The sequence below is a fragment of the Gossypium hirsutum genome, chromosome A03, assembly GCF_007990345.1.
Source record: "Gossypium hirsutum isolate 1008001.06 chromosome A03, Gossypium_hirsutum_v2.1, whole genome shotgun sequence".
Taxonomy (NCBI): domain Eukaryota; kingdom Viridiplantae; phylum Streptophyta; class Magnoliopsida; order Malvales; family Malvaceae; genus Gossypium; species Gossypium hirsutum.
Genome location: NC_053426.1, coordinates 107,410,474 through 107,482,562, shown reverse-complemented (window position 1 = coordinate 107,482,562; position 72,089 = coordinate 107,410,474). Strand labels below are relative to the sequence as shown.

At 33.7% G+C, this 72,089-nt stretch overlaps 4 protein-coding genes across 6 annotated transcripts in view; 3 read left to right on the top strand and 1 right to left on the bottom strand.

Moving 5' to 3' along the window:
- Window positions 1–637, bottom strand: part of LOC107886826 (photosystem II stability/assembly factor HCF136, chloroplastic) — a 5,296-nt gene extending 4,659 nt beyond the window's left edge. Inside the window, exons 1-2 of the mRNA XM_041101303.1 lie at window positions 113–637; window positions 1–27 (exon numbers count right to left, since the gene is read on the bottom strand). The exon at window positions 1–27 is cut by the window's left edge and continues 209 nt beyond it. Of these exons, the coding sequence (XP_040957237.1) occupies window positions 1–27; window positions 113–482 (397 nt within the window). The 5' untranslated portion in view covers window positions 483–637. The remainder of the gene's footprint in view (window positions 28–112) is intronic.
- Window positions 638–17,361: 16,724 nt separating this feature from the next.
- Window positions 17,362–21,087, top strand: LOC107944751 (aminoacylase-1). Its single transcript, XM_016878582.2, has 4 exons — window positions 17,362–18,229; window positions 18,766–19,028; window positions 20,065–20,202; window positions 20,749–21,087. The coding sequence occupies exons 1-4, from the start codon at window positions 18,043–18,045 to the stop codon at window positions 20,812–20,814; spliced, it is 654 nt and encodes a 217-aa protein (XP_016734071.2). The 5' UTR covers window positions 17,362–18,042; the 3' UTR covers window positions 20,815–21,087.
- A 2,999-nt stretch (window positions 21,088–24,086) lies between these two features.
- Window positions 24,087–26,803, top strand: LOC107886827 (endoglucanase 5-like). The gene is given in 10 exon segments (NM_001326731.1): window positions 24,087–24,284; window positions 24,390–24,602; window positions 24,728–24,928; window positions 25,004–25,090; window positions 25,180–25,344; window positions 25,463–25,586; window positions 25,671–26,168; window positions 26,259–26,300; window positions 26,389–26,430; window positions 26,511–26,803. Coding segments are annotated over 10 exon segments (1,863 nt in total).
- Window positions 26,804–37,147: 10,344 nt separating this feature from the next.
- On the top strand, window positions 37,148–62,706 carry LOC107887759 (MAP3K epsilon protein kinase 1). 3 transcript variants are annotated; one of them, XM_041101286.1, is made up of 25 exons: window positions 37,148–37,538; window positions 37,969–38,103; window positions 46,134–46,154; window positions 46,455–46,528; window positions 46,602–46,692; window positions 46,771–46,854; window positions 47,333–47,434; window positions 47,544–47,675; window positions 47,886–47,957; window positions 48,586–48,689; window positions 49,625–49,727; window positions 49,935–50,315; window positions 50,909–51,235; window positions 51,334–51,381; window positions 52,588–52,767; window positions 52,977–53,060; window positions 53,230–53,321; window positions 53,417–53,500; window positions 57,252–58,141; window positions 58,466–58,854; window positions 58,932–59,066; window positions 59,801–60,207; window positions 60,505–60,619; window positions 61,294–61,466; window positions 62,242–62,706. In XM_041101286.1, the coding sequence occupies exons 1-25, from the start codon at window positions 37,479–37,481 to the stop codon at window positions 62,297–62,299; spliced, it is 4,341 nt and encodes a 1,446-aa protein (XP_040957220.1). In that variant the 5' UTR covers window positions 37,148–37,478; the 3' UTR covers window positions 62,300–62,706. The 3 variants fall into 3 exon arrangements, with proteins under 3 accessions (XP_040957220.1, XP_040957224.1, XP_040957223.1); XM_041101290.1 differs by lacking the exon at window positions 47,333–47,434; XM_041101289.1 differs by lacking the exon at window positions 62,242–62,706 and having other exon boundaries at window positions 61,294–61,863.
- The last annotated feature ends 9,383 nt before the right edge of the window (window positions 62,707–72,089 follow it).

The following is a 72,089-nucleotide window of genomic DNA, read 5'->3' as shown; positions in this document are numbered from 1 at the left end:
TAGTCTGCCTCGTCCCCAGCAAAAATCCTATATACATATATAAAATAAATAAAATAAAACCCATAATAGAAAATTAAATATGCAGTGAAAAAAGAAAGAAGAGAGACCAGACCATGGTTTAAGTCATCAGGGACAAAGGCGATGTCTAGAAGGACGACACCGGGATCGATGGGAAGGTAGACTCTTTCCCATTCCGACAAAACTTCCTCGGACTTAGCTGGCAGTGGGAGAGACAAGAGAGTTGCAAGGGACAGAGAAAGTGATGCCGTTTGGGAAATGAGTTGCCTCCGGCTGACGAGTGACGGCGGCGAAGAAGAAGAAGAAGAAGGGGAAGAAGGGTGGTGGAGAGAAGCTTTGGAGATGAAACGGGAATGGGGTAGCGATAAGGGGCGGTGGAGAGGGCGAGGAGGGAAGAGAGAAGTTAAGGAAGGTATAAGGTTGGAGCAATCAGTGGCTTGAATATTGGGCGTCATCATCGCCATTGTTGATTCAGTGTTGAAGCTCTCTTTCTCTTGGCTTAGCTTTTTTCTTTTTTGTTGGTTTTTTCTTATCCGAATGGTGGTATCAACGGCTACGCGGGCAGTTTCGAGCGTCAAAATCTTTAATGGATAATATATGCTAATTAAGATCCTTTGCCATCTGGGCTTAGCCTGCGCCGTTGGTCCACCCCATCTCTAATTTCTTTTTTTCTTTTTTTATTTACTTTGGATAATAATAAATATTAAATCTAAATAAAATATTTTCATAAATTTAGTATCCATTTATTTATTATTTTTATCATTAAAATAATTAATCTAATATGTTTATTAAAAAAATTGTATTACGCTTATAAAAAATGGATTTAAATACAAATGAGGCTTAAAATGAGGCTCAATGAAACTTAGGCTTCCTTAGGAAGAAATTTTACCTGCATTACAGTGCCCTTAAATTACCTTTAACCCTAATCTCACCACACCACTTTTTCCCACTTTTGCCCATGTTCATTTTTTATTCCTTTTTCTTTTGCAAGTGTAAATAGTAACAAACCCATTATATTTTTGGGTTTTTCAATAAACATATTCTTTTCGTTAATTAATTTTATTATTGTATAATAAATTAAGAAATATTTTTTAAAAAAATATTATAAGATAATATGTATTAATATTTTAATTGATTAAAAATATAATATTTTTAATATTATAACTTTGTAATATCATTCAAATATATATAAATATTTTTATGTACTGCCCTTCATTTTTAAAATTTTAAATTATTTACATTTATTTTATTAATATAATTATAATATATAAAATTTTAATTACTACTAAAAATAAAAATGATTTTGTTATATATTATATTGATACAAATAGAATTCTATAATCTTCGCTACACATTATGTCTATAAAGGTCATTTTTCATTTTCACCACTAATTTTAATCTTACTACTACAATATTCAATCTCGTAACTACAGTAACTAATTTTACCACCACTGTTCTTTTTAATCTCACTGTCTATCTAAATGGATCATTAGGTTCCAACAAGCTTAATAGCTAGCTCAAGCTTTTTAAGGCTTAAAAGTTCATGGGTGGGTCAGGTTGTAGTCCAATTCCAAAAAAGTTTTAAGCCTAGGGTCGTTTAAAAAATTTATTTTATTATTAAAAATATATAATATTAAACATATATATTTTATATCAATACTCTATATATTTATTTATAAATAAATTTAAATTTAAAAAATATCATTTAAATTTGATTCAGATCAAACCGAAACAAAAAATCCTTATCCAAGCTCGACCTATCAGGCTGATAGTAAAAACATTAAATAATTAGATAAAATAACTTGTTACTCGAACAAGAGTCAAAATTTCACCTACAAATAACCATTACTTAAATATTTTATTACCTTTGACATAATATTTCACAATGGTAAACAACATTCACAATTATGTAAATAATGGTAAAAATATTGAATATCAAACAGTAATAACTAAACATCTCGAATAATAATGATTTTTTTTTTGCGATGGTAACAAAACCAATTAAATAAGGTTAAATATTAGTTTTAATTGATATATAATTGTAACACTAATTGTAACCTTAAATCATACACTTTTTAATTACAATAATTAGATAAAATAATATTTCTTATTTGAACTATGAATGTAATGACCTGATTTCCAGTGGTATTAGAAATTGCGATTTTAAGACATCGATTCCATAAATGGAGCCCGTAAATATTAAATAATGATATTTATGGAGTTATTATATAGATGAATTAAATTTTAGATGGTCAATTTGGCCGAATTTGTGATTAATTAAGACCCAGTGATTAAATTGTAAAGTCTAATCGCTATAGATTTTTAATTGGAAAATAATTTGATGACTTAAATTGCAATTAACAAAATGTCCAAAATAGCAGACCATGCTCAAATATGACTTATTGGATGGGATTAAATAAGAAAAATAAAGGTTAATTATAACTTAAGCATTATTAATTAAAATTAATCAAAAATTAAATCAAGTATAAATACGTGAATTCGGTGGAAAGAAAGAGAAAATAAATCACCTTTCTTCTTCACCTAAACTGACCACCATTGTTGAACTTGAGAAACCTCCCAAGCTTGAAACATTCGGCCATAAATTGGTAAGTTCATTTAGGTCATTTTCTTGTTAACTTTTGTAAACTTGAGGTCATGGGAGCTTGATTTAGCTAGATCATGTACCAAATTGTGAAACTATTTAAGTTTTAGAAAGTTACCATTGTTTAAAATTAGATGAAATTACTGTGAAATTGCTAGAAATTAAGGTTGGATAAAAAGGACTAAATTGTAAAGCTTAATTTTGAGTTTTGTACATTAGGGACCAAATTGAATAAAATGTAAAATTGTCATTAATTTCAGTAGTAATAGGAAATAGGAGGTCCCAAATGAGTAATTGTGAAATCGAATTTCAATTTGAAACCTTAGATTGAAAGTTATGTTTATCCTGGATTTAAGGACTAAATTGAATAAATTGTAAAATATGTTTAATTTTGTAATTGATTTCAATTTGAACTAAATTTGATAGTACTATGTGTTTATGATCTTATTTAGCTAACATTGACATAGAATAGTCAATAGGGAAAGGAAAATTGAAAGTTGTCGACAAGTAGCTCGAAAAATTCGAGTTGTATTTCTATTATTCGAGAACCACTTATTTTCTGTATGTGTATGTCATTTTGCATTATATGGTGTTGAGGTGAGTTTTTATTGGATTATTTAATTGAATTGCTATGATTTCGATTGAATATTGAGATAGAGACTAAATTGAATAGAATAGAAAGTTATATGAATTGATTTATATGTGATAATTGGCGGGAAATTGAGTTTAAATATGTTGTTTATATGAGGATTTGACAATTTTATAGTTTATTTGACTATGATTAAATATTATTTGAACTTTATATAATGAATCGAAAATTTTGTTACTCTATTAGCTATTTGAATCGAGTCGGATATAGTTGGCATGTTATAAGGTTAGGATATTGATTGAAAACTATCGTTGCCGAGCAACCCAGGGTTGTAGATTGTACACAGTGAGTCATTTGGGTGGTAATATGTACATATATACTACCGTTGTTGGGCAATTCAGGTGGTAATATGTATATATATACCATCATCGTTGTCGGGCAACCAGGGGTGACAGATCCACGTATCCGTTTTGAGTTTATGTCTAGTTAATAAGGTTATAAACATGAGAATGGATAAATGATATGTAAATTGATAAATGACATTGAATCCCAATATGTGACAATATGCGAAATAAATAAAAAACAAACCCTGAGGCCCGATTGAACATGAATGAGCTATTGGGCTCGTAAATGAATTAAATGATCAGATGAAATTTTAACATAACTATAGGTAAGCAAATTGATGATTGTATATGATTATGCAAAGCATGTTAGATACTTGTGTATTGAATAGAAAAATGAATTAATTGGATTTGTTCAAATTAAGTAGCATTGTAAGTTTTGGCATGAATATACATATGAATTGGTTATAAGTTTGGTAACGTACATGGTAAATTGGAAATGAAAGTGTTGTGGCATGAAATGGCATGAGGTTAGGTTATGAATTGAAATTGATATGGATGTATGCATATGTTTAATTTGTTTAGATTGACATGAATCATAGAAATACCACTGAGTGTATTTGCACAGCGTATGGTTTGTTTTCTCCGTGAATAGGTATAGTGAATTCCTAGTAGTTTGAGTAGTTGATCCGGCATCCCAAAAGCAATCCCTGACTCTGTAACACCCCTAACCCGTATACGTCGCCGTATTAGGGTTACGAGGCATTACCGAACAAACACAACCATTATTATATTTTTTTATGTTTTAAACTTACTAATACAAACTAATTCATAATTTATTCTTGATGTAACCAATCAAGACATATAATCAAGTTTCAATCATACTAATTATCATTTATACAAATAGACTTATACTATGGTTGAATCATTTAAATCAATTACATTGAACATCCAACCTAGAATATATAAAACTAAGTTTAAACATAATGATCAAGCCATGTTTAACTAAACCGAATTTAAGCATAGGAAATAAACCATTAAAACATATTCGTTAATACCAAATTCAAAACAAAAAGAGATAAGCCATTTTCGCATGGCTCATATTCACATATCCCAAAAATTTAAACATATTAACTAGACTATACATGCCATAGGTTTGAGTTCAAAATATATAAAATACCAAAGACGGTCGATAGTGTGATAGATTATGCTGATGATCCCCGAGCTCGTAACGAGTCTCCAAAATCTATAAGAATAGATAGACAAAGATAACCAAAGTAAGCTTTTATAGCTTAGTAAGTCTATAGCGTATATAAAAATACATATAAAAGAATCACATAATTATTTAAGTAAATTTATCGAAATCACAAATATCAAATATAATTACTAACCAAACATTTCTATATTAAGTCATTTTGTTTAAATCTAAAAGAATGTATATTTAACTAATATACATAAACGGACTAAGGTATATACATTATATGCATAAAATCAAATTACTAACATAATCATTATCTGCATATACAGATTTTTAGAGTACTTGTTATTCATACTTCATCGGATCCATTTATATGTTCAATTACATATACCAAAAGCATAATTTTTATACTTATAAACTATAAAGGCCGAATACACATATTCACTTATACCCACCTATGCCGAATGCATACATATATACACTCATAAATATCCAACAATTTTCATGACATCCGATATATATATATATACATACTCACTAATCACAAAGATTCGAACAATTATATACTCATCAACATCTTGAAACAATATTCATACATTCATCCATTTCATATAAAATCATATCTATATTTATACCAAATGCTTAGAATCACTTAATTCATCATATTCGGATCACCGGCACTTAGCCTGCTAGGCTTATAGCCTGATTCAGATCACCGGCACTTAGCCTGCTAGGTTTATAACCTGATTCATATCACCGGCACTTAGCCTGCTAGGCTTATAGCCTGATTTAGATCACCGGCACTTAGCCTGCTAGGTTTATAACCTGATTCATATCACCAATTCCAAACTTGAAAATACAATGATTCAACTGAATACATTTATATATATATATTTTTGAGTCTATCATAAACATATATAATTACGTACTCATAATCAAAGCATGAATTTATATTTGTATACTCATACATATTCGAATCTAATATATATACATCCATAATTTCATTCCTAAATCCATATAAGGTATCATGCATGTATATGCAAGCTTGTTCGATCCACACATATATATATATTACACACATATACATATATTCGCACATTAATATAAACACAACCATAACATTTGAACTTTTAATTGAGTCTAAAAATTTATACTTTTATATACATACCTATTCGAACATCACATGTATATGTATGAAATTCACACATCAACTAACATAAATTTTATACTTGTAATTATAACTCATTAATTATAAAATAAATATACTTATATATATATTGATTTGATAACATGAATTTTTGCTAACAGACTTACCTCGGACAGTGAAAAATTGAAATCGGATAATTAGCCGACGATTTTGGTTTTTCCCCGGTCTAGCTCCGATTTCTTTGGTTCTTGATCTAAACATATTCAAAATGAGCTAGTTTAAATATTATTAACTTCAATTTAATCCAAAAACACATAAATGGGAAATTACAAATTTGCCCCTAACATTTTACATTTTTCACAATTTAGTCTGAATTACACAAAACACAAAACATTCAAATTTTGACTATACTATGGTTAGGCCGAAACTTCATTATACTCATACAAGTCCATGCATTTCATTTATTTCGTATTTTAGTCCCTCAAAAATTTATTTTCACAATTTAGCCCTAAATACTCAAATTCATCAAAAATCCCAAGACAAAATATGTTAATCTAACACATATATTTCATATTTCATCAACTAACATCATAAAACTCAAACATCCATCAATGACACATTTCAAAATCATCATCAATTCACAAAATTTAAGCATGGGTTTTGAAGAACACAAAACAACGATATCAAAAACGTAAAAATTATCAAAAACCGAACAAAGAACTAACCTTAATCAACATTCAAAATGGCCGAATGTAGCTAGGTTCTTCTTTCTTTTTCTTTTGTTTAGTTTCGGTCATAAAGATGAAGAAGAAATAAAATAAAATGATGATGGCTTATAATATTTTTTATTATAACATAATAATATAATATACATAATCATAACCTTTATAATTAATATTAATAATATAAAAACTATATGCCATCACTTAATGCCGTCCACTAGCATTTAAATGAATTAATTGCCACATAAGACCTCCATATTAAAAGAACATCCACTATTCAGCCCTTTTAAAAATGATTACAAAATTTTTATTTTACGCAATTTAATCCTTTTTTAATCGGACACTCAAACGACGAAATTAAATCATGAAATTTTCACACAAGTAAATTCACACATAAAAATTATAGAAAATAATATTAAAATATTTTTAGGACTCGGATTTGTGGTCCCGAAACTACTATTCCGATTAGGGTCAAAATCGGGTTGTTACAACTCTCCCCCTCTTTAGGGATTTTCGTCCCCAAAAATTCTTACCGTTGAATAGGTTTGGATAACGCTCTTTCATCGTATCTTCTGACTCCCAAGTTGCTTTTTCAACTCCGTGTTTATGCCACAATACTTTAACTAACAGAATTTTCTTGTTTCGTAATTCTTTGATCTCATGAGCTAGAATGCTAATCGGTTCTTCTTCATATGACATATCTGAGTTAATTTCAATCTCCGTCGGACTAATCACATGTGAAGGATCAGATCGGTATCTACGGAGCATCGAAACATGGAATACATTATGAATCTTTTCTAACTTCGGCGGTAACATCAATCTATAAGCAACCGGTCCAACACGCTCTATAATCTCATACGGTCCAATGAATCTCGGACTCAATTTGCCTTTACGACCGAATCTGAGTATTTTCTTCCATGGTGAGACTTTCAAAAACACTTTATCCCCGATCTGAAATTCTATATCCTTTCTTTTCAAATCCGCATAAGATTTTTGACGATCCGATGCTGATTTCAGACTATCTCGAATCACTTTCACTTTCTGTTCAGTCTCTTTAATCAAATCAACCCTGTGTATCTTATTATCACTGAGCTCGGTCCAATACAATGGTGTACGACATTTACGACCGTACAAAGCTTCGTAAGGTGCCATTTTGATACTAGATTGAAAGCTATTATTTTAAGCAAATTCAATCAAAGGTAAGTATCGTTCCCACGTACCTTCAAACTCGAGAATGCAACATCTCAACATATCCTCAAGTATCTGAATGATTCGTTCGGATTGACCATCTGTCTGCGGATGGAAAGCTATGCTAAAATGTAGTTTCGTACCTAAAGCATCTTGTAGTTTCTTCCAAAATCGTGTTGTGAAGCTCGGGTCTCTGTCTGAAACAATAGAAATAGGCACACCATGCAATCTCACAATTTGAGAAACATACAATTCAGCAAGTTTATCGAGTGGGAAATTTGTGCGAATCGGAATAAAGTGTGCCGATTTTGTCAACCTATCAACAATAACCCAGATTGCATCTTTCTTGCTCGGTGTCAACGGTAAACCGGATACAAAATCCATCGTGACTCAGTCCCATTTCCATTCAGGTATCATGATTGGCTGAAGCAATCCAGATGGTACCTGATGCTCGGCTTTTACTTGCTGACATATTAAACATTTCGAAACAAAGTCAGAAATGTCTCGTTCATACCATGCCACCAATAATGCTGTTTCAGATCATTATACATTTTCGTGCTACCCGGATGAACAGAAAATCTACTATTATGGGCTTCATTCAAAATCATCTGAATTAACTCTGGATTTTTCGGAACACATAATCAGTTTCTGAATCTCAAACACTTCTCAGCATCAACTAGAAACTCTGAATCAACATTTAAGTCACACTGAGCTCGTTTTGCAATTAAATCATCATCGACTTTCTGAGCTTCACAAATCTGTTGAACAAATAACAGTTTTGCTTTCAACTCAGCTACTATCGCACCATCATCAGACATAGCCATATGCGCGTTCATTGCACGCAAAGCAAATAGTGATTTTCGACTTAGGGCATCAGCAACAACATTAGCCTTTCCCGGATGATAGTCAATCACAAGCTCGTAATCTTTTAGCAATTCTAACCATCGACGCTGTCTCAAATTCAAATCTTTCTGAGCCATCAAATATTTCAGGCTTTTGTGATCGGAATAAACATGACATTTTTCTCCAAACAGATAGTGGCGCCATATTTTCAACGCAAATACAATAGCGGCCAATTCCAGATCGTGAGTCGGGTAATTCTTTTCATGCGGCTTTAACTGTCTCGAGGCATAGGCTACAACTTTGCCTTCCTGCATCAAAACACAGCCCAAACCATTTAAGGATGCATCACCATAAATAACAAACTCTTTACCCGATTCTGGCTGAACTAAGACTGGAGCTTCGGTCAAAAGAACTTTCAATTGATCAAAACTTTTCTGACACTTTTCTGACCACTCGAACTTAACATCTTTTTGTAGTAACTTTGTCATCAGGGTCGCAATCACAGAGAACCTTTTCACGAACCGTCTATAATAACCAGCGAGCCCCAGAAAGCTTCAAACTTCTGAAACATTCCTCGGAGGTTTCCAATCAAGTATAGCTGAAATTTTACTCGGATCAACCCGAATACCCGATGCTGATACAACATGGCCCAGAAAATTGACTTCACGTAACCAGAACTCACATTTACTAAACTTTGCATACAACTGCTTATCTCGCAAAGTTTGTAACACAAGTCTCAGATGTTTGGCATGCTTATTTTCGTCACGAGAGTAGATCAAAATGTCATCAATAAATACTACCACAAACCGATCCAGATACTTTCTAAAGATCCGATTCATCAAATCCATGAAAATAGCAGGTGCAATAGTAAGTCCGAAAGGCATAACAAGAAACTCATAATGTTCGTACCTCGTTCGGAAAGCAGTCTTTGGCACATCAGAGTCTTTAACTCGCAACTGATAGTAGCCTGATCTCAGATCTATCTTTGAAAACACAGTAGCCCCTTTCAACTGATCGAACAAATCATCAATCTGTGGTAACGGATACTTATTCTTTATAGTCACCTTATTGAGTTACCGGTAATCAATGCACATTCTCATCGTTCCGTCTTTCTTTCTCACAAATAGAACTGGTGCACCCCAAAGAGAGAAACTCGGTCGTGCAAAACCTTTATCAGTTAACTCTTGCAATTGTACTTTCAATTCTTTTAATTCGGTCGGTGCCATACAGTACGGAGCTATCGAGATTGGAGTCGTCCCTGGTACTAACTCAATACCAAACTCTACTTCTCGAATAGGTGGCAAACCCGATAATTCTTCAAGAAACACGTCTGAATACTCACACACTACTGGCACAGATTCAATCTTCTTTTCGGTCACTTTGCTATCAAGAACAAATGCAAGGTAAGCTTTACAACCTTTTCTCATATACTTCTGAGCCAACATCGAGGATATTATTGCTGGTAAACCATCCAGGTCATTAGATTCAATGCGAATAATCTCATCATTCTGACACCGTAGATCAATAGTTTTTCGTTTGCAGTTTACTATAGCATCATGCAGAGTTAACCAATCCATACCCAGAATTATATCAAACTCGTCGAATGGTAACAACATCAAATCAGCTGGAAAACATAAATCTCGAATCATCAACGGACAATTCTTACACACTTTGTCAACCAACACACACCGACCCAGGGGGTTTGATACTTTAATTACAAACTCAGTAGACTTAACAGGTAGAGTCTTATTGAATACTAAGGTCTCACACACATAAGAATGAGTCAAACCAGGATCAATCAACGCAATAACATTAGTATCATAAAGAGTGAAAGTACCTGTAATAACATCTGGAGAAGAAGCCTCCTCTCGAGCTCGGATAGCATATGCTCTTACAGGTGCATGAGCCTCAGATCGAACTGCTGTGTCCTTTGTTCCTCTCTGACTACCACTTACATTACTCAAATGCCTTGGCGGTCTACCCCATACTGACACATTACTCGGTCTGGTATTCTGCACAGTATTTTGATCAGCTACCATCAGACACTCTCGAATGAAATGATCCTTTGAACCACACTTGAAGCAAGACCGATCATGAAATCTACAATCTCCAGGATGCCATTTCCCACAATGCTTGCACTCTGATCTATTTTTTTCAAACACTACCAACGCTAGCAACTGAAGTAGCTCGTGAACTCATAGGGGGTCGATCTCGATCATACTTAAGAAACCCTGCAGTAACTTTAGATCGACTATGATCCTCTCTGGATTTCCTTGAGGTCGACTGGAAGGATTTACTAAATGATCTTTTATGAGAATCTCGAGCTTCATAGTCAACTTTCCTTTTCTCTTTCCTGAGCTCCTCAGCTTTACAAGCTCGCTCAACAAGTACTACGAACTCTTTTATCTCAAGTATACCAACTAACAGTTTAATTTATTCATTCAGCCATCTTCAAATCTTTTACACATGATAGCTTCAGTCGAAACACACTCTCGAGCATATCTACTGAGTCTCACAAATTTCTGCTCACATTCTGTCACTATCATACGACCCTGTTTCAATTCAAGAAATTCCTTACGTTTCTGATCAATGAATCTCTGGCTGATCTATTTCTTACAGAACTCAGTCTGAAAGAATTCCCAGGTCACTCGCTTTTTCGGAACTACCGATACTAGTGTATTCCACCAGTGATATGCAGTGTCCCGTAGCAAGGATATGGCACATTTCAAGCACTCGTCAGGGGTGCAAGATAACTCATCAAACACTCGAATGGTATTATCAAGCCAGAATTCAGCTCGCTCAGCATCATCATCATCGGTAGCTCTGAACTCTTCGGCCCCGTGTTTTCGAATTTTATCAACAGGAGGCTTAAGTAATCTCATTGGATCACTTACTTGAGGTATAATAGGAACCGAAGATAGATTAGTCGGGGGTGGAGGTTGTTGTGCAACCGGATTAGTTCGGACATATTGAGTAAACCAGACATTCATCATTTGGTAGAAGGCTTGTTTAGCCTCTCCCTCCTGGTTACTCGAGATCGGTTGAGAATCTACCGGCTCTGTCCCTTGTGCGGGAGCAGGCGCTATACTCTCAACGTCATCAGCTACGGCTCGATCGGGATCCATTACTATACGAAACATATTTTTAGATATCAGCAATCATCACACTATCTCCGTATAAAAATTATGGCATGTATAGCTAGACTCATACACACTACGTTAGTCCAAGAATCGACTAAACCGTAGCTCTGATACCAATAAAATGTAACACCCCTAACCCGTATACGTCGCCGTATTAGGGTTACGAGGCATTACCGAACAAACACAACCATTATTATATTTTTTTTATGTTTTAAACTTACTAATACAAACTAATTCATAATTTATTCTTGATGTAACCAATCAAGACATATAATCAAGTTTCAATCATACTAATTATCATTTATACAAATAGACTTATACTATGGTTGAATCATTTAAATCAATTACATTGAACATCCAACCTAGAATATATAAAACTAAGTTTAAACATAATGATCAAGCCATGTTTAACTAAACCGAATTTAAGCATAGGAAATAAACCATTAAAACATATTCGTTAATACCAAATTCAAAACAAAAAGAGATAAGCCATTTTCGCATGGCTCATATTCACATATCCCAAAAATTTAAACATATTAACTAGACTATACATGCCATAGGTTTGAGTTCAAAATATATAAAATACCAAAGACGGTCGATAGTGTGATAGATTATGCTGATGATCCCGAGCTCGTAACGAGTCTCCAAAATCTATAAGAATAGATAGACAAAGATAACCAAAGTAAACTTTTATAGCTTAGTAAGTCTATAGCGTATATAAAAATACATATAAAAGAATCACATAATTATTTAAGTAAATTTATCGAAATCACAAATATCAAATATAATTACTAACCAAACATTTCTATATTAAGTCATTTTGTTTAAATCTAAAAGAATGTATATTTAACTAATATACATAAACGGACTAAGGTATATACATTATATGCATAAAATCAAATTACTAACATAATCATTATCTGCATATACAGATTTTTAGAGTACTTGTTATTCATACTTCATCGGATCCATTTATATGTTCAATTACATATACCAAAAGCATAATTTTTATACTTATAAACTATAAAGGCCGAATACACATATTCACTTATACCCACCTATGCCGAATGCATACATATATACACTCATAAATATCCAACAATTTTCATGACATCCGATATATATATATACATACTCACTAATCACAAAGATTCGAACAATTATATACTCATCAACATCTTGAAACAATATTCATACATTCATCCATTTCATATAAAATCATATCTATATTTATACCAAATGCTTAGAATCACTTAATTCATCATATTCGGATCACCGGCACTTAGCCTGCTAGGCTTATAGCCTGATTCAGATCACCGGCACTTAGCCTGCTAGGTTTATAACCTGATTCATATCACCGGCACTTAGCCTGCTAGGCTTATAGCCTGATTTAGATCACCGGCACTTAGCCTGCTAGGTTTATAACCTGATTCATATCACCAATTCCAAACTTGAAAATACAATGATTCAACTGAATACATTTATATATATATATATTTTTGAGTCTATCATAAACATATATAATTACGTACTCATAATCAAAGCATGAATTTATATTTGTATACTCATACATATTCGAATCTAATATATATACATCCATAATTTCATTCCTAAATCCATATAAGGTATCATGCATGTATATGCAAGCTTGTTCGATCCACACACATATATATATTACACACATATACATATATTCGCACATTAATATAAACACAACCATAACATTTGAACTTTTAATTGAGTCTAAAAATTTATACTTTTATATACATACCTATTCGAACATCACATGTATATGTATGAAATTCACACATCAACTAACATAAATTTTATACTTGTAATTATAACTCATTAATTATAAAATAAATATACTTATATATATATTGATTTGATAACATGAATTTTTGCTAACAGACTTACCTCGGACAGTGAAAAATTGAAATCGGATAATTAGCCGACGATTTTGGTTTTTCCCCGGTCTAGCTCCGATTTCTTTGGTTCTTGATCTAAACATATTCAAAATGAGCTAGTTTAAATATTATTAACTTCAATTTAATCCAAAAACACATAAATGGGAAATTACAAATTTGCCCCTAACATTTTACATTTTTCACAATTTAGTCTGAATTACACAAAACACAAAACATTCAAATTTTGACTATACTATGGTTAGGCCGAAACTTCATTATACTCATACAAGTCCATGCATTTCATTTATTTCGTATTTTAGTCCCTCAAAAATTTATTTTCACAATTTAGCCCTAAATACTCAAATTCATCAAAAATCCCAAGACAAAATATGTTAATCTAACACATATATTTCATATTTCATCAACTAACATCATAAAACTCAAACATCCATCAATGACACATTTCAAAATCATCATCAATTCACAAAATTTAAGCATGGGTTTTGAAGAACACAAAACAACGATATCAAAAACGTAAAAATTATCAAAAACCGAACAAAGAACTAACCTTAATCAACATTCAAAATGGCCGAATGTAGCTAGGTTCTTCTTTCTTTTTCTTTTGTTTAGTTTCGGTCATAAAGATGAAGAAGAAATAAAATAAAATGATGATGGCTTATAATATTTTTTATTATAACATAATAATATAATATACATAATCATAACCTTTATAATTAATATTAATAATATAAAAACTATATGCCATCACTTAATGCCGTCCACTAGCATTTAAATGAATTAATTGCCACATAAGACCTCCATATTAAAAGAACATCCACTATTCAGCCCTTTTAAAAATGATTACAAAATTTTTATTTTACGCAATTTAATCCTTTTTTTAATCGGACACTCAAACGACGAAATTAAATCATGAAATTTTCACACAAGTAAATTCACACATAAAAATTATAGAAAATAATATTAAAATATTTTTAGGACTCGGATTTGTGGTCCCGAAACCACTATTCCGATTAGGGTCAAAATCGGGTTGTTACAGACTCAACTAAGTTTGTATAAGTTTTGTTTTAGTGTCAAGTATGGTATGTACCTAGAGTGAGTCAAATTGATACAAAACTATGTTTATATACACTTTTGGTTTAAAAGGTTAATGTATAAACTTGGTTAATTGAATATAACATGTAAATGGATCCAAATATAGTTGGAAATGGTATGAAATGTTTTAAATACCAATGACCTTGGTAAATAAATATGTTTGTTAAAGGTTTGGAATGATTTATATCAATTAGTTAACTTATAAGAATCATGGCATTGGTATACCATTGTCAAAGGTGTTTTGTTATGTTTGAGACTTAGAGATTACATGCTTTGACTGGAAATGTGGTTTGATTTTGCATATGTATTTGTTTAGAAAGTGCATGGACCATTGCGATGAGACTAGTCAGTATGTTGTGTCGTGATGAGAAACCCCCAAACCTCACGGCGTCAACTTAAAACTTTGTAACAATTTAGTCCTAATTCGGTCTTAGGTTAGTATTAGAGCTTTCATAACCTCGTATTAGACTCAAAAATGAATGTAAAATACTTATATACTTAATTTGCTTGCAAATAAACGTTTAATGACGTGAATAAGTTTATAAATTGTTCGTAGAGTTTTCATAACTTTTTTAAATTAATAATTGCAATTTAAATTATAATTATTTTTAAATGTGTACTTCTATTAAATTATAATTATTTTTAAATGTATAATTATCACAACTTTCATTTTATTTAAAAATTTTAACTAATAATTCTAAATTAAATATTATAATTATTTTTAAATATGAATTTAGTAATATGATAAAAAAATAAAGGGTATTCTCATCAGTTCAAATTTTTTTCTAAACTCGTGCTTTTATATATACTAATTTTTAAACTAATTTCTAATTAGTTTTTAAATAAAGTATTTTTAATTATTGCAATTAATTTTTAATTTTTTTTGAATGGTTAACTATAATTAAAATATATTAACTCATTTAAGAATTCAAATATAATAAAAAGAAAATTTCAAATATCATGATATAAAAAAAATTCAAATCATAATTAAAATATTTGTACTATTTTTAACATACAATATAATTTTACTTCATGTAATTGTTGATTAATAAACGATATTAAAATATATTAATTAATTTTATAATTTAAATATAGTACTAATAAAATTTTTTATTATCAAAGTATTTGTAAAAACAATAAATTATAAATAAACTCTTCACTATTCAATTTTTTTTATTTTCTTAATAGTCAATAAATTTACAATAATCAGATGGTGATTTTCTAACTAGAGTTGTGTGGTTTCATTGTTTTCGCTTAATTCTGTTTGTTTCCACTAAAAAAAATCAAATTAAGAAAAAAAATTTAAATATATATATTTGCAAATGATTGTAATTGTAAAATTTTTTTATGTTAACTTTTACTTCAATTATAATTATTTTAATTAATTTTTTAATTAATAAATGTAAATGTAAATCATAATTATTTTTAAATGTATAATTATCACAACTTCTATTAAATTATAATTATTGTTAAATATAAAATGATCATGAATTAACTTGGAGCAGAAAACCTGCCTGCCTGCCTTAACACTTGAATTAGATGAAGTTGGGCCGGCTAAGGACACTTACTACACTTGGACAAATAATAGACACGTGATGGACCGAGATTGGGAGAGTCTGGACATAGCTTTGCTTTCTCCAATGCAAAATTTCTTCGGAATAGAGAGCTTACCTTAGTTCATAATCTGCCTCTTCCTCGCTTGGACCATGGTCCCCTACTTGTTTCTACTAAATGTGTTATGGAAATCTTCAAGAAAGAAGGAACAGAAGCTCAGTATAACTTAGGGCTCTTTTGGATGGGTATTTATCTCTAATGTGGTGCATTTAGTTTTTTTTTTTACGTTATAATATCATTATAATATCTAATTTTACTGTCACAATTATTTTTACACTAACCGCAGATAAATGTATCGTCCATTCAAAAGAGTCCTTAGACATAAATGATAATTGTGCAAAAGAAAGGAAGATAAAAGAAATAAAGTCAACATCTTAGAACAACATAAACAAATTCATTGAATGCAAAAGTCTATGGTCCATTTGATGATTAAAGGAGTTAGAAATGTACTTGTTCATGGCTGGGTCACTCAGCCCAACCGAAAAGTGAGAGGGTTAGGATAAAAATATAGACTCGAAAAATAAATTTGAGCAAAAAAAATAAGGCATGTTTAGAAAATGGGCTAAGTATTGAGTAAGGATTTTTTTGGCCCGAGCCCAATTTGCTTGTAAAGTTACACCTATCTTAGTGTCATTTAACTACAAATATTTTTTAAAATTTATTTTTAATTTGTTGGAAACATTTATTTTAATATTTTTAATGTATTATATATATTTATTTTTAATGTATTATATATATATTTAAAATATCTTAAAAATATGGGCCGAGCCAAGTTTAGACATAACAAATGAGCTGACCCAAACTCAGCCCATAAATACCTCTAGTTAAAAATACTAACACTATGTTTGGTTTGGTGTATTGGCTATGCCAATACACCCCTAATCGGTGGGCCCCACCTAATCCGGCTATATTCCGTTGTTTGGTTTGATGTATTACTAATACGTGTGTAATCCATTACCTTCCTAATCGGTGAAAACCACCGATTTCTATTCCCCCTCTTTTGTCCAGATTAGCTACCGCTTCAGCAAACCTCCCTGTTTTACCCTCCCCCGATCCCCTTTGTTTCTCTTCTGTTCCTTCTAGCTTCATCCGCTTCTGGGTCTCCAGGTTACTGCAACTGTATAAGAGAAAGGCCTTTGTCTTCTAATTTCCTCATTCCGCACTTCGGTTCTCTCTCTTTGCGGCATCTATCATAGGTATGGCGACAGCCATTGCAGCCCCTGCCAACGCGTCATTGTTCATCTTCTACTCTTTTCTTCACTTCTAAGCTTCACAAATCCAACACCATCCCCGACCCAAGATGAACAATCCCAAATCATATCAAGGTTCCAAGAATACCTCCGAATCAACACATCCCAACCATCCCCGAGCTATAAAAAATCGACCCAATTCATCCTATCCTTAGCCGAATCCCTTTCTTTAGAAACCCAAGTCATAGAGTTCGTCCAAGGAAAGCCGCTCGTTATCCTCAAATGGCCAGGCTCCGACCTTTTCCTTCCTTCTATCTTACTCAACTCCCACACCGATGTCGTCCCTTCTGAGCGTTCGAAGTGGGATTATCATCCTTTCGGTGCCTACATCGATGAAAATGGTAATATATTCGCTAGAGGCTCCCAGGATATGAAGTGCGTGGGCATGCAGTATATGGAGGCTGTTCGTAGGTTGAAGGCTTCTGGGTTTCAGCCAAAACGGTCACTTTACTTGTCGTTTGTCCCTGATGAAGAGATTGGTGGCCATGACGGTCTTGAGAAGTTGGCTCAATCCGATGTTTTCAAGAATATGAATGTTGATATTGTGCTTGATGAAGGTGAACCAGATTTTACTTTTTAAAATTTATTAAAAAAATTGTAAAACCATGTTTTGAAATGGCTGATATAGTTAATAGTTAATAGATTGGTGGGCAATGCTTCTTGTTCGTTATTGAGCTTGCCGGTGAGGACCTGAATTTGTAAGTACAATAGTTGGGACTTGGGTATTTGTAGATATTTATTTAATTTTTTTCAGATAATATTTGTATTTGGGTACTTTAGTAAGTGGATTCGGAATGGATGTGGATATTAATGTTCCTATATCCATTATCTGAATCTGTTTTGGGGAATAAGGGATTTGGATATCCAAACTATTTAAAAAATTTTATTTTAAACAAGTATTTGGACTTACTAAATACTGATCTTAGCGGATTTGGATATCTTAGTTATATTTGGATTTGCTGCGGATAGTAAACAGATTTAGATTTTAAAGCAAATTTGCGGGTTTGAATTTTATTGACATTGCAGATATCTGATCCGCTAGTTGGCCGTATATCTGTTAGTGATGATAACATAATGTTGTTTTGAGGAACAGGGTTGGCTTCACCCAATGAGAATTACAGGTTATTCTATGGAGAGAGGATGCCGTGGTGGCTGGTGATAAAGGCTACTAGAGCTCCTGGACATGGGGCGAAGCTTTACGACAACAGTGCAATTGAGAACCTTTTCAAGAGCATTGAGAGTATCAGGAGGTTCAGGGCTTCGCAGTTTGATTTGGTCAAAGCTGGTTTGAAGGGTGAAGGAGAAGTCATTTCGGTTAACATGGCCTTTCTGAAGGCTGGCACGCCTTCTCCCACAGTAAGTCTCTGTAAATTTAGATAATTAGTTGCTAAAATCTTTACTTGTTAAAATCCTTGTAGTTAGTTTACATGCATTGCTATTAGTTATGATTTCACTAGATATTTTCTTAATAGTATAGCTTCAGATATTTATCATAAAAGCACAGAAGATAACCAAATTTTTGCTCATGTCTCAGGAGCAGTCTATAACCATACTTGTCACTTGGCTTTGACGCACTAGAACTTTAAGAGCCCTAATGAGCTTATACCGATTCCTTTCCTCAAACACTTTGGAAAATTAAAGAAATAGATAATCTTTCTTTTAAAAAACAAAATGTTAGTGTATGAATCTTTATACAAGACATGAGGAGCATATACTCTTTGACAAGTAATATGAAGCATCTCATGAGGCTTTTACTGGATATGAAATGTTAGTCATGCACATTGATGGAATAGAAATAATTTCCTAGTGACTCAATAGTGGATTTTCTTGTGTCAATTTGATGTCTTTAACAGTAATTATTAAGTATTAAACAGTAAACTCAATAGAGTGCCATGTTATCAAACTTTTACATTTTTCAAGTTCAAAGATCAAAATGGATCTAGTTGTCAAGTTCAGGTAAGTTCAGGTACCAAAGTGGATAAAAAAAAGTGAGGTTCCAAAATGGACCTAGTTGCCAAGTTTAGGGATCAAAAATTGCATTAACCCTAATAAATATGTTAAGTATATATGAACATGGAAAGCTGTGGCTTGATTGCATTGTTTCATTGAAGATGGAAAACAATGTGCATTAATCTATGTTCCATAGTTCCTTAAAGCACTCGGTTGCTAGAGGAACTAAAGGACTAAGCTTTCTGTGCTAAAAATGCTGGACCATTTAATGCATGGTCAGTTAGGCCTTTTAGCCTACCTTTCTCCTTTCCGTTACTGCACACATTCATTCTGCTGGTCTATCATCAATTTTGTTGCCATTTTGCATTCATGGAAAAAAAGATAGTTATATATGTAATATCTATCTCAAACATACGTGGGTTCTTTTATATTTTTCTGCCAGGGTTTTGTTATGAATTTGCAGCCGTCTGAAGCAGAAGCTGGTTTTGATATTCGAATACCACCAACAGTTAATGCAGAATTCTTGGAGAAACGGATAGCTGAGGAATGGGCACCTGCTTCTCGAAACATGTCATTTGAGGTAGAGCAAGTGAAACACTTCTCTCTTAGAAAAAATGGCATTCTGTAAGAATAAAAGGGTGGTGTACTATGTTTTTGGGATCTGTTAGTACAAAATTTCATGGCATCCTGCAATATATTTCTTGAAATCAATATGATTATGTCCTGTGGTTTGTTCAATATTTTGTTCTGCTCATACTGTCAGTTATATGACCTTATACGCATCCCCTCTCTCGCTTTTTGAAGATAGTGACACTCGTCAACTTGTATCGATTTGATATCATCTGAGTCACTGTCTAAATACAAGATCAGTGCATTCTAGGGGAAACAAAGGCGATAAATATTAGGAAAAGAAAAAAGCTGCCCACTTGTATGAGTTTCTCATGGTGTGTTGCTGTTTGTGTATTATAAATAATAGGACTAAATTATAAATTTTCAGAAAAGTATATTATAAATGAAAAAGGTTCATGCAATTTCATTTTTCTATTATTTCATTTACGGAATGTGAATGAGCTTATACAAAGTTTGGAATTTTGACACAGAATATAAACTCTTTTACTATCTCCAGGGTATTATGGAGAGTGTGGAAAAAGGGGAGGTTACATGGAGGTTACTGGGTTTGGTGCTGATGTGAGGGAGCATATATACAAATTAGCATCTGTGAATGTGTGTTCTAACATCACTGGTCAAATTCTTGCTAGTCTTGTAATGAGTCCACCTAAGGTTATATCTTTTGCCATTTAAAGCCAGTTATCTGTTTGTATTCAAATGACATTGGATGTATGACATAGGACTAAATAGATTTTGAGCTTTCACAAGCTGCTTATAAGCATTGTTTCTTATAGAAGAAACACATTATTGGAGAAAGCTTTTGAATCTCCCAACTATTGGATTTGGGTTTCTTTTTGACAATTTGTTTATTGTGCTTTTGTTTAGATGATGAGAAAGGAAAGTCAAGAATTATATTTACTCGTTAAGTTAAATGAAGATATTTGTAATTTAAAAAAATAAAAATTCAATATAAATTTAAAATAAGAGTTTAACTAAAAAATAAGAGTTAGTGGCAAAAATTAATAAAATTTAAATTTTAGTGGTAAAATTCAATAACATAAAAATTAAGTTACAAATTTACTCATATTTTTTTAAAAAATAACGGCAAATATAAATAAAAATAAAGTACAGTGACAAATTTCAATATTTATCTATAGTATGATGATAATTTCGCACTTTAATACTTTTTAAGAAAACAATATTTGAATTTTTTAGAATGGTACGGTAAAAAAAATTTTAAAACATAATTATTGTGCCAACTATTTTAAAATTTTTACCAAACACAATTTTTAAAATTTTTAGATAATTTGGTAAGAAATTAACTGTATTCCAATTATTAAATAATATGGTAATTTAAAATAATTTTAGTACAAGATCATATATATCTAATATAATTAATCGTCATTAATTTGAATTTATATTAAATAAGTAATTGAAAATATATATTTTATTAAATTATATTTAATAATAATTATGTTAAATTATATTTCATAGTATTATATATTATGATTTTAGAAAATTCATATAAGAATATTTAATATTAAGAATTTTATTAAATTATATATTTAATTAAAATATATTTAATAGTAATTATGTTAATTTATATTTTACAGTATCATATATTATGATTTCAGTAAATTAATATAAGAATATTAATTATTAAGAATTTTATTAAATTATATATTTTAATTAAAATATATTTAATAAAAATTATGTTTAAATATGATTAAATTATTTATTATTGATAATAATAATCTTATTATAATTTAAATAACAATAACAATAATCATTTACCAAAACAAATTTATGCTAAGGGTATTCTAGTCATTTTAATTTTTTCCATTATGCTATTACACCTCTATTACATTCAACCAAACACAAGATTACTATTACGCCTCTATTCCATTACATTCAACCAAACAGTTGATTTGCTATTACACCTCTAATCCAATACACCTTTAATCCAATACACCTCTAATCCAATACAGCGAACCAAACGCACCCTAAGTTTTTTCATGCTATTACTAAAAATAGATAAGACATATTTTAATTGTTAATGTCGTGTAAAATGATTAACTTATAAATCAAATTAATTCTGATTTTAAATTATGTTGTAATTATTTTATACGACTTTGTTCATAAATTAATTTTAAATTATTTAAGTTTCAATATATGTCTATAAGTTGTATGAAATAATTTGGTAGACTATTAAAACATATAACATGAACATACTATATATCAATTATTTTTCCATTTAGGAGAATGTGTAATTAAATTTGTGATATTATATGTTTATATATAAATTGTTATGTACTCAAACACCCATTATAATGCACTAACAACGATAGAAAATGTTATGTAAAAATTATATTTATAAAATAAATTACATAAAAAGTAAACAGATAAATATTAAAATTATATATTAACTTTGGTTCAATGTGTAATTTGATTTTGATGCATGAATTTTAATTTTGTATAATTATATATATGAAATTTTAATTGCAGTTCAAACGTATACATGAAACTTTAATTTTAAGTCGATCGTATACATCTAAAAAAATACATCAGTTTATTTTCATATTTGAATAAATATAACTATTTGCACATGTAATATATTATTGTAAAATGATATTATATCGTTAATTATATTATTCAATTGTAAAAATTAAATCAAATTAACATTAAATGTATAAAATTACACAAAATTAAAATTTATATATAACATTGCACATTAAACTAAAATTAATATGTAGTTCTGAACTTTATTCTAAAAATAAATGAATATTTAATTGAAACATTATAATTTTATATATTTATTTTGGATTAAAATTAAAAAAATAAAGAGTCCAAAAACTTCATAATAATATTGCTTTTTTCTCTTCCTATTTATATGTATTAAAATTTTATCCAAAACTCATAAAAAAATTATTGTATAAATATTATGCTGCTCTCTTCAAAAGAGACATTTTAAAAAAGAAAGGATGTTTTTGTAATGATATTATAGACAAATATATATATATTTAGAAATTATTTTATGTAACTTTCTCGGCACATCATTTATGGTTTATTTTTAATTATTTAATGAAATTTCAGTAATTTTTTTATATTATTGACATATAATTTTGATAATTTTTTTTTACATTGAACCTTGAATCCCAAATCTAAAACCTTGACCTTTGAATGCCGAACTCAGAGCTCTAATCCTGAACCTGAGAAATAGGTTAGAGGTAAAAAATTTACCAAAATTATGTGTCAATAATATGAAAAAATTACTAAAATATCATTAAAAAATTAAAAAAAAAGATTATGGATAATGTGGTAATAAGGGTCTATAAAATAATTTCTCATATCAGTGTCTATTTAAGAATAAGAAATCCAAGAATGTCTCAAAAAATCAATATATAATTAAAGGTTGACAAAACAAAAATTTTATTAATTTAAAAAATCTCTCTCAAAAATAATTAATTTAGAAAATTCTGATAATGTTTTGTCCGAAAGTTGGCAACCAATCGTGTTATCTCAAAGCTTGATTTCCGGTCCAGGATCTTCCAAAGAATATATTGCACTTCATTAGTTGTAAACAATAATTGTCAATCTTTGTATACGTATGTCTATTACACGTACAATTATAATTTATAAAATTTATAATGTAGAACGTGAGAAGCTCTACTCCATTGTTGGAATTAAAACGTGGTGGCTACCACTATCACCATGTAATCAAATTTCAGACAAATTTTCAAACCTGTTTTTTTTTTTTTCTTCATTATGTGTATATCTATAAAAGCAATGTTGAGATGAGAAGCAAAACAGCTTTGCAAAAGAACATTGTTTTGTGGCCTAACATTGAGTTTAATCATGAACTACTTCAACATTGTTGCTTGCCTTATCCTGCTGGGATTTCAGGCAGCCATTGTTCTAGCCGAGTTTAACTACGGTGAAGCCCTTGACAAAACCTTCATGTTTCTTGAGGCACAAAGGTCCGGTAAGCTACCATTTGACCAGTGTGTCAAGTGGCGGGGTGACTCCGGCCTCAAGGATGGCGCTCTTCAAGGGGTAAATTAAAAAGATTGAAGCTTGCCCTTTATATTTCATAGATGAATGGAGCAGGAATTTGTGTGTTTTGAACTTGTGCTTTTTGGTGATGATGGAATATTGCAGGTGGACTTGGTAGGAGGATATTATGATGCAGGGGATCATGTGAAGTTTGGGCTACCAATGGCATTTAGTGTGACAATGCTTGCATGGGGAACTATTGAATACAGGAAGGAAATCACTAATTTGAACCAAATGGGACATACTTTGTGGGCTATCAGATGGGGCACAGATTATTTCATCAAGGCTCACACTCAACCCAATGTTCTTTGGGGACAGGTAGGAGATTGTTGCTTATGACAAAATTTGTAAGAAACAGGGTTTAGGGAACCTGTTTCATGTTACTTTACATGTATTTGCCAATGTTTTTTATGAAATGGTATGATGATGCACAATTTGATCAGGTTGGCGATGGGGACTCTGATCACTACTGTTGGGAGCGTGCGGAAGACATGACAACTCCGAGAACAGCTTACAAGCTCGACGAGGCTCATCCAGGTTCTGACCTTGCCGGTGAAACAGCTTCTGCTTTGGCTGCTGCCGCGATAGCTTTCAAGCCTTACAACTCTTCTTACTCGGAGCTCCTCCTAGTGCATGCCAAACAGGTAAATAACATCCTTTCAATAGAAATGTGTTAAGGGAAACAGTCCACATTTTCACTAACATTTCGATCTTCGCAGCTTTTCTCGTTTGCAGATAAATTTAGAGGCTTATATGATGATTCCATCCAATGTGCTAAGCAGTTTTATACATCGTCGGGTTACTCGGTAAGTAAATATCATAACCCAAGTATGTTCATCACCTTCCTCTGTATGAACAGATATTCACTTTCTTCTCATTGAATTTTCCTTTGAAGGATGAATTATTGTGGGCTGCAACTTGGTTATTCCGAGCAACCGGCGAAGAGCATTACCTGAAGTATGTCGTAGACAATGCTGTCTATATGGGTGGAACTGGATGGGCTGTCAAAGAATTCTCTTGGGACAACAAGTATGCTGGTGTGCAAATCCTTCTTTCAAAGGTAAAATAAGTTTCTTGGTTTTTCAGTCATCTCGTATTCGAATGATGCGAACCTATCCGACATTTCGAGTAATAAGTACAAAAGAATAGGCAGTTAAAGATCTGTGGCGCCATTGCAGGTGTTGATGGAGCAAAAAGGTGGTGCATACATTTCGACACTAAAGCAATATCAGGCCAAAGCTGATTATTTTGCCTGTGCTTGTCTGCAAAAGAATGATGGCTACAATGTCCACCTCACCCCTGGTTAGCATTGTCCCATTCAATTTTTTTTTGCCCTTTTATTGTGAAAAAAAGTAAATATTTATATGCCTTGTATTTATAAACCAGGTGGCTTAATGTATGTACATGAATGGAACAATCTGCAATATGCATCAGCTGCATCATTTCTTCTTGCTGTCTACTCTGATTATCTCTCTGCAGCAAATGCTAAACTTACTTGTCCCGATGGCCAAATTCAACCACATGAAGTTCTAAATTTTGCCAAGTCACAGGCCGATTACATTCTAGGCAAAAATCCCAAGTCAATGAGCTACTTGGTAGGTTACGGACCAAAATATCCGACCCACGTTCACCACCGAGGTGCTTCAATCGCGTCAATCTCTGTTCTTCCTTCGATGGTGAGCTGCGTCCAAGGATTTGAAGCCTGGTACCGCAGCCCTGAAGCGGATCCTAATGTCATATACGGAGCTCTGGTGGGAGGACCCGACCAGAACGACGGCTTCAACGATGATCGGTCTAGTTACGAGCAAACTGAGCCTACACTTTCCGGGTCTGCACCTCTTGTCGGCCTTTTCGCTAAGCTTGAAAGCCTATCTAGAAATAAAGGTAAATAAATGCTTTTTCCATCTTGCCTTGCTGAAAGTTATTTGCTGCCATTATTGTGGAATTCTAAATTTCTTGTACTGAATTTCATAGGTCCGTACCATAAACGACCAACAACCGAGCAACCATCACAAAGTCAGTAAGCAAATATTATATATATATAAAGAAAAGAAAAGAAAATGGCATGCAAATCTAAATAATCATATTTTTTTTACCTCTGCAGATTACCATCACCAAACATCGGTTCCTAGCACAAAATCTCCAGGTGAATACAACAAAATTATGAACACCAAATTATAAATATATTATTATGTATTCATAAATTCTGATAATCTGAGTTTGCAGGCGTCCCACCAGTTAGGTTCCTTCACTCAATAACCAACACATGGAATGTGGGGAAAACGACTTACTATCGCCACAAGGTTGTAATAAAGAACACATCTGAAAAGCCAATAACAGATCTGAAGCTGGTGCTTGAAGATTTATCGGGTAATTTATGGGGTCTTTCTCCGACACCGGTCAAGAACACCTACGAGCTTCCACCATGGCTTAAAGTGTTGAATCCTGGTTCCGACTGCAGTTTTGTTTACATTCAAGAAGGTCCTCAAGCCAAGGTTTCAGTTCTTAGCTACCAATGAATTTCAGTGCCCCACCAACACTTCGAATAGAGTCCCAGATAATATATATGTTGTAATATTGTTGAATTTCTGATGGAAAATTGCAATTTACTTGCTTTGCTTCTCGGCCAACTGTAATTTACTTGTTTGTAATATAATTTTGAGGATGATTTTGAAAATTACTCAATTAAAAATGAAGCTTTCTTTTTTGGACTTAATGATATCATAAGCCCTGAACTATTCCAAATAAATCAATTGAGTCCTTGCAAACTTATTGCCCAAAATTGGACCCTTCAACTAACAAAACTGATTATTTGGTTTAGATAGTAAATGCAACCTTTTTCTTCTTCTTCTTCTTTCACTTCTATATTTAGCTTTATCTAGAAAAGTAACAAATTATTAACCTCCAAACATTAACAAAATTATAAACAGATTTTTATAATTTTTAACAATTTTTCCTGACGTGTTCCTACCACGTTAGCATCTATTAGCTGATTCAATGACCGTTAAAGTTCGTGCTAGTGGTTTTGTTAGAACGTAACAATCAATGTCAGTCAAAAGGTTAATTTTATAGTATTAAAGACTAATATTTATTGAAGAACACGACTCAAGGTGGAGAAAAACAAAAGTCACAACAAAAGTAAATTGAAAAGACAGAAACAACAACAGACCAAACGGCCAAACAATGAAACCGCACATAGGAAGAAACAAAACCAAAAATGCAAAGGAGAAAACAACCATAAGTCACAACCAAAAAACGATTCACAATCAAAATACCAGCTGAATATCTTTCTTTACCTTGTGTAGCAGAAACGTTTCTGAGATGAGCACAAATGAAGAAAAGCTAAAAGCTTTGAGTCCAACTATGGAGATTCAAAGAACCTACTCCATCTTCAAAGCAAATCTAGAAAGAAGCTTGGTGACTCTGGCTCCAAGCCATCCTATCCTTTTCCACCATCGTCCTTACTGATTCTGGAACCCCATCAACCCAGATACTAGAGATTTGTCTTCTTCTTCCTTCCAAAGCCAAAGTATGAGCTACTCCATTGACTAGTCGGGAAAAAAAAGTAAGATACATATTCGAAATTTTTTTCCAGAATATGAATATGATGTATAATCTATCTAAGAATCGATCTATCTTCCCCCTTTGTTTTGAGCTTTTTGATAACCGACAAGGAATCCCTTTCCACGAGCAGACGCCAGAAACCCGTTTCTACCGCAAAGAGGATAGCCCTTTCACACGCCTTTGCTTCAGCTACAAAAGCGTCGACAACATCCTCAAAAAGATAAGTTTCTGCCCCTACAACTTCTCCTTCAGAATCCCTAGCTAGTACTGCTGTTGTAGAAGTTCTAGAATCGCTTTGAAAAGTTACGTTAAAGTTGAGTTTAATAAAACCAACGTATGGGGGATTCCATAGTTCTTTCGATAGATATCTATAAAAACCTCACAGATTCTCTTGGCTTAATCTTATTTCTTGACCATATCCTCGAATGAATCCTAGCAGTTCCTACAAAGAAAATTTGACTCCTTCGTGAATCAATTTATTTCTTCTATACCAGAGAGCCCACAGAGAAATTGCAATAAGTTGTTTGTTTTGTTCATCTGCTGCAGAGAAAGTGTTAACAAAACAAGTTTTGCAACTCGAAATACTATCAACTAGATCAATCTTGATTTGAAAAAAAGCCCAGACTTGCTATGATATACCACAATACCACAACAGATGGTCAGAATCCTTTGGAGCTGCCTTGCAGAGGGGATAGTTGACTTCAACCCTTAAAGTTCTTTGAAACAAATTACAGAAATGAGGCAAAAAATTATTAAACAATCTCCATATATGCATTTTAATTTTTTTTGGGATGTGCATAGGCCAAAAAGATTTGTAAAAATCATTGTAAGCCTCAACATTAGGGGAGATGTAGGTAGAGTTCTGTAAATGTTCTGTAACTAGGACTCGATATTCGCTCTTTACTGAGTATTCCCTAGTGCCTTCATGTTTCCAGACTAGCATATCCTCCATTTTAGCCTTAGATATCGGAATGGAGAAAATACGAGTTGTATGATCATCATCAACAATATTGTAAACCAGATCCTTGCTCCAGGTATTGGTCTCTGCCTCAATCAACTGATTCACTATCGTCCAGTTCGGATTAATTTTTTGAGCTGATAATCTGTTGTTCCCTGCTCTAGGTAGCCAATGATTATTCCATATATTTACGCTAACACCATTACCAATTCGCCACAGTATCCCATCTGCAATCAAATCCCTATCACTGCAAATGCTTCTCCAAGTAAACGATGGGTAAAAGCCAATTTTTGCTGATAATATATCTGAAAAAGAATAATAACAGGCTTTTAAAACTTTGGCTAAAAGACAATTGGGCTGTGATAAAAGATGCCAAGCTTGTTTTGCTAATAAGGCCTTATTAAACAAAATCAGATTTTTAAAACCTAGCCCACCAACACTTTTCGGATTGCACAAAGCATCCCAGTTACTCCAATGGATGCCCTTAGCCGATTTATTATTAGACCACCAAAACTTATTCATTATGCTTTCAAGTTTTTGACATAACATTTTTGACAGAGCAAAATGTTGCATAATGTAAATCGGTATAGCATGTAAAACTGACTTAACAAAGACCTCATTTCCCCTATAGATAAATAAAGCAAACTCTAACCTTCGATTCATCTTCTAAATCGGTCAATAAAGTTAGCAAAAGCTTAAGTCTTTTTTCGTCCAACCATCATAGACAACCCTAAATTCTTCTCAAGATTTGAAGCCACTCTACCACCCAGTAAATTGATTATGGTTTCTTTGACATTTGTATCCACATTGGCCCCAAAATAGATAAGTGATTTGTCAAAATTCACCCGCTGACCCGAAACAATCTCATACTCTCAAATAATATCTCGAACCACACTAGCTCTCTCGTTTGAAGCGTCTCCAAAAAGAATGCAGTCATCTGCAAAAAACAAGTATTGATCAAAAATTTTTCCTTTCCAATAAGAGCACCCCTCATCAGACCTTTATGTTTTGCTTCATTAAGGAGTGTAGAAAAAGCCTCAGCACAAATTAAAAAGAGATAAGGGCTGAGTGGATCACCCTGTCTTAAACCTTTTGAAGGTGAGAACTACTCATTGTTTGATCCATTAAGACTCACAGAATAGGAGACAGAACAAATATATTTCATGATGAGAATAATCCAATCAGCATGAAAACCCAAATGAGTCATCATTCCAGCAAAAAAAATCCCATTCAACACGATCGTACACTTTACTCGTATCGAACTTAAGCGCAAAATTCCCTTTTTTTCCTTTATTCTTCATTTTCAGAGAATGAAGAACCTCATAAACAATCAGCACATTATCCGGAATATGTCTTTCTGGGATAAAAGCCCCTTGAGCTTCATTAATACAGTTCCCAAAATTGCATTCATACGATTCACCAAAACTTTCGCAATAATTTTGTAAACTATGTTACAAATACTTATGGGTCTAAATTGGGAAAGGTTTTTGGGGTTTTCGACTTTAGGGATCAAAACAATACAGGTTTTATTAATCTATCCTATTTCAGATTCACCATTCAAAATAGATAAACAGAAACTAGAAATTTTAGGTCCAATAATATGCCAGTACCTTTGGAAAAGGATTGCAGGAAAGCCATCAATGCCGGGGGCTTTCAAAGCCGCCATCATTTTAACAACATAGGTAATATCCTCCCCAGTAAATTGTTGAAGTAAATTATCATTCATATCTGCAGTAACTATTTTCTCTACTAACTCAAATAAGCGCTCATCTGTACCCATATCCGGAGCCGAAAATAAATTACCAAAAAAATCTGAAGTAAGTTTTAACATCTTCTTAGTCATGGTAGTCCTTGTGCCATTCTCCTTTTCCAACCCCTTGATTCGACCACGAAGCTGGCATTGAACAGCTACTTTATGAAAATAACTGGTATTTCTGTCTCTATTTTTCAGCCAATTGACGCGGGCTCGTTGCTTCCAAAAAATTTCTTTCTGATCAGCGTCCAAATTAAGGCCCAATTGAACATCTGTAATTTTGGCTAAGATCTCATCAGTTGGTTCCCGATTATAAAGACAATTTAGTCTTTTTTCTAAATCCACACGATTCTTCTTTTGCTCTCTACTTCTGGATCTACTCCACTTCTGGAGCTGCTGGTCGATTCTCTCAAGCTTATCTAGGACACTTCCTAAAATATCAGCCCAATTTCTCTTTACTTCCTCCTCAAAAGAATTCTCTAAGCACCATTTGGCCTCAAATCGAAAAAGTTTGTCTTTATTACATGGATAACTCCTCTACTTTCCTATGGTATCCAGTAGAAAAGGACAATAATCTGAGAAAGAATGATTCAAATGTTCTATTTGGTAGTTTGGACAAAGATTCACCCAATTCAAAGATGCAACTCCCCGATTCAATCTCTCCCTTATGTTTGTTGACAAAAACCTTCCTCGCTCCCACATAAACCACCTACTAATATAACCTAAATCATTGAGCCTGTAATCTTCCAGCATTGTTTGGAAATCATTCATTTGACATTCAGCTCTTAGCCGGCCACCCTTTTTTTTAAAAGAGTTCGTGATTTCATTAAAATCCCCTAACACAACCCAATGGTTCATTTGGTCTTGACCCAATTGTCTAAGTAATTCTCAAGACTCACTTTTTCTTATTTCATTTGGATTTCCATAGAATCCCGTTAGTAGCCAAATTGCATCGCACTCATTGTCGTGAACCTCAACATCAATATGAAAAGAAGAGAAACTCTTAAGTTGAATCAAAGAATTTCCTTTCCAACCCAAAGATAGGCCTTCATTTGAACCCAATGCCCCAATATCAATCCTATTTTCAAACCCGCATTTCATTCTAACCGCTTCCATAATTTTAGAACTTAACTTTGTTTCCATAAGAAACAAAATTCAGGGATTAATGGCTCTTAATTTGTTCTTGAGCCTCTTAACAGTTTGTGATCTCCCCAAACCACGAACGTTCTAGCTTAGGACTTTCATTGCATCCGGCTGCTCTGTTTACCAGAGATAGCCTTTAAATCAAAAGAACTTGCTTTCGCATTATTCCCCACGAGAGTTAATGAACCCTCCACTAACCTTTGCTGCTCCTTACCTTCCAAGGTAATTAATGGGTCATTCTCCTCCTCCAACATTAGATCCGTGTGCCCATTTTTAGAGCCACTACCATTCAAATCCCCACTGCCCAAGTTACGCTAACTATCAGGCCCTTTACTTAAAATCTGTTAACCATATTTCAAAGGAATTAAATTGGGATTTGGAGATTGTTTCCATGAATCGCCCCTTAAATTACGCTCATTATCATTCTCCCAATTATTGCTCTGATTAATGCTTTCCATCTTACCATTGCTCCACTGTGATCCATTAGCTTCGCGGAGCCACCTACTTACCACTGCATTACGCCGCTGCTCCACTGCATGCAATGATATATCCCAACCAAAAACAATTTTGGATGGCTCAATTCGAAGGCGAAAAGGACAGTAGCTTTCGCCATGCCCCAACTTGCAACAAATGAAGCAAAATAAATTCAATTTTTGATATTGAAAGCGAGCATAAATAGTCGTAGCTTTTCCAATCTGGATCTTTTTCTTTCGTTTCAACGGATTAGATACGTCCAAACGAACACAAATGCGCATGAATTTTTTAAGGTCTAGAGTCTGAATAGAAGTATCATATTCTAAAAAATTTCCCAAAATCACCAAATTGCATAGCCATTGTTTTAGTAATCAATCCTAGAGGCAAATAGTGTATTTGGACCCAAAATTCAATAAAATTTAACAGTATGGCTGACGGATCTTCTCCTCTTTGGGCTTTTTGCAGAATAATCAAATGGTTATTGAAAAACCAAGGTGTACTGGAAATCATCCTTTGCACGTCAACATCATGGAAGAATTGAAAAAGATACCATTTTTCGCCTAGATCCGAGATACATATTCCTCCAATAGGATGCCACAGATCAGCCATATTATTGCGTAGAGAAGGAAAATGTACAACACTATTAGTTAAACATCGCCCCACCAAACAGAACTGATAACTCCGATCCACTATCGCTATTTCCTCCTCCTTTTCAACCAGTAATCTCAGATTTGCTAACTCTTCTTCCATAAAAACTACACAAAAGACAAAAACCAAAAAGAAAACCAAACAAAGATACAATTAAAAGAAAAAGAAAATCAAGAAAAAAATAGAAAAAATAAGAAAAAATTCGTGTCAAAAGACAGACAGAGAAACCATATCAAAATACAGACTTTTTATAAATAGTCAAAAGGTTAATTTAATTAATTTTATAAGTATAAGAGTTCAATCGAGTGCAAAAGGTTGATATAGCTCAATTGATTTTTCTAAATTGATTTAGGGCCTCATGATACAAGTAAAACTTTTTTGGGGCTTAGTTGGGCGTAAATTTTGATATATGCTTTATTTGAGTTGGGCTAAAAAAAATTGAATTTTTTTTATCATTATCAAATAAATGTGTTTATATGTTGAGTGTGACCAAATTATATTTGTTTTGTGTTAAATTCATGTATGATATTAACATCAAACATATTTGCTCAAATTAATATTAGACTGAAATATAAATTACAAATTTTGTCTACACATGTTATTTAACTCAATTGTGCATATTTAATATTTTTAAACGTTGTTTATATTTAATATTTAATAATTTTATATTTTTATTAAAATTTTAACAATAAACAACTTAACAATTTTCTAATAATTATACTAAAGCATCTTATGTTTAAATTTTTTTATATGATGTGAATTATATAATATGAAAATAACATATTATAAAATTAAAACTTAGTCCTAAATTAGATCCCTATTTTATCAAGAACGTCAATAGGGAGGATATGATTAATACGAGGCTGTGTAGGACTGGGGAATTTTTTACTAATGTATTTTGCTTTTCAACCACCTATTAAGTAGCTTCGATTTTGATGTATCAGATTACTTTCTTATTTGGATAATATTAAATCATTTATTCAAAAAGCAAACCAAGTAGTAATATTATAATCTTATCAGTATAGTTAATTTTAAGAATCAAGACAAATCACAATGCTACAACATATATACAAAAGATCATTGAGACTGAAGTCCTCTAGAGATTAAGGGTGAACAAAATCACTTTCGAACAAATGTATCTGCACACCTATTATTTTCTCTGCTTAATTGAGAGCATTGATGAGCAACTATGAAGCAACTATTAGTGATATTTTTTTCTCAATAATTAGCACAATCACATCATCAATTTCCACTATGATATCTTTAATATTAAGTTGAGCCGCTAAAGTTAAGCCATCTCCAAGTTCCCAAGGCTTTGCCTCCATGTTCGTAGTCGCTAGTATATGTCTATATGTTCTTAATAGTCACCCAAGCTATTTCAGATTAAGAAGACTCTGACATTATATGTGGGTTTGGATGAGTAGTGTGTTTACTTATGGTTAGTGTAAAAATAGTGGTGGTGATGAAATTAGATACTATAACGATATTCTAATGTGAAACAAAAAATAAGCTAAACATATCGTATTACAGCCCACCACCCATTCAAACACACCTTACTTTTTCTTAGATTACTAATGATTGATTCATAAGAAATTAGTATCAATTTTGAGAGGGCATTTTTTTCGTACGGGCAATGTATAATAACCCTCTCATCTTATTTATTAGGCCTTGGCATTTAAACTATATTATTAGTCTTTGAATCAGAATAAGAATCCACTACGTAAAAGAAATTTAAATTATTATTCAGTGCTGTATGTTTAAAAATTTAAATCTCATTTGCGATTAAATCAGTTAATTTTAGCGAGTCAAGCAAAGGTGAGCATTGACTTGTTTAATGCGATGGAGCACGTTGATGTGGTTTTGTGCTGTCTTTTTTGCTAATACAGTTGTGTTTAAGCTATCCCCTGGTGGCATCCAACCAACCCTTCTCTTTGTAGATAAATTTATTCTATTTTTCTTTTAACCTATTCCGACCTTTTTGAAGGTATCATTTGTTGTGATATTTTACAACTTATGCTTTATTTATAGAATTTACAAGTAAATCCATAAAATATAATTATAAATATATATCTAAACAACTATAAATTATAATTAAATCAATATTCAGTATTTTTAAGGGAGAAATCAGAAAATACTTTTATGAGAGGTCGAAATTAAATTATAACTTTTACGATATCAAAAATACAAATTTATTATTTTAATACTCTATATCTTTATAATTTTTAATTGATTAAATTAAAATTTTATATTTTTAGGGATAAAGTATAATTTTACTTTTACTAATTTAAAATTTTTAAAATTTTAAAGAACCTAAATAAAAAATAATTTTTCATTTTAGGAGGAAGTGACTCCCTGCTAGTCCCTTAATTTTTACCCCTGTAAACAAATTAAAAACTAAAATAATTTGGACTAAAATCCAGGTATAACATTACAGATGATAACACTCCAATATGGATATTCAAAGATTCAAAGCACTGGACTTTGTTACTTAGCTTTCAAAAAATGATTTTTTTAAAAAAATTTAGTTCTCTAATAAATAATGAAATTAAAAGTTAATATATAATAAAATTATATTTAACCTTTTAGCATTTTATAATTTAATTTCAATTTTTTTTTGAATTTACCTCTATTTTATCAACAACGTTTTCATAAAAAAATATTTAAAATGTTAAAGGTGGTATAATCATCTATATCCTAAGATTAATTTTAATATATAACACATGTGAAATTCATGATTCTTATTTTCTGGTAAAAAAGAGAGAGTATAGAGTAGATATATCTAAAATCTCAATGAATTGTTTGAAAAGTGATTTAATTTGATTAAATATAAAATTATTTTTTTAATTTGTCTATTTCTCAAATTGGTATTTAAAGTTTTTTTTGTCTCAAATACTCGAACTTTTTCTCTGTCAATTAGTTTGATGCTTTTTATTAACGCCATTAAATTTAAAACAGGTGATAGAATAAGATTAATCAATCAATTTAACTAGTGAAAAAGATAATTTATTAAATTTTTTTAAGTAATGAAATTTGAACATTTGATCTTTTTAAATTAAAGCTTTTACATATTTTTATTAACCAATTGGTCTAGTGGCAGAGCCACTAAGAGATCGAGGGCCATGACCTCTAAAATAATAAAATTTTAATTTAGATATTTTATAATTTATAATATTTTAAATTAATAATAATAAAATTATATTTTAATCTTTTAAAAATGATAAAAATTTGATTTAAATATTTAAAAGATATTAAAATAAATTATTAAAATAATAAATTTATATTTTTATTATCATAAAATTATACAATTTAATTTCAGCTCACTAAAAAATTTTCCAACTCTACCTAATATGTGATGAATTTCTATTTCTTAATTTAATGTTTAATTGTTTATTCATAGAAAAATGGTAGAATGTCCACGTCAAGTTCCAGGTGTAATTACTGTTGGATAATACATCACCCGAAAAAGTGACAAAGAAAAAGTTTAATTAAGGTTTTAGTATGAAATTTATTGTGACTATTAATTTATACATTAATGATACATATTAAAATTCAATTTATTATAATTATTAACCACAATCAAACTTTTCAAACACATTCTAAAAAGTGGCAAAAAAAAACTTAAATTTTTATTAAAATTTAAAGGGTAAACTACAAGTTTGGTCACTTATATTTACTTAAAATTATATTTTGGTCAACAAATTTTTAAAAATTATTATGTAGTCACTAACATAATCGATTTTTAAATTTTGATGACCGGCAAATATAAGTGACTAAACTTACAATTTATCCAAAACTAAATTAATTAATTATTTTTGTAATGATTTATCATTATATATATTTGTAAATGAAATAATTTATACATCAATGAAACATAAAATATAAATTTATATATAAACATATCAGCTTTTAGTTTTGATCATTTATATTTAAATGATGAAATTTCATTCTAACTATCAAAAAGATATATAATTTAACTTTGCTTTACAATTTTTTTTATTTCAAGTTAAAACATGCTAAAAAAATTAAAAAATATAATTTAACTCAGATTGCAATAGAGAATAGGATAAAAAAAATTTCAAAAAATAATAAAATCAAAATTTATCCCGAATTGTAGCTAAAAGTATTTTTTTAATAAAACTATTAATTTCATCTCATTTTATAAAAAAAATGCCAACCTCCAATAAAAAGATGCCACATTTCAAGTTTTTCGTTAGCAAGCATTCTGGAATAAAATAATACAAAATTGATAATTGATGTACCATTAAAAAAAGCCCTTTTAAGTACCTAAATGAGACAAGTAGTACAATTTAAGGTCAATTTTGCATTTAAGCCAATTTTGTTTTCACGCCACTATTGGTCTTTTCTCTTTCATTCTTTCGCTTTCTTCCTTTTTCCGTTCCTTTTTCATTTCTGTTCTTTTATTTTCTTTTGAATTCTTTCTTTCTTTTATCTTTTGGCTTCGCAGGAGCTATGGCCTCGTCTCTGGATTCCTGCGATTCTAAACCCGAAATTTTGTCGTCAAAAGATGGAGCATTTCTTCTTGTAGGGTTCTTTTAAACAGTGACCGATTGCCTTTGTTTCTCACTCCTTAAAACAAGCAAAAAACAAGGAAGGAGGAGCTGAAGCTGCAGAATACACAAAAACACAAAAGTAAATGTCTCGCCAAGCAGCTTCTTCCGCTTTCCACAAATCTAAAACTCTCGACAACAAATACGTAAGTCCGTTTCCATAATTCGATCTATTTTTCCTCGAATTTCTACTCTTTTACCCTTCCTATTGATTTCCGTATCTTTTTTTTTCTCTGTTAATTACGGCTTTGGTCGGTTATAAAATTGAGTTGATGAAAGGAGTAAAATGGAAATGAAAATTAAGATGGTAAGGTTTTGTTCGTCAAATGCTCCTCATTCCAGCGAGTTGATGACAAATTGGAAGGATAAAAGGATATAGGAAAGAATTACACACTTCCAATTTCCCATTTTCTTTGTACTTTTTTTTGTTGCTTTTGAGCTTTCCTTGAAAGCTGCATTTAAGTGTTTTTTTTTCATAGTTTCCCCGGTTAATTATTTGATGTAGGAATAGAGCACACACCTGGGAAACATATAAAGTAGATTGAAATTTATGTTGCCTTCTGTTTTCTTGTATAGATGCTTGGAGATGAAATAGGAAAAGGTGCATATGGACGTGTTTATAAAGGTTTGGATTTGGAGAATGGAGACTTTGTTGCAATTAAACAAGTGTCTTTGGAGAACATTGCACAGGAGGATCTCAATATTATAATGGTTCGATTTTAATGTTTGAATTTTGCTCGAGTTTCTAAATTTACATATTTCAAATTAGTACGGAGTTTCACTAAGATGGCTTGCTAGATATGGGCAGTTCATTAGTGATTGTGTTTCCATATGCTAAATTACATTAAGGTTCAATCACTTTTTGCTTCTTGATTGTTTTTAGATCATACCATGTTTTCTAGGTGTTTTGATGGATGAATGATTGCTTGAAAATGGAGCCTTTTTGTTGGTTGACATGTTTCTTAGTTTCCTTCAATAAGGGGCTTCTTTTCTCATAATAAAGCATCGATAATATACTTGCCCTTATATTTATAATTGACTTATGTTGACGAGCTACACATTTTGTATCCAAGCTACTTAGGACTTGCCATTTTGAAGTTTATTTGTCCTAAACCTCTTCTGAGGATTTATTGATTGATTTTAGAGTACTTGCAAATGTTTTTATATGGTGCCACCTATGCTTACCGATTTTAGAAGATCACATACATATGGGAAGAATCTAGCTAATGTCTTGCATGGGGTTTGACTTAAACCTTGATCTTGTGGAGAAGATTGTGGCTGAAATATTGGGATGATTCTCTACTATTGCAACACATTTCTCTATTTCCTCCATAGTTAATGACTTAACTATAGTTTTGATATTTGCCGCTCCTTATTCAGTGGCTTAACTATAGTTTTCTTTCCTAGCAAATAGCATAGTCCCTTAGGCTGTTAGATTATAAATACACCAAGGGGTTCTAAACTTAGGATCATCCTACAATTATTAGTTTATTTGTATTAGGAGAGTTGTTCACTCCATATGGGTTGCACATTGGAGGAACAATGTTTAAGATTCTTTTATTATATTCTTCAATAAATATCTTTCTTTTTCCAACTCATGTCTGTTTATCTTTAAATCCAACTCCTGTATTTTGGTATTAGAGCATATCTATCATCATTGAACATTGAATCTTCCAATCTCTAAAAAGATTAACCAAAGCAAACACTAAATCCTTAGCCAATTCAAATTTTGACTCCATTGCCCAACAATTAACTGTTGGAGCTTCCAAATTAAACTTCATAGACTTGGTAGTAGCAGAAGTGAGGCCTAATCCAGTGAAGCCCTTCCAATGGAAATCAATTTCGGAATATTGAACAAAGCAAAGGCTAAAGAAATATTTTTTGGACCTCATAAGAAGAGAAGATTAGCTTGGTTAGAAGCACATGATAGTGGCACGGATAATCCTTGGTGGTTGAGGGGTCAGTCATGGTGCTCTCTAATGAAGGTAGAAGTTCCTAGGAATGATGATCGTGATCCCCATGGATGGATCCAAAAAGTGGAAAAATATTTTCGTTATTATCTAACTCCAAAGGAACTCAAATTCAATATTGCCTATCTTAAATGTGATGACCTTGACTTATTTTTTAGAATCAATTGGGAGCAAACTTTATTGGGAGGAGCTTGTCAAAGTATTGCAAGAAAACTATGGTTCATCGAAGTTCCAAAATATTGATAAACATCTTTGTAGTATACTATAGACAAGGTTTGTCCAAGAATATAGACAAGAATCTGCTAAGAGACCTTTGCGAGTCTCAAACCTGCCAGATCATTACCTATTGGGTGTGTTTTTTAATGGTTTAAAAGAGGAGCTAAAGGCTGATGTTAGGATCGACAAACCTAGAAAAGTCTACAAAGCCATGAGTTTGGCCTTTGAATTTGAGTCCAAGCTAAGCCCAAACTAGAGCAACATAGGGCCTAATTTGACCACATTGAGCCAAACTAGCCCACAAACCCAAAACTAATCGAGCTCTTCAGCCTCGTAGTAACACTTTGGCTTTGTTTCTTATTGCTTCTTAAAAGTGCTTTTGGAGCCATAAGCAATGCTAAACAAACAAATTTTGAAGTCAAAAAGTACTTTTGAACCCAAAAGCAAAATTTTATTTTTTAGCTTTTGCATTTGGGAAAATCACTTTTGAAGTCAAATGACATTTTTAACCCTTATTTATAGTCTAATGTATGATATCATATATTTAAATTTGCAATGGTTATGTTTTTAAAGTTTAAAATTTATTTTACATTTTACAAATAATTAATAATAATTTATTAAAAATATTTGAAATTTATATTTCATATATCAAAATATTAATAATGAGTTGTAATAAATTATTTTTTTATATTCTTACTAAAATATCATAATATTAACTACTTTGAACATTATTTTAATGTATATTTTTACTTCACAATATCATGTCACATTTTATTTCTCAAAAGCATTTTTTGACAACAATACTGAATACTTAAATCTTAAACCAAACTTTTAAAAAGCAATGAGATACTAGCCATTCTTATCCCTTGGTTGTTTTTGCGGATTACGAAGGCAACTTTTAGACCACACATGCAATAGTTCAACCCTTGCAAGTGTGATCTTGGAAAGTTGAGTGGCAGAATCAATTGAACAAGGGTCTTTGTTTCTGGTGTAATGAAAAATTTGCTCTAGGACACGGATGCATATTCATGAGTTTCTCTTTCAAGGAGATCAGAAAAAGTGAAGAAAACACTATTGAGATACCAGAAGATGTTGGTGAAGGTATGACATCTACGATGGACATGGCTGAGATTTCCTTGCAAGCCACCTTGGGCAAGACTTTAGGAACTACAATGAAGCTTCGAGGGAAAAATTGACTTCTTCAAGTTATCGTAGTAGTGGACACTGGTTCAACCCATAATTCCATTCCAACAAATCTCTCGTCATGTACAACTCGGGAATGGTGAAATTATTCGTTGTAATCAAATTTGTGAAGATCTTTTCAAGCAATTGCCAAGCCTAACCATCACACAAGACTTCTACCTATTCTCTCTGTTAAAAATAGGCTATTTCAATTATATTTTTCACAAGAAATTACATAAATATTTATAGACATAGTGAGCCTAACTTAGGAAACTTTACACTAGGAAACATACTAATTCTAGGGATGCTGTACCTAAAAACAGCCTTAAAGTTAGGGATAAAATATTTACAGAATCCTATCTGATACACTCAAATATTCCTTAATTAGGAAACTGAAATCTGACACTCCACCTCAAGCTGGGAAGTGGATATCATCCATTCTCAGCTTGCTTACTAATTTCTGAAACAACTTCCCAGACAATCCTTTGGTAAGTATGTCTGCTAGTTGACCATCAGTGGACACAAATGGAGTGCAAATTAAGCCACTGTCCAGTTTTTCCTTTATAAAATGTCTGTCAACCTCAACGTGCTTCGTTCGATCATGTTGAACTGGATTATGTGCAATATTGATAGCAGACTTATTATCGCAATACAACTTCATTGGACCTTCCCACTCGATCTTCAAATCTTCCAAAATAATTTTTAGCCATAACAACTCACAAACTCCAAGAGCCATCGCCCTAAATTCAGCTTCTGCACTAGATCTAGCCACAACATTTTGTTTTTTACTCCTCCAAGTCACAAGGTTGCCTCCTAGGAAAGTACAATAGCCCGAGGTTGATCTTCTATGAACCATAGATCCTGCATAATCTGCATCAGTATAGGCTTCAAGGGTTAAATTCTGCCCTTTTTTAAATAGGATTCCTTTGCCTGGTGTGCTCTTTAAGTACTGTAGAATCTGATATACGGCTCTAAGATGTGATTCTTTGGGATTGTGCATAAACTGATTTACAACACCTACTGCATAGGCAATATCTGGTCTGGTATGAGACAAGTAAATGAGCTTCCCCACAAGTCTTTGATATGACCTTTTATCAACTGCTGCATCTTCTAGTGCATTTCCAAGTCTGTGGTTCACCTCTATGGGTGTCTCTGCTGGTTTACAGCCCAACTTGCCCGTCTCTGTCAACAAATCAACTATGTATTTTTGCTGAGATATGAATATTCCTTCCCGAGAGTGTGCCACTTCAATACCAAGAAAATATTTTAACTTACCGAGCTCTTTGACTTCAAATTCTTTTACTAGGCATTTCTTTAAATTCTCCATTCCTTTTAGATCATCACCAGTCACTATAATGTCATCAACATAGACTAATAAAGCAGTCACTCCCCCTGAAGATGAGTGTAGAGTGTGATCTCCTTGACTCTGTTTATACCCCAACTTGAGCATTACTTTGGTAAATCTTCCAAACCAAGCCCTTGGGGACTGTTTTAGTCCGTACAAAGCCTTTTTTAGTCTGCAAACTACCTGTCCTGTATTTGGACCGAATCCTGGAGGAACATCCATATAGACTTCCTTTAAGATCACCGTGTAAAAAGGCATTTTTGATGTAAATTGCTGTAATTTCCAGCCTCGGTTGGCAGCTAGTGACAACAACACTCTTACAGTGTTCATCTTTGCTACAGGGGCAAATGTCTCAAGGTAGTCTATTCCATACATTTGAGTGTACCCTTTAGCAACCAATCTTGCTTTGTACCTCTCCAAAGAACCATCTGACTTATATTTCACTGTGTACACCCACCGACATCCCACTGGTTTCTTTCCTCTCGGTAATTGCACTAAGTCCCATGTCTTATTTTTTTCAAGAGCTTCCATTTCAACTTTCATGGCATTTTTCCAATTCTCATCTTCTAATGCCTCGGATACAGTTTTGGGAATGGAGATAGAATTTAGGCTGGTAAGAAAGGTTTTGTGGTTATGGGACAAGTTTTTGTAAGACATGAATAGGTACAAGGGATGTTTTGTACAGGTTCTAGTCCCCTTTCTAATAGCAATGGGAAAATCATCTAAATTTGCAGTATTAGAATTCAAAGTAGGTTCAGCAATTACCTCAGGTCGTATAGGAGAAGAAGATGATTGAACTTGCACCGGTGCCTTCTTCCTTGAGTAAACCAGTAAAGGACGAGTAGTGTCCTGAATTCCTCTTGGTGATTTGGGTGTATTAGGCTCTGTTTCAGGTTGTATAGGGGCCATTGTTTCAAGTCGGGCAGGTTGGTTAGTAGGAAAGAACTGAGTGGGAGTGTTTGGTTGCTGGACAGGAGCTGGAATGTGAGTGTTTTGCTGCTGGACAGGAGCTGGAATGTGGGTGTTTTGTTGCTGGACAGGAGCTGGAATGTCAAGAAGAAAGAATTCTTTGTCCTTATCTTCTGTGAATAAGATCTCCCCCTGAAGATAAGGACGAGTAAAGAAATTCTCTTATTCTGCAAAAGTAACATCTGCTGTTACAAAATTTTTTTTTGTGGCTGGATGATAGCATTTGTACCCTTTTTGAGTGGAAGAATAACCAAGAAAGACACACTTGATAGCTCGTGAATCAAATTTTCCTCTATTTTGAGAATGAACATGTACAAAAGTAACACAGCCAAATATTTTGGGAGTAAGGTTACTTGAAGTATTGAAATCAGGAAAGAATTTTGCTAGAACTTGCATAGGACTTTGAGATTCAAGGACTTTTGTAGGCAATCTATTTATCGAATGAGTAGCAGTTAAACAGCCACCCCCAATATTGTTTAGGGACATTTTTTGGAACAAAAGGGCTCTTGTAATAGCTAAAATGTGACCATTCTTTCTTTTGGCAACACCATTTTGTTGGGGTGTACTAACACAAGATGACTCATGTATAATGCCTCTTTCCTGGAAATATGTTGAGAGAAATTTATTGAAATAATCCTTGGCATTGTCTGACCTAAACCTTTTTATTTCAGCTCCAAATTGTGTTTTGATCATGTTGTAAAAGGTTGGAAAGACAGACCTTACATCAGATTTTTGTTTTAAAAGAAATATCCAAGACACACGAGTATAATCATCAGTAAAGGATACAAACCACCGATCCCCAGAAATATTTGAAATAGTGGATGGCCCCCAAACATCACTATAAATAAGAGGAAAAGGAGTGAAAGTTCTTTTATTGCTTACTGGAAAAGGGGTACGTTTATGTTTTGCAAGTTCGCTCAGAGCACTAACTTCTCCACTGGATTCTTCAAGATAATATAGGCCATTTACTTCCTTAGCATGTCCAATCATCCTCCTCGTATTCTGTTCCTGAAAAAGACATCGATTGTGATAGAAAACCAATTTACAGTTAGAGTCTTTGGTAATTCTTTGAATGGATAAAAGATTGGTAAATAGTTTTGGAACATGAAGGACATTTTTAAGAGTAAGGGTTTTGTTTATAACAATATCACCCTGACCAGCCACTGTGATCGCAGAACCATCGGCTACTGTTATTTTTCTTCTACTAGGGCAAGGTGTATATGAAACAAATTTTTGTGAGGAGTGGGTCATGTGGTTTGTAGCTCCTGAGTAAATGACCCAAAAACTTTTGGTGACTGTATCTGAGACTTTAGAATCTTGAGAAGAGGATATACCTGAAAAAGCCAAACTACAAGTACCTGTTGAAGAAGTTTTTTCCAATGATCCTAGCAAATTTTTTAACTTCTCAAATTCTTCTTTATTGAATTCAATAGGTGATTCCTGAGAATTATTTTTTCCATTCAGCTGTCTTGCTGTATATGCTCGTCCTTGTCCCTTTCGTTGTCCACCTTTTTTTGAAAAATTTTTATTTGTTGTTTGTGGCTTCCCATGGAGTTTCCAGCATCTTTCTTTAGTGTGACGGGCTTTTTTACAGTAGGTGCACCATACGGAATCCCTGTTAATAGGCTTTGTACGTTCTGTATGTCTATTATCTTCACTATTTGGCTGCTCCAGGCCAAATCTCCTCTCACTTACAGCTTTTGTAACCAAGGCTGAACTATCCACTTGACTGTTCTCAACCATAACTCCTCTTATTCCTTCCTCAGCACGAACAATTGCAATTGTCTCATTTAGTGATGGTAGTTCCTCTTTTCCAAGTACTTGAACTCTTACTGCATCAAACTCAACATTTAGTCCAGCAAGAAAATCATAAATTCGATCCTTTTCAACGAACCTTTTCAGGAGTGCTGCATCTTCACTGCACTTCATCTGAATACACTGGTAATGATCCATCTCTTGCCATAAACTTTGCAACAGATTGGAATACTCCGTGATTGATCGACTTCCTTGCTTGGTAGATGAAATCTTAGTCTTGATTTCATAGATTTGAGCAGCATCTCGAACTTTAGAATAAGTCTGTTTCAGAGCTTCCCATATTTCTTTGGATGTGTTAAGAAACATGCATGTATCACTGATTTCTGGCATCATAGAGTTCCATAACCAAGACATTACCATAGAGTCTTGTTCATCCCAAGCATCAAACTTAGCTAACATTTTTTGTATGGGATTTGTCTGAAACCTCGATCTAGTGGAGAAGATTGTGGTTGAAATAGTGAGATGATTCACCTTAGCTAATATCTTTTTCTTATTTAGCGGCTAAACTATAGTTTTCTTTCCTTGCTAATAACAAAGTCCCTTAGACTGTCGAACTATAGTTACACCAAGGGGTTCTAGACTTAGGATCATCCTGAGATTACTAGTTTATTTGTATTACGAGAGTTGTTTACTCCATAGGGACTCTTACAGAGAAATGTTTAAGATTCTTGCATTATTTTCTTCAATAAATTACTTTTCTTTGCCAACTCTTTGTTGTATATCTTTTTTGAGAAATTTAGCCCCTATCATGTTTTCTTGTTATCAACAAAATTGCCTTGTTGCTGTGTAACCTGCTGCAGTTTTTATTATTATTCAGAGCTCATTGATCATTCCAAGCCTTAATTGTGGTTTATTTCTTATGTTACTTGGATTTGGGTGTGAGTGTCAGATACAAGTATGCATCTGGCATGGGTATGATTAGATTTCTAAATTCTTCCATGTATTTTGAGGATATTTAGAGATCATACCCGCATGTCCATGTGTTGGACATGAGTTTGGACATAGGTACTTCAAGGAAACTGAATAGTCCGAGTAGTGTAGGTCTATTTAACATATTTGTCCAACATTTTGGAAGAATTAGGTGATAAACATGCAAAATAGATATAAAAATTTATATTTGGCCCTTAGAATGCTAATTCTGAAACATGCATTTACTATTTCCAGTTTCTTTTGTGTTAGCTTGGCTGACAAGTTGCCTTTTTCTTTTGGATACACTTGGTTCATGGAATGGGCTAATATTGCAGCAAGAGATTGATTTATTGAAGGTAACTCCCTCCTTTAACTGCTTTTTGGGTCTATTTTGGTGCTTTTTGAACTTTTGATATAATGCTTCTTCAAAATTCTCACTTGCTTATTTGATGCATGGGTTTGCCATATGTGCACTGAAGATGTCGTACTTCCAACCCTCTGTGTTACAACTATCAATACCTTTTAATTTCCTTGTCCATTGTTTGTTGTTTACTGGTCATCTTCGTGGTAATTGTTGTCTGCTGCTGGTTGAATTACATGTACAGAGTTTTGTCAGTGTCTTATTGATGCTAATTAACATTTGAGCTTCTTTGCAGAATTTGAACCATAAAAACATTGTGAAGTATCTTGGATCATCAAAGACAAAGTCTCATCTGCATATAATTCTTGAGTAAGAAACCTTACATTGTGATTGCATGTTCTCAGCTGTTAGAAACTTACAGCTATTGCTTTAATTTTAATAGGTACGTGGAGAATGGTTCACTTGCAAACATTATCAAGCCAAATAAATTTGGGCCTTTTCCAGAATCATTGGTGGCTGTTTATATTTCTCAGGTTTGTTTGTATTTCTGCAATTTACTGCTTCATTTCCCTATTAAAATCATTTGGATATGCTAATTGCTTGTTAAGCAGGTTTTGGAAGGCTTGGTTTATCTACATGAACAGGGTGTTATCCATCGGGATATTAAGGGTGCAAATATTTTGACAACTAAAGAGGTAACCTAATAGCTATTTTGTTTTCTCTTATCCTTGGAGAGTTTTATTATTGCTATTTCTGATCAGTTATTTTTTTGGATTCTCTTTCTATAAATTTGAGCATGGAAGATTTGTAAGAGAACTATACCATGTGGCCTCCTTATTTATGGCGCCGTTAGTGACTAATTGAATTTGCTTCACTTAATTCATATACTACCTTCTTCTTTGGCAACTCATGTGGTGAGTGAGAAATCAGCTAATATAAATGACGCCAAAGTGCTTAAGGATTTTTAGAGTGGAATGCTGTGTGCTGCTGAACCTGTGGCCATATTTTATTTCCTCAAACCTCAGTGTCCCTGCTTATTAGTGTGGGTTCATTATAGTCACCGGGCTCTTTTTTCCTTCTAAACTTGTTTCCAACTTAGATCTGATGGTCTTTGTTTAGGGTGAATGGAGACTCTTGGTTTCTTCCCAACTTACCCTCAATTTCTCTTTTTAGGGTCTTGTGAAACTTGCTGATTTTGGTGTCGCAACAAAACTAACTGAGGCTGATGTTAACACTCACTCAGTTGTTGGAACACCATATTGGATGGCCCCAGAGGTAGTTCTTTGGCTCCTGCTAGTGATTGGAGTGTGGCTTTTAATTGTCAAATTTGTTTCTTCAAGTTCTCGTGTGGAAGCCTTACATTTGAGGTTGATTTATATTTCAGGTGATTGAAATGTCAGGGGTTTGTGCTGCTTCTGACATTTGGAGTGTTGGATGTACTGTGATCGAACTGCTTACATGTGTGCCTCCGTACTATGATTTGCAGCCTATGCCAGCTCTCTTTCGGATTGTGCAGGTTTGTCTGACATTTATATCCCCGTAATTCTTTTAGTCTTTCTTTAAGATAAGAGTAAATTCTTCTGACTGAGTTTCTATTTTCTTTCCCTTCCTATTGATTAAGTCATTCCATATTCTCATTTGACTGCTGAAGAATGCTTTAACGAGCACTTTCTTTTTGTCATGCCTTAAATTGCACTTTTTTTTTTTTTTTAAATATTACTCTCAGGATGAGCATCCACCAATACCTGACAGCCTATCTCCAGACATTACTGACTTTCTGCGCCAATGCTTTAAGAAGGTAAGTTGAGGAAAAATGAAGTTCCAATTTTTTATTTTAACTATCACTTAATCTTATCAAAAGTTTATTATCCACGAGTCATGCTTAATTGAGTAGACAGAATAATATTAGTTATCACTAAGGACAGATCTCTACTAATGGGAGTGAGATGTGTTGATCTTATAACTGTGAAATCTATTAAGACTAAAAGCAAATATATATTTGTTACTAGTCTCCTTAAGAATGATTCATATTATACTTCAATCTCTCTCTCTCTCTCTCTAAACAAAAAGAAGGAAAAAAGTAACTCGCTGAAAGTTCTTCAGTAAGCAAACATAATTGTAAACCTAAAATCTTTGGTGGGCAGGCAGCCTCAAGATGAAATGAAATCAACAAAATCCAAGAAATATAGGATATCATGCTAAATGTCATAGACTAATTGACAGCTGTGCGGCCAAAAGAATATAAGGCCTTCAATCTTGGTCCGTAGATTGGATGATAACTACTGGACTTAAATTTCTTATCATCCAAGTTAATGGTGGTTGCTAAGTTCAAACTGTTGTATAAAAACACCACTAATATTCATTTGACCCCTTTGAAGTCATTGATGATTTGTTATTTTGTTAGTGACACTTCATTGAATTTTCAGGATGCCAGACAGAGGCCTGATGCAAAAACACTGCTTTCTCATCCTTGGATACGTAATTGCAAACGTGCATTGCAGTCATCTCTGCGTCATGGTGGAACCATTAGGTATATATAGAATAATGTGCTGCATTTAATGTGTTTTGGAAATCATCTTCATGGGATTTCAGTTGTGTTGATGAAGTTATGTGCTACGTGGTCCCACTTATCCTGGATACCTACAATCAGTAGTCTGGTCAAATAATCAGAGTTCTAATTGACTACATTATTTTTCATGGCAATTTGTTTGCTTAGGATTTTTGTTTGACAAATATCCACATCATGCAAATAGTAAATCGGCCAATGGTTTCTTTATGAGATTGTAAATATATAGATTTATGTGCTCTATTTCATGTCATTTATCTTGTTTTCTTTACCTAGTCCTGTCTGAGTTAATTTGTTTGGGTTGCATATTTTGTTGTGACAGCTAGAACGGGAATAAAATTTTGCACGTTGCAACAAATTTTAAGTTTTTTAGCCTTTTCTAGCTTTGTCATCTGGCTATAACTTAAAGGCTTCTTGTATCTTTCAGTTTTCATACTAAATTATGGGGACGCATCTGCTTATGAAGGTTTTTATTGTAACCTAATTACCTGATCCTTTTCTCTCCGGAGTTCAAGCATTTCTATTTTCTAAATCCTTTTGTACCTTATTCTAACTCCTTTTTTTGCAATATATAGACTTCAAAATGAAGCCAAAGAACAGGAAGGGGGGGGGTTTCTTTATTAGAAAATGTATATATTGGCAATTCTATAATTATTTGACAACTCTTATTTATTTTTATCTATAATTATTTGAAACATTCTTCCTATCTTTTCATTTTCTGAGATAGTGTCTTCACTTCTGTATTTCAGCTGGACAGTAATTTTTTTTTTTTTTGCTGATTTGCTGGATTGGATACTAAATACATTTTTAACCATGCTGTTTGTGTTTTACTTACTCCAGGGTTTTCTCGTGAATCATGATGACTGACACTCTGGTTGTTTTCCTATTTCCTTTGGCAGAAACATATCTGAAGACATTGCAGCAAATGCAGAAAGCTCTGGTGGAGATAATCAGAGTGCTGGAGAGAGTCTTCCTGTAGAGAAAGTGGAGGCATCTGAAACAGTGAGAACCTTTTCTACGTGAGCTTTTTTTTGCAAAGAAACCTTAACTGAAGTTGGAAGCTACAAACAACAAATAATTTATTAAAGAAAATTAGTAAATTTAAAACATTTTAAGCTGTTTGAAGCCTAATTATTTGTTTTTCCCAATGACTGGTGCTGGCGGATGCTGGTTTTATCACATTAATGGCTTGTAATGTCTGATTGTCAGAGCTCCGGGAAAGAGTTCTTATTGGCGGAAGTCACTCATCAGCAGAGTGCTTATCAGGAAAGAGTTCTTGAAGAAACCGCAAATAATTTAGACAATGATATACTATCAGATCAAGTTCCAACCTTAGCCATTCATGAAAGCTTATCATTACAGAGTAGTTCTGGTAGACTATCTGATAAGAATGTGGTGGCTGCCCATGCTTCTGCTCAGCTTCATGATACATCAAATCAAGATGAAGTTACGATGAATGGTGATGTTGGATCTCCTGAGTCAAGAAGGAAACATACAGAAAAAGGACATGGAGGCAAAGGAAGTTCAATTGATATTGAGGATGCGTCATTTGGCTTTGGACCTATAACTCAGGATGCTGGTCTGCAAAAGGTAAATGTTTCATAGAATGTTGTTAGTTTCTGAAAAAAAGTTAATTTGGTGGATTAAAATGATTTAGATTTATTTACCTTGAAGTTTCTGTATGATGCATTTCTCTGACATTTCTTTGCGTGTCTCCATGTGGATGCTTAGGTGCGACTTGCATTGGCTGAAACAACCAATCTTGCTTCCTAAGACATCATGGACTAATTATCTCTATGAAATATCTTCTTCACTCATGTTCTGCTTAATGAGCTAATAAGCTGCTATTTGCGATTATAAAGATGTTAGGCAACTATCAATAGATGCATTCATTACCTTTTTGCCTGTTTTAACATTGTAGTTCAGATCGAACTTATAACAATGGCTATAATATTCTTTTGTGTTGTGGTCCTTTACCTTTCTCTATGAAAAATGTTTATTGCTAGCCCTAAAATCTCTGGACTGAGATATTAGTTGCCTAAGATCATCTTTTGTAAATTCTCCATCTGTTTGACTGTTCCATGTACACGGCTTGTCATCATTTTAACATTCATCTTCCTTACCTTTTTTGTTTCCTGATGAAAGTAAAAGTGAATCTTACAATTTTAATTCCATTTTTGAAGGCTGTGAAAGCTTCAGTGATCTCTACTGGGAATGAGTTAAGTAGATTTAGTGATCCTCCTGGAGATGCTTCCTTGGATGACTTGTTTCATCCGTTTGATAAAAACCTGGTGGAAAGTGCTGCTGAAGCTTCAACATCTGCGTCTGCATCAAATGTGAACAAAGCTACTCTGCCTGATACTGGAAAGAATGACCTAGCTAAGAAATTAAGGGATACAATTGCTAAGAAACAAATGGAAGAGCAAATGGGGCAGTCAAATGGAGGTGGTAACCTGCTTCGTGTAATGATGGGTGTTTTGAACGATGATGTAATTGACATCGATGGTTTGGTATGTTTAAAATTGGTGTGCTAGGAGTATGATGTTTATGCGCTACTGTCACACATGAGCTTTATGTTTTCTCTTGTTTATGGTATTGCTGTGGTCAGGTTTTTGGAGATGAGAAGTTACCCGCTGACAACCTATTTCCCCTACAGGTTCCTATCATTTCTTTCGAAAAGCTGCTTTGGTTTCTTTTCTCTGTAATTGAACCTTGCTTCCTCTTTTGATCTGCAATACACTCCACCCTTAAGTATGTTGAGGTTTTCAGGCCTATTGTTGTTTTGGATCCTTACTTTTGGAGCTTGTTTCTAATAGGTTTAAAGTATCTTCTATACCATTAAGCATGTGCAGTTACTTCTTCCAGAAAAAGAAAAATTATGTGCAGTTACTTGTTCGAACAGTTGCAATTTTATCTTCATTGATAATTTAAGTTTCAAAATTTTTTTTCCAGCAACATTATTTAAGTTTAACATTGTATATTGCTATTTTGATTTTCAACCTATGCATGTGTTCACTCTTACTTTTCTGAACCTACATATTCCTTCTTTGAAGTAGTTACTATTTATTCTATTCTAAAGTAACTGTTTAGTATTTTGAGTCATAAATTTTCTTCCAATTGATTTTAGTCATCCATTATAAATGAGTGTTACCTATATATCTTGCTGTTAATTTCAATCTAGTAAATTTAAATTTTAAGATCTTTCTATTGAAAATTATAAATCATACTGCTATCTAGTTTTTGGATCCTGGGTAGTTTCCTATTTAATTTTTATTAATCACCAGTCTTGTGGAGAGTAGGCATCTATGTTACTCATTCAAAACTGGGAGTGTCTGATACTGCAATGTTTTTGGCATGGGTATGTTCAATTCTTTGAAGTTTTTCCATGTATTTGGAGGGTCCTTGGGGTCTTCCTCCGTACCCATGTCCATATATGCGTTGGACACAGATAATTCAAGAAACAGTGAAGAGTCAAAGCAACAGTGGTAGACATCTCAAGCAATGAGAGCCTTCATCAGGTTGCATATGCTTCTAATAAATCCTATTAAAAGTTGCACATTGCAGATACTCCTGGGCTGTGTGAATGCTAAGGAGATTCTTTTAGGATCCCCCCCTCCCCTTAAGATTTATGACTGAATGTAAATTTTTGATATCATGAGGACAAAACATGGTCATACAAGTAACTAAAATAATCAATTTGTACTTTTTCCCAATCCTGATCTGATCCACGTTGCCTTCTCTATTACTATGTATCAGATTTCTTTCTGTTGAATTTTTTATTTTGAACCTTCCCCATGTTATTGTTGTTTCTGGAAGCAGAGAGATTTAAAAAGGCATTTATTTTATTCACTTTGCACTACAGGCTGTTGAGTTTAGCAGATTACTTAGCTCGCTAAGACCAGAGGAACCAGAGGATGCAATTGTGACTGCCTGTCAGAAACTCATTGCGATTTTCCACCAGCGTCCTGAGCAAAAAGTTGTTTTTGTTACCCAGCATGGTTTGCTGCCTCTAATGGACTTGCTTGATGTCCCAAGAACTCGTGTATGTCAGCTATCAGGCTCCCTTTCCCATACACCATCCCCAACCAAAAAAAATAAAAAAATAAAAAATAAAAGGAAAAAAAAGAAAAAAGAAAAAACGGAACCTCTTTCCTAGATGGAAAAGGGGTAAAATTCTCTTAGATAGTTTCCAACTTGGTTACTAGCTTGGTGAAGACCAACTAATGAGTTTAATCTTTATTCCAATTGCAGGTTATATGTTCTGTGCTTCAACTTATTAATCAGATTGTAAAAGACAACACTGATTTCCAGGAGAATGCTTGCCTTGTGGGATTTGTAAGTGCTAGTTCATGTGAATAAAAGTTTTCATACGTACGCATGATTCTGTCTGTGTATTTGTATGTTACTTCTTTGATATTTTCAAATAAAAAGAGAAAGTGGAGGGACTACTAAAGTGGATATTGTAGTGTTTAAGCAGTTTTATTCACTTCAAGTTATATTATAGATCCCTTTTGTAATGAGTTTTGCGGGGCCTGATCGTCCTCGGGAAATTCGGATGGAAGCAGCTTGTTTCTTACAGCAACTTTGTCTATCAAGGTGTTGAATTCTCTCCTCTCATTTATTCAATTGCTTTATATTGCTTTTAATTGATGGAAAAGGCTAGTACTGATCATGTTCATTTCCTTTTATAGCTCCTTGACTTTGCAAATGTTCATAGCTTGCCGTGGAATCCCTGTTTTAGTTGGTTTCTTAGAGGCTGATTATGCAAAGTACAGGTTCGTGTGTATTTGAATGAGGCTATAGTTGCTATGCTTTTTAATGCAAGACTTGTGACAGTATACTGTTTTGGAAAGCTCTATAATCAAGCGATCAAAATTATAGTTGACTTCATTGATGCACAATAGCCTATTTGGTTCTTCTACCTCTTCTCATTTTGGAATATTATGTTTTTGTTGGAATTCCTTAAATTAAGCAGATTTTCTACATTAGTGCTAGGAATTTCCTTGTACTATTAGCCATAATCAAATTACTAATTTTTAGGGATAGGCTAATTTCTAGAGATTATTTCCTTTTTTATTTTTCCTGCTATTCTTTAAAAGGCTGTATTCAGATTAGAAGTAATAAGAGAGAATCATTCTTCTTCCTAAAACTTGTTCATGGTATCAAGAGCATCAGGAATCCATTTGATCCTGCTCTTTCTTCTCTTCTCTTGTTCTGTTTTTCTCTGTTAGAAACCCTACTCCCATGGGTGACACCGAAAATTTCTCTGAGACTGAGATCTCACAAATAACTCAAAATCACAGTCAAGGAATCCCACAAGGTGACCTTAACTCTTCTCTTATAATCACAAATCATCGATTAGATGGAAAAAATTTCCTGCAATGGTCACAATCTGTCCTTATGGTTCTTCGTGGCCGAGGAAAAATTGGGTACAATAATGGACAAATTCCTCGACCAGCATCAACAGACTCTGGTTATGCAACTTGGGAGCTTAACAACTCAATGGTTATGGCTTGGCTTATAAATTCGATGGAAGGTCATATAAGCCGAACGTATCTTTTTTTCAAAACTGCCAAAGAAATGTGGGATGCAATCAAGGAGAATTACTCGGATCTTGGAAATACTTCCCAAGTATTCGAGATCAAATTAAAGTTGAAAGATATTTGACAAGGAACACTTGAAGTCACTCAATATTACAACAACCTAAAGATCTTATGGCAGGAGTTAGACATGTATTATGAAGTTGATTGGGGCGAGGGCTTGGAACACACCAAGTTCATGGATCATCTTAACAAAGAACGTCTCTATGAGTTCCTAGCAGGACTAAATCGTGATCTTGATGAGGTCCGAGGACGAATACTAGGCAGAACCACACTGACAACCATAGGAGAAGCATTTGCTGAAGTAAAGAGGGAAGAGAAACGGCGTCTTATTATGTTGGGAGACGCAAGAGAATTAAAACCATTGATCGTAGCTGGTCATCATCCTTCCGAGAACTCTGCTCTTATTTCAAGAGGCCTTCAATCTCAAGGGTTCAAAGATGGAATTGATTCTGGTTCAAAAAGGCCATGGTGTAGCCACTGTAATCGGGTTGGGCATACCAAGGAGAAATGCTTCAAACTCCATGGCTATCCTGAAGAAAAAAAACAGAAAGAAAACAAGGCAGCAATGATATCTACTACTGAAGAAGATGCTCAGAATGTTAGGCTAACCAAAACTCAACTTGAGGCTCTTCATAAACTACTCGGGACTCCTACAGCCAGTGGGTCACTAGCTATTCAAGGTACTGCTTTAAATACTACACACGAACCTATCACAACTTCCTGGATACTAGACTCGGGTGCATCCGACCACATGACAGGTAATCTAAGTTTGTTTCACACCTATTTACCTTGTCATGATCACTCTCGGATTTGCATAGCTGATGGATCTTACTCGTCGGTGGCTGGAATGGGGACAGAACAGGAATCGGGGAAGATGATTGGCACTGCTAAAGTTAATGATGGCTTATATGTTTGGAACAAAACAGTTCAAAAGAAGGGATGGCCTTATCTACATCAAAAGACGATTCTATCATGCTATGGCATCGTAGACTAGGACGCCCGAATTTCATGTACTTGAACAAACTGTTTCCTCTACTATTTCTAAATAAGAAAATTAGTTCATTGAACTGTGAAGTTTGCCAACTGTCTAAACACACTTGTGTCCCTTATCCTTTGAAACCTTATGTTCAATCTCAACCTTTCTCTTTAATTCACAGCGATCTATGGGGAGCTAGTCGAGTAAAAAACATCACAGGGGCTAGGTGGTTCATAACTTTCATTGATGACCACACTAGAGTTTGTTGGGTCTATCTCCTTAAAGAAAAATCCGAAGTCTCTAGAGTCTTCAAAAATTTTCATTCAATGATTCGAACTCAGTTCATTTCTAATATTCACACCCTTAGAACTGATAATGGGAGAGAGTACTTTAATTCTATCCTAAGTCCTTATCTTTCTGAGCAAGGAATCATACATCAAAGTTCTTGTCCTGACACCCCTCAACAAAACGGGGTTTCCGAGAGGAAAAACAGACACCTTGTAGCCGTGGCTCGTGCCCTTATGTTTACTATGCGTGTACCCAAGTATTTATGGGGAGAAGCTGTCCTCACTGCTTGTTATCTTATAAACCAACTCCCATCAAAGGTATTAAACTTTCAAACACCTTTACATACTTTTAAAAAAAAATTTCCCTTGTTTCGTGTTCCTAATCTCCCAACCAAAACATTTGGTTGCAAAGCATTTGTCCACAACCATCAACCTAACCGATCTAAACTTGATCCTAGAGCTCACACTTGTGTCTTTATTGGTTACTCACCTGCACAAAAAGGGTACAAGTGCTACTCTCCAACCTTACACCGGATGTTTGTGTCCCTTGATGTTACTTTCTTCGAAAACGAGCCATATTTTTCAGCCTCTCATCTTCAGGGGGAGATACTTAGTGAAGATGAGACCTTGAGCAATCTTCTCATTATACCTCAAGACTCTATCAGCCCTACCACCACTACAAAACCTGCTGAAAATCCTACAGCCACTGTTATTCCTGTTTTGGAACCTGTCAGCCCTACCACAACTACAAAACCTGCTGAAAATCCTACAGCCACTGTTATTCCTGTTTTGGAACCTGTTTTTCCTATCTCCACTGTTCAGCAACAGGAAACAAGGGTGATTAATCATACTAATGAAGAAAAACAGCCCACTCATTCTGAAAAACAACAAGGAAAAACTCAGGGACTTCGTGTATACTCTCGGAGACATCAGCTGCCTGAGACCGAAACAGCAGTGCCTATGCCATCTTTACCCGAGGACTGTCCTGAGGAAGAAGTTTCACCTCCTTAATCTTCCATCCATCTTCCAATTGCAGTAAGAAAGGGCACTAGGAGCTGCACTCAACATCCCATTTCTCGGTTTGTATCCTATGGAAACTTGTCTAAATCCTACAATGCCTTTGTTTCTAATGTTGACTCTGGAGAAACTCCAAAGAACATAGACAAGACTCCTATGGAACCCAACCTTAAATTAGGAACTGATAAGGATGGAGAAGAAGTAGACAGGGGGAGATATCAACGGGAGAAACATTTGGAAGCTGCCTACAGGATATTGAGATACTTAAAAGGGACTCCTGGTAAGGGGTTGCATTTCAAGAAAAATGTTCAAAGAAATTATGGGCAAGCTGGGTTTGATTCACATCTACACTCCAGCTTGAGGGGGAGTGTTGGAATTCCTTAAATTAAGCAGATTTTCTACATTAGTGCTAGGAATTTCCTTGTACTATTAGCCATAATCAAATTACTAATCTTTAGGGATAGGCTAATTTCTAGAGATTTTTTCCTTTTTTATTTTTCCTGCTATTCTTTAAAAGGCTGTATTCAGATTAGAAGTAATAAGAGAGAATCATTCTTCTTCCTAAAACTTGTTCAGTTTTAAATGCTCCAGTGAATTTTGCTTTCTATGCCTTAAAAAAACTCATTAGCCTCTTCTTACACAGGGAAATGGTTCACCTAGCAATTGATGGCATGTGGCAGGTCTTCAAGCTTCAGCGATCTACCCCAAGGAATGATTTCTGTCAGATAGCTGCTAAGAACGGGATATTGCTGAGGCTTATTAATACTCTTTATAGTTTAAATGAGGCAACTCGACTTGCTACCATATCTGTTGGGGGTGGATTTGCAGTAGATGGTTCTGCTCAACGGAAACGTTCTGGTCCATTAGATTCCAGTCATCCTCTGTTTGCTCAGAATGACACTCCACTCTCTCTAACTGATCAATCTGATCTCAAAGTTAGGCATGGAATAATTGACCATTCCTTTCCAACTGTTCCACAAGAACCTTCTCGGGCTTCAACTTCACTTTCTCAGAGGTCAGATGCCAACCTGCCTGATTCACGTTATCTTGCTATTGACAGCGACAAACCTCAATTTAGCAATGGAGTATTGGATGTTTCAGTTGGTTCTAAATTGGCAGAACTGACGTCCCTGGAAAAACTTTCTAACCTTGCAACCAAGGATGCTTCAACTATATCCAGAGATCGAGAAAATTCAGACCGGTGGAAACTTGATTCTGCTAGAGCAGAACTTGACTTCAGACACCAGAGGACAAGTACCTCTGCAAGCAGGACATCTACAGATAGACCTCCCAAATTGATAGAAGGTATATCAAATGGATTTCCCACTTCAGTAACTACCCAGGCACAGCAAGTTCGGCCTCTGCTTAGCCTATTGGCAAATGAACCTCCTTCTAGACATATCTCTGATCAATTGGAGTATGTACGCCACCTGCCAGGATCAGAGAGACGTGAAAGCATACTACCTCTGTTACATGCTAATAATGACAGGAAAACAAATGGTGAATTAGACTTCTTGATGGCTGAATTTGCAGGTATATACTCATGATTGATTGATCTACTGCTAATTGCTTTATGCAGATGTTAGCATATGTAAATAGTTGACCTTATCTTCCTATAACCACATTATCACTACTAGGAATTGGTGACTCCTTGAAACATACTTATGCCAGAACTGCCTGTTTTTATCAGTATGTTGGAACTTTCTAAGTTGTGGCATGTAGTGTTTAAATTTATGCCATCTTTTGATGAGACTTATGACCTTTCATTGGCATATAAAGTTTAAATTTATGCTACCTTTTGATGAGACACAAGTAGTTGACTTGTATTCAAGGCCACAAGTTTCTTTATGGTTTCAGAGGTCTCTGGCCGTGGAAGAGAAAATGGAGTTGTTGATTCTACACCTAGAATTTCAAATAAAACAGTGAGTAAGAAAGTTGGGCAACTGGGTTTTAGTGAAGGAGTAGCCTCCACATCTGGTATAGCTTCTCAGACAGCATCAGGTGTATTATCTGGCTCAGGTGTTTTAAATGCTAGACCAGGAAGCACGACATCATCAGGGTTACTATCCAACATGGTATCAACAATGAATGCGGATGTTGCTAGGGAGTACCTGGAAAAGGTGGCAGACCTACTTCTTGAGTTTGCTCAAGCGGATACAGTCGTTAAGTCCTACATGTGTAGCCAGAGCTTGCTCAACCGTCTTTTCCAGATGTTCAATCGCATTGAGCCACCTATTCTTTTAAAGGTATGTAAAAAATATTTTGGCTTTCAACGTTCTTCTCCCCTGTATCCTTTGCACTAACTGTTCATCTTTTTTTGTAGATACTAAAGTGTATTAATCATTTGTCCACTGATCCAAACTGCTTAGAGAATCTTCAACGAGCAGATGCAATTAAGTATTTGATCCCAAATCTAGAACTCAAAGATGGACCTCTTGTATCTCAAATACATCATGAGGTTTGCCTTATTATACTTGGTCTTTATGCCTAATGATGCATTTGCTAGAAAATTCGATATGTCATCATCTCTCATGATTCATCTACTTAAGTTATAATAATCTGAGATTATCTGAGACTCCACATTTATTTTATTATGTGGTGCACCTGGTTTTCAATGCAACTCCTGCTTATTTGATAACTTAGTCTAAATTATTTCCCGTACTGTTTCGGGTAGTTATCTCCTGGATTTAATTCAAATGTTGACTGAACTCAGTAGATAATATGATGGTGCCTACCTGATGTTGATAATACTAGCAATGTTTTTCCTAAATAAGTTAAAATTGTCTCTGCTTTTGATGTACTAGTTTCTTGTTGCTTTGTAAATTCCTGTTCCTTTTTCGTCTCTCATGAGACATGGATTGTTGCCTTTTGACCTAAACATCTACATGCATTCTATAAATTAGCTTTAGGGAGCCGATTGTTGAGCCTTGAGGGTAATGTGTATCCATGTATGCTATGCAGGCTTCTTCTTCCTTTTTTTCTTCTTTTGTTTACCCTATTAATTATACTGTTTAATCCCTTTTTCCTTCTCTTCTGCTTAGTACTTAGCAATGTACTTTAAGTCTCAAACCAATTTTTTTTAAAGTTCTCATATCCAATTTTGATTCTTATTAAATTGGGTTGAATTTTTGCTCTTTTTCTGAGGTGCCTTTGACATTATTCTAATAAGTTTTTTTCAATTATTTTCTGAAGGTCCTGAATGCCCTGTTCAACTTGTGCAAGATAAATAAGAGGAGACAGGAACAAGCAGCGGAAAATGGAATAATTCCACACTTGATGAATTTTATCATGTCAGATTCTCCTTTAAAACAAAGTGCATTGCCACTACTGTGTGACATGGCTCATGCATCACGTAATTCAAGGGAGCAGTTGAGGGCCCATGGTGGATTGGATGTGTACTTGAGTTTGCTTGATGATGAACTATGGTCTGTGACAGCATTAGATTCAATTGCTGTTTGTTTGGCTCATGACAATGACAACCGCAAGGTGGAACAAGCTTTGCTGAAGAAGGATGCAGTTCAGAGATTGGTGAAGTTTTTCCAATGTTGTCCGGAGCAACATTTTGTCCACATATTGGAGCCATTCTTGAAAATTATCACGTAGGAGATACTACACCCTTCCTTTGGTTATGTCTTAGTATTTAGAGGAGATGAGCAGTATATTTATTTGATTAGATTAAAGATGGTTAAGTATTTAAAACAGAACATTCTCAGTAATTTCACCCTTCAACCTTCAAATTGATTTTATACTTGCATAGCTGCATAGTAGTTGGTTATGTTTCATTTTTCAAAAAGTTCCACCCCCACTATTTTCTCTCTCCTCTTTCGTTAGACATTTAAGAGATTGCCTAAAATGGAAATTTTGCTGAACTGACCCTATTTATATCTCATATATAGGAAATCATCCCGAATAAACACAACATTAGCTGTTAATGGTTTGACGCCCTTGCTAATCTCAAGATTGGATCATCAGGATGCTATTGCTCGTCTTATTCTACTTAAATTAATTAAGGTAAGTACGCCCCTTTCCCTTGCCAGAATCTGTGCACTTCTTATTCTGTTTATGGATCATTTGGCGGATGCCAAGATCCTTTATTATAAACTTGTTTCTCTAGGTCCACTAGGAATTTTCATTTTCCTGACAGCTCTACTGTAAGGAAGCTCCTTGCAGTGAGCTTTGGCCACTATTTAATTAAACAAACATGTTCTCTTGTGTTGATCATTTGAGTTAGTGAAATTGTTTGATGGGAAGTTTACGTCATGTATGTTAATTCTACTTTAGCATGCCATGTGACTGGGGAATCTAGGAAATTTGGTGTTGAAGTTCTTATTCACTGCATGTAGGTGATGTGAGGATGTATAGAATAAAAAAGTATATTTTAAAAAAGTTAGAAAAACAAGGGAGTTCTATAAATGTACGGAGACGGAATAGAAACAGAAACTGTTAATGGGGGTGACCAGTTAGTACTTGCTCTATGAAAAATTAGCGCTATTGCACTTCAAACCATATTAATTTATTTCAGTAATGATGGAAGAGTGGATTATTTCAAATAAAGTGATTATTTGAAAGTGACTTTAACTTTGGAGAGTGGACAGCAAAATTAGCATTTCTTTTATAGTCTGTAGTTGTTCATTGGAGTTAAGAGGATGTTTACCAAGAATATCACTGTAATTTTCTTTTTACAGGCTGTTTATGAGCACCACCCGCGACCAAAACAATTAATAGTGGAGAACGATTTACCACAGAAGCTTCAGAATCTAATCGAAGAACGCAGAGATGGGCAGCGTTCTGGAGGCCAAGTGTTAGTGAAACAAATGGCTACATCGTTGCTCAAAGCCCTTCATGTTAACACCGTCATGTAAGTTATTGTGTTCAAGTTCTCCTCCCTGTATGTATATTTTGCCTCGTTAGTAAGGCGTGATTCTCCCTTCACCTTTGATTTCTCCAAATTTTTTGTCCCTTTAGTTTCTCTCATCTCTCACATCAAATCAATGATGATGGGGTTGGAAGCAAAAGGATATAAGAAATGTTTTTTTTTTAGTTGGGTTACTTAAGTCTTGGGAGTACTGTCTAGACTGTTTCTTATGTCTAGCTTTAAGTTGGTGATGTTATCCTTTGTCCTGGGTTTGGTTTGGTTTGGTTTTGTTATATTAGCAAATATTCCAATGATTTAGTTCCAATTTTGTGTGTTTAGTTTGTAAAATATACAGCTTTTGATATGGAGAACATAAATGGTGTGTCTCAGTCTGACAGAAGTTTATGACTTGATTGTTTTTTTGCTCAGCATTTATGACTTGAACTGTAAATCCTTATTTATTTATTAATGCTTGAAACGGGTTAATGAAGCATTAATAGCCTCATTTTTAGTAACAGGCTAACATGATGGTTTCCCTCTACAAAAGCATGGCAATTTCTGTAAAATTAATCTTTTTTTTTTTTTTTTGCTAGAGCTTTCATGAAGCCATTAACATCTTGGAACTTGGCAAAATAGTAGTCATTCTTTATATTCATGATCGATTTCTTTAAGGCATAGATTTTATTAATCAATGCATTGTAACCAATCTTTCTACCCAGTAATTTAATCACCATTGTTGTATTCATACTCTTCTCCCTCATCGTATGAACTTTGCCAGAAAAACTTATCGAGGAGATTCCATCAACAACTTCGGTTTGGACGTCTCCTTCCAGTAAAACAAAACCGTCATCTTTAGTATCTAACTTTTTATTCTCAAATACGACACCTTGACCCTGCACATTATCTTTGAAGGAGACTCGAGCAACCTCCTAATCCATGGCTACATCACTCCCATTCGGCGAATCTTCTTCTCGTAGACGCATTTTCTTTGTTACCCTGCCCAACTCTGTACTGAGATCGTTGGTGGTGGTAGTTCGCAATCTTAATCCTTGAGAGCATGCATTGTTCAATAATTATTAATAATTATTTTAAAGCATAATGTTTTTTTCTTTATGTATATATATTGAATATTAAAGAAAGGGTGTGATCCCAACTCTTGAAGCTACAATAACGTGAATCTATGAAACATATAATGCTTTATTACTTTTAAACACATTCATAAATTACATTTTAATTTCATAAATCACTTTTCCACAACAATATTTTATACTCGTATATCTTTAAATAAATTTTTTTTGTCATTTTGCTATATCTATAATCAATAACCTATCTATAATATATACAAAAACACGAGTTTAATTTTTTTTTGAATTGACGAACACCTTGTACTTTCATGTCATATTCTTAAGTTCACATTTAAAAATAATTATAATATTTAATTTAAAAATCTTAGTTAAAAAAGTTGAAATACAATAGAAGTTGTCATAATTATACATTTAAATGTAATTATAAATTAATAGAAATTGTGATAATTACACATTTAAAAATAATTAAAATTAAAATTATTAATTAAAAATGTTGTGCTAATTATCACTTAATTAATATTTGAGTTAATTATGTTAATTAGTTATTATTTTGAATTATGTTACTTTGTATTAATTATGTAAAGTAAAATTATATTGTATGTTGAATATGTAAAAAATGCTTTAATTATAATTTGGTATTTTTATTATTATAATATTTGAATTGATAAGTTAGTATATTTTAATTATATTTAATAATTCAAATTAGAAATATTATTTTACACTAATTATTTCACTTAAAAATATAATATTTAAATATTAATTACGTAAAATTATATGAAATTAATTTTATTTAAAGTTTCAACTTTCATTTAATTTAATCAAAGGGGATTAAACAAAATAATTATGCGAAACCCAAATTATTATTTTAAAGATGAAATTAATATTTTATTTAAATTGTTATAAAATACATTAATATCAATAAAAATGAAGTTTTAAATATTTTATTTGTTACTGAAATAGAAAAAAAAAACATAAATTTTGATCCTTCAATAAATTAGTCATCTCTGTTGAGAGTTCAAATGTTAGAAATAAATGGTGGGATGGTTGAAATAATAAATCCTATGAAATTGTGTATAGTTGGAATCGAATTCTATGCGTGAAAATGTTACGAATTGGGGAAGCTAATAGCTCTCATCATCATCTTTCATTTTGGGATCCCAACCTCACCAGAACTGCGACCTGACTCAGCGATTTACACTCAGCCGCCGTTCATCGTCATCTTTTTGAAAGGGAAAAGAAAACAAAGCAGAAACCGATTGCCTTGCGTCATGGACAGTTCACCTGCTTTGTCGCCTTTTATTGCCGACCGAAACTGTGAGAAACGACGTAAGTTATTACGTAACGTATCCCACATTTTTTAAATGTTCAATCACCTACCCTAAATCTATCACAAATTAGTTGTTTCTGCTGCTCTAGAAAAGTTCTTCACATCCCATCATTAATGGGATCATTCAAATCACTAACAATAGCTCTAATCACATAAATTTAAGATTAAGGAAAGAGCTTCGCATGATGATCTTTTACAACCATTTATTTGTAAGACAGCTTTTTTTTTAATCTTAAAAAATCGATGATTTTTAGAGGAAATTTTGGTTTAAATTTTATAGATAGACAAAATAACACTAAAGTCTTGTTCTGTTTTGTATCATGATAGGAAAACCCATACCCATTTTCAAATAAATTTTGTGTATCTTAAAAATGAAATTTAATAATTTTTGGAGCAAGTAAAATCTGGGTTTCATGCAAGAATTTAGAATAAAAAATGGCATATAAAAAGAAATTTGAAGCATGAAAGGATGAGGGATAAATTACCTTTACAATCAAAGGAAGCACAAAACAAAACAAAATCCGTTCATGTTTTCCCATGACTTTCTTGACCTTCATCCTCTTTAATTCATTACTAACACAAAGAGAGAAAAAGAAGTTCAAGAAAGCCGTGGAAAAGCATGCAAACGAACCTCCATTAATGCAAATTCACAATGTGAAGAAGAGTGGAAGCATTTCTTGCATAATAATAACAATGGATTTCTTTTATGGTGTAGTTGAAGTACAAACAAGAGAAAAGATAAAAAAAAAAAAAGAAGGGACTGTGAGTATCAAACTGAAAGCGATTCCCTTTATACAACACGTGCGGATGACGACTGGTTTGTCGATACGTGTAGGGTAAAAAGGGCAAGGTGCATGAAGGAGAGGGACGATGGCCCGAGATGGGGTGGAGTGGACGGCTGCGACACTTGGTGGTGGCCTGCTGGTGGGGGCCGGCTAACTCTTACTTCAACTACTGCTCTGCTCGCTTCTGGTGGGTATTTCGTTGGTTAGTGATGGATGAGTGGAGAGCCCATCGCTTTCCTAATATCTCTTCTTCTTCTTCTTCCCCCGAGATGATCAGGTGATCATGACGATACACCACCCACCCATGCCAAATTTTGAAAATTTATTTGAATTAAATAGTTTTAACAAAATATTAAATCACACTTCATATTTATTTGGAATTACACTTAATTAAGACTATTATTTATTGTTGTATTACAATTAAATATAAATTTTCAATAAATAATATCTTGAATTATAGATTGTTTATTGTATGACGAGTGTATGATAGTGTATTTTTTTTATTCTATAAATAATTTTAAAAAATTGATATATATCTTTAATTTAAAAATTTGTTTGTTGAATTATACCCACGTGTTATATTATTTAATACGTCAATATTATTTAACTTGCATATAACCATATATTTGGTAAATGTTAACTGAGTGATTTTATCTCTTATGTAGCGGTGGTATTTATTTAATACAAAAGTTTTATGATCTGATCGTAATTCTTTTTCCAATTATATCTTCATCTAATTAAATAAATCATAACTTTCATCCTTACCCTAAAATTTCTTAAATTTATCAAAATCTCTCGAATTAGACAAAATTTCTAACTAGTACTATTATTAAAATTTCTCACGCTTTCGTGAGAAATTTTAATAAATTTAAGAAATTTTGGTGTAAGCTTACAAGTTTTTAGTTACTCATCTCTTCTTCTTTTTTTTCTTTTTCCTTTTTAACAAAGTTTCTATTCACTACATGATCCAAGATAAAGTAAGGAGTTTGAAACTCGTTTCATATTTTTTTTTTTGAAAAATCCATTTGTATTTTTTTTTTAGCTCCATGCTTCATGCTAGTTTCTATGTCAATTGAATGTTAGCCCATTTTTTCTCTCTCCTTACTTTACCTTCTTTCTTTATTGTAGTGTTTTGTTTTGTCTGATTTGTAATTTCAGTCGAGTTTGTATTATATTAAAATGGTTTTTGGTTGTCTAGTTTTAACAAATAAACTCAAACACATGCCATAACTTGAAGCAATTTATTAAGGAATGAAAGTTGTGTTTGCAGCATGAAAAACAAATAAATAGATAAACCCAAACTAGTAAAAGTCTAAGGAAGGAACTCTGTTAGTCTGTTATACATGTTGTTATGCAGTTACTAAATTGTTAGCAGTAGTTATTCTTACACACTTGTATAAATACTATTGATTGAACAGATTCAAGATAACAATAATAATACCAATTCAATTTCTGAGAATATTTTCATTCTTACTAGAGATCTTAATATGGTATCAGTCGCCTAGCTTCTGGAGACCTGTTGTATTGTGCTTCCATGGCTACCTCTGCTTCCACTGACTTTACAACTGTTACTCATAACTGTTCGACGTTCACCGGTGCTCAGTTGGTTCAGTCCTTCCCTCTGATTACTGAAGGCTATTTGACTGGTTTCTTAGAAGGCACATTACCTGCTCCGCCGAGATTTGTGCAATCACTGGACGGCTCTCTAGTTTCGAATACGGAAGCTTCATCGTATTTTCAACAGGATAAGTTACTAGCTTTTTGGCTTCTTTCTACTATCAGCTTGTATCTTTTGTCTTTTTTCACAGATGCTAAAATGGTGTGTGACGTCTGGACAACTGCTACTGGTCTCTTTGTCGCCGTCGCCGTCACCAGAGCCAAGCTCTTTCACATCCGTCATGATTTTCACTCAATTAAGAAAGGTGCTCTGTCAGTCAAGGAATACATAGCGAAGATCCAGAACACTTGTGCCTTGCTTGATGCTCCTAGATCTTAGATTTCAGAAACGGAAAAGCTAGAGATTATGCTTGCGGGCTTGCCGTCGAAGTTTGACGCCGTACTCACCCTTACATCTTTTTTATCAGAACCTCTGTAGTTACAACGACTCGTTGATGTTTTGTTGGAGTAAGAGAGTCGTCAGACTCGCATGGTACAGGAGCTGCCGCATCATGTGCATCTGGTAGAGGGGGCTCCATCATCGATGTTTGTGGATTTCGTGCGTGGAGGTCACCCCCTACTACTTGTGGGAGGGGTTTTTAATCTCACATCCAATGTCAAATCTGTGGTCGGTTGGGACACTTGGCTCAAAGATGTTATTACCGCTTCAATCGCGACTATGGTGGTCCGGCATTGGTAGTGAAGGCTTCACCATCGTCTAATTTTGTCGATCAAGGTTGGAGTGCTGCAAGTTTTTGTATTCCTGGTGGGTCTTCTGACACGTCGTCTGCTGGTTTTCAGCCTCAATGCCGATCTCCAGACAAGTTGTCGGTCTCTCCTGGACGGCACTCAGACGTTTCTTCCTAGTGGCTGGTGTGGCGATCCTATGACTGTTGAGGCTCTTCCTCAGATTTCGCAGCCTAGGGTTTCCCCTCACTCTTTTGTTATGAGTGATGATGGGGCAGGCCATAATTTTGGGCCATCGGTTGGGCCGAATACAACTGGTCCTTTATTTGGGTCGTATGTTGCAGGCCATAAATTTGGGGGCTCTTTTCCTCCTATTGGGTCGTATAATAATTTGACTCTTATTAGGTCGGTTTTGAATTGTGTTCGATTTGAGGGGTCTCTTGATCGTGGACAATGACTTAGGCCTATAAGTGGTGGTGATTCTAGGTCGAATTATAGGTCGCGCGTTCCCTGGATGACAAAACCACGTGTTTGTGTTTTTCCTGCATCGGTGCAGCCTTGTGTTGGGTTGCCCCATGTTCTCGACTTCCATGCGTCTGATATCTCAAATTCTACTGTGTCCAATGTTAATACAACTCATTTTAGGTCTAATTTTGATGATGATGATGATTCATATATTCCTATGTTTGTAAGAACGTCATCTTGGTATCCAGATTTAAGGGCTACGCATCATGTCTGTCGGGAAGCCTCTGCCTTGAATGAGTCAACACCGTACTCAGCTATATCTCCTCTCTTTATGGGTGATGGGACTTCCACTAAAATTTTGTGTGTTGGTAACTCTGTTTTGCCCACGAAGTCTAAATTGCTTTATTTGTCTAATGTTTTGTGTGTACCGACTATACAGAAGAATCTCCTAAATGTTTCTCAGTTTGCTAATGAAAATAATGTGTTTTTTTAATTTCATCTGTCTTACTGTGTTATTAAGGACATAAAGACTTAGGAAATTTTGCTACGGGGCCACATTCGTGATGGGCTCTACCAATTTTTTTCGATTATTTCTGTACACTTTGCTGTGGTTGCTTCTGCTTCTAAATCTGGACTTTAGTCTTTTACTGACAACTGTGATACTTTTACTTTGTGGCATCGAAGACTTGGTCACCCCTCTTCTCATGTGATTAAGTCTGTCTTAAATAAATGTCAGATTGTAGTGAATAAATCTTGTCTTACTAATATTTGTGTTGTTTGACAGAAAGGAAATTTCCATAAATTACCTTTCCCTCACTCTAATACTGAATATAATGAACCTTTTGCTTTGGTTGTATACGATTTGTGGGGACATGTGTCTATTACTTGTGGAAATCATTGGTATTATGTTTCGTTCATTGATATGTGTACTCGCTATACTTGGCTCTATCTTATTCAGCGTAAGTCTCAGGCTGTGGATTACTTTATTCAGTTTTCACGGTTGGTTAAAACACAATTTGGGTGAGGTATTAAACAGTTTCAAAGCGATTGGGGTAGTGAGTTTCGTGCATTCAAATCTGTATTGGCAGAACATGGAATCATTCATCAGCTATTTTGTCCGCATACGTCTGAACAGAATGGTGTGGCTAAACGTAAACATCGACACATTGTTGACATATACCTTACTGAACATAAACATCGACACATTGTTGACATATACTTACTCTGTTAGCTCAGGCAAATCTTTCTATGAGTTTTTGGGGCTATGCGTTTTTTTTATGCAGTTCATCTTATTAATCGCCTCCCTACCTCCATTCTGAAAGGGCCGTCTCTTTTTAAAGTTCTTCATGACCAGGATCCCATAAATGATCATTTATGTGTGTTTGGGTGCTGTTGTTTTCCATATTTGTGTTCTTTTCTTTCCTAAAAGTTAGATTTTTGTTCTTAGCCATGCACATTTTTGGGGTATAATTCCCAACATAAAGGTTATCAATGTCTTATATCGGAAGAAAAGGTAATTTTATCTCACCACGTCGTGTTTGATGAAAATTACTTTTTGTTTCCTAAGACTGTTGTCGGATCCTCTTCATCACGACCGTGTGTTTCTACTTATGTTCCTATTGTTACTAGTAGACCCACTGAGTCTTCGCTCACACGACTCAATGTGGCATCACCTTCTGTTTCTGGTCCGTCTTCCATTCCGTCTATTTTGGTACACTCTGAAGATGACTTAGATTTATTACTCACGGGTTCCACTCGACTCAAGCCAACCTCTATTTCTTTTGATCCTCTGCCTGTTCCTCCGCAAATAGGAAATACATATTCCATGGTTACTCACTCTAAAGCCAGGATTTTTAAACTGAAGGCTCTCTCTGTTGAAGCTATTAACTGTTAACAACGCACTATTGATGAGGCATTTGCTAGTAAGGAACAGCGACTGGCCGCTCAAGTTCAGTACGATGCTCTTATTAACAACTCTACTTGGGATCTTATTCCCTTACTACATGGTTGGAAGGTTATTGGGTGTAAATGGTTATTTAAAGTTTAATAAAATCCTGATGGGACTATTGCTGGTCGTAAGGCTAGGTTGGTGGCGAAAGGTTGTTCTCAGGTTTCCGGATGTGATTTCAAGGAAACATTTAGTCCTATGGTTAAACTTGCTACTATTTGAACCATATTATTTGTTGTTGTCTCCAAAAGTTGGTCATTTCGTCAAGTCGATGTTAATAATTTCTTTTTAAATGGAGATCTCACTAACGAGGTATTTATACAGCAGCCTCCGAGATATGTTCAGTCTGGTCCAAATGGTGAACCCTTGGTGTGTCATCTAACCAAAGTATTATATGGGCTACGTCAAGCTCTACATACCTGGTTTGATAAACTGAAACATTTTCTTCTCTCTGTTGGTTTTATTTTATCAACGTCTGATGCATCTTTGTTTATTCGTGTTACGCCTACCTTTACTTTATATGTTTTGGTCTATGTGGATGATATTATTATTACTGCAAGTCTGCTGGATAACATTAATATTTTTGTTCAACAATTACATAGTGAGTTTTTGCTTAAAGACATGGGCAACCTTCATTACTTCCTCGACATTGAAGTTACACGATTCTCCACTGGGTGCCTCAACGCAAGTACATTCAAGAACTTCTAGACAGAAGTGCATTGACTAATGCAAAAGGTGTTCACACATCGATGATAAGTTCTTTCGTTTTATCAAAAGATGAAAGAAATCGTCTCAGTGATCTAACTGAATATAGGAGTCTTGCCGGTGTTTTACAATATGTGGCCCTGACTCGACCTGATATTGCCTAAGTTGTAAATCGTGTTTATCAATTCATGCATACACCAACTATTGTGCATTTAGTTGCGTTGAAGCAAATTTTACGATACTTACGTGGCACTCTTGATTATGGGCTATTTTTTTGTTCGTCTTCCAGACTGTCCTTAGTGGGTTATGTTGATACCAACTGGGGATTAGATTTTGACGATCGCCGATCAATAACAGGGTATTATATGTACTTTGGACATACACCAGTCTTCTGGTCTTATAAAAAACAAAAAGTTGTTTCTCGATCTACGGCTGAGGCTGAGTATAAGAGTTTAGCCACCGCTACTAGTGATGTTGCTTGGTTACTCTATTTGCTATAAGAACTACACCTATGTTCTGTCGATCTACCCGCTATCTGGTGGGATAATTCTAGTGCAGTCGCAGTCACAGCTAATCCTGTCCTGCACTCTAAGTTTAAACATGTTGAGCTCGACCTTTTCTTTGTTCACGAAAAATTTGCTAATGGCTCACTTGTTGTTGGCGAGGTCCGGTTTGTGATTAGGTCGCTAACATTCTCACCAAACCTCTATCTGTTTCATCCTTTTCTCGTTTTATTTTCTTCAGGTTTTACCTGTCAAGAAGATGGGAGAATTTTAGAGTCTAAGGAAGGAACTCTATTAGTCTGTTAGTCTGTTATACATGTTGTTATGCAGTTACTAAATTGTTAGCAGTAATTACTCTTACACACTTGTATAAATACTATTGTTTGAACAGATTCAAGATAACAATAATAATACCAATTCAATTTCTAAGAATATTTTTATTCTTACTAGAGATCTTAACACAAACAAATAGAAAGAACAAAAATACAATAAAAGATATGTAAGCAAACATACAACGAAAAAGATTGACAAAATTGGAGTTCGCAAATGTTTGTGGGGATGGTAGTGTTTGATGAAATATTATGTTTTAGTGCAATGTAAGAAAAGCATAAATAGCAAAAAATAAAAATAAAATATAAGAAATGTACATGCATAGTTAAGTGTTTTCGATTAGTATCGCGATTAAGTCTTTCATTTGATAAACTTGTTCTAATTAATATCTAAAATTATTAAAATTCTTTGTTGAATGCTTTTGAGCTTGTCATGATTGAAAGATTGCACTAGGATTAGGACTATTAATTTTAACTATTGTTATTTGTGACTTTATTTGATAAATGGTCTTTTTTTTGTATGTTATATTGTTGGGTATAACTTTTGTTAATGATATTAAAAGTAGCTTTGTATATCATTAAACAATTGCAAGTATTTCGTAAAAAATGACTCGTTTTGGTATTAATATTCGAAGAAGTATAAGTAGAGGTTTTAACTTGATTAGGTTTAGGGATCGAATGAGGAAGACACGGGGTGTAGTAAGTCATTGGATTAAGATGATTGCACTAGTAACATGGTTCTTTTGTTCACCTAATCATGGAGAAAAGTTTAACTTTTTATAGGCTTAAAATGATGTCATACACTTTGGTTTTTTTTGCGAAACAAGATAGGATTGGAGTTTTTGTCTGTGGTAATGAACAAACATGTATTGATGAAATAAGAATGTCTAAAACTATATTTTTTAAGTTGTGTGAATTACTACAAAAAGATAAGGGTTGAAGGACACAAAACACTCATTAATTGATGAGCAAGTTGCAATTTTCCTTTTCATACTTGCTCATCATATTAAGAATAGAACTTGTAGTTATACATTTCAAACGGCAGGTGAAATAGTGAGTAGATATTTCAATAAAGTCCTTATTAGTGTTACTAAAGTCCAACACTTGCTATTTAGAAATATTGAACCTATTCGCAG

Coding starts and splice junctions, on each gene's coding strand:
- LOC107887759 (XM_041101286.1), top strand. CDS start 37,479: ATGTCTCGCCAAGCAGCTTCTTCCGCTTTCCACAAATCTAAAACTCTC. Junction 46,855..47,332: donor ATATTTTGACAACTAAAGAG/GTAACCTAATAG, acceptor TTCTCTTTTTAG/GGTCTTGTGAAACTTGCTGA. Junction 59,067..59,800: donor TATCTCAAATACATCATGAG/GTTTGCCTTATT, acceptor TATTTTCTGAAG/GTCCTGAATGCCCTGTTCAA.
- LOC107944751 (XM_016878582.2), top strand. CDS start 18,043: ATGAAGTGCGTGGGCATGCAGTATATGGAGGCTGTTCGTAGGTTGAAG. Junction 18,230..18,765: donor TGATATTGTGCTTGATGAAG/GTGAACCAGATT, acceptor TTTGAGGAACAG/GGTTGGCTTCACCCAATGAG. Junction 20,203..20,748: donor CTCGAAACATGTCATTTGAG/GTAGAGCAAGTG, acceptor TACTATCTCCAG/GGTATTATGGAGAGTGTGGA.